Source organism: Panulirus ornatus, chromosome 19 (assembly GCF_036320965.1).
Source record: "Panulirus ornatus isolate Po-2019 chromosome 19, ASM3632096v1, whole genome shotgun sequence".
Taxonomy (NCBI): domain Eukaryota; kingdom Metazoa; phylum Arthropoda; class Malacostraca; order Decapoda; family Palinuridae; genus Panulirus; species Panulirus ornatus.
The window spans coordinates 19442476-19493976 of NC_092242.1; the positions used below are offsets into that span (position 1 = coordinate 19442476).

Consider the following 51501-nt stretch of genomic DNA (forward strand, 5'->3'; position numbering starts at 1 on the left):
CTAACGCTCATTATACACAAACCATTTTGCCTGAGGTTACTGCTTCTGCCATGAGCCTGCTGTCATTCTTTGATAAGATCAAATACAAATCCCTGAAGGATCGCGGGCCCTTTGATGAGATCGTGAGCGACGATGCGCCTCCAGTGATACAGGCCTTCCTCCTGTACCTTGCCAGATTGGCGCCGCCTGTTCACCGTGTCATGCCTACAAACTAAAGGTCCAAGGTCTTGAAGCGCAGGCTTAAATTTTCCGTCGCCTCGGGCCAGTTCAGGTGGAACTAGCTGTTTTTTTCTGAGAACCTCCTGCCTAGCCACGCGGTGTACCCTGAAGTGATTATGTCCCTTCTCAAGGAATATTTCCAAAGCCTACCGGATCGCATCCTTTACTCCCAAGCTTGGCATCGTTTGGGTCATAAGATCATGGAAATTACCCCGACGACACCTTGGAAGGATGTTCTTCCATACGTCTTCTTGCAGGAGGTCAAACAGCTACGACGGGATATGTTGGAAGGTCGGAGTTTGTTGCTGGAGCAGGTGCTCTGCACAATGAGGGAAAGTGCCACAATAAACGACGATGCCTTCGACTACCAGGTGCTCCTGACACTGTCTCAGTTCTGGGCTCCGGCATTGGTAAGGCCTCCCGTGCCCAGTGAGTGCCTGAAGTGTTCGTACATGCATGAGGACGTCAGCTGTCAGGGAGTGGCAATGGCCCTCTTTTATATGGCAAGGTGGGGACTCTTCATCCGCGATGATCCCTTCCAACAACTGAAGTCAACACTGAGCCAGCCAGACACGGCAACCCCAACTGAGGAAGAATCGGAGGAACATCTTTCTGACACCCCAGGTAACATATTAGAAGGAATGTGGCGCTACTTTAAGAAGAAAACGAGTAATATCTTCAGAAGAATGCGTAATCTGTGGAACCGTATTCGAAACAGAACTCTCACAACATGTTTTTGACACAACCCCGTTCACTGCAACATTTATGATAAGTAATAGGAAGTGCTAAAGTGATGTCTGGAAACATCCTTACATCCTCCACGTGAAGAGTTTTTCTCTTTTATCAATATTGATTGTTGTATGAATAGAAAAAAAAAATCTAGGCCAATAAACTGTTACGTTCATGAAGGTTATTGTTGTGTGTATGCATGTGTATCAAATACCGCTGTTCACTTCTGTGAGCTAATGTTCCTTTGAGTTTCCAGACCCTGCCACATGAAGGGCAGTGGTTCTCTTAGGGTCATAATTCTAACCTCCTGGGATAGTCCACCGTCAAAATCTGTTTCCGTTATTCAGTCTTTTTTTTCTCTCTCTCTCTCTTTCTTGATGTCAATGGTCTCTGAAAGTCATATATATCCTAAGATGTATTTTCCTACAACTTTTTCTCATCCTTATAACGATCAGATTATGAATCTACTAAATATGACAGAATGAACTATCAAATTGTCATGCATAAATATAATGTATTTCGCATGCAGTCTTTCTTGCTCAGGTGTAAAGCAGGCCTGTAAATAAGTTCAGATTGCGCCAGTGCAGCTGAAAAAAAAAGTAAGCTCAGATTGCACTACCGCACCTAAGAAATAAGCTCACATTGCACTAGCTCACCTGAAAAATAAGCTCAGATTGCACTAGCGTACCTTGAAAAATAAGCTCAGACTGCAATGCAGCGCATTTAAGAGCAAACGTGATCGGGAGCCTCAGTCATTTGGACTTGCGTCCTATAGGAATTTGATCTCATTTCATATTATTCAGAATTTTTGGTAACTGTATACTTTCAGAGGGTGGCAAAAGAACAATCTATTTATACTTCTTGCCCCAGGAGTCCCCTCTTATAGCCTTATGAGGCTCCTGCAGCACTCAGAGAGCTGGCCACCTCCACTGGTCGAGACCACAAATCAAAAAGTATTGTGATGTGTGTTCATCTATGTGCAAAGTGTGCAGGGCAATTGAGTTGTAAAGTTCTCGGTGTGTTGTTCTTCATGGCAGCTGCATTGTGGGCTTGAAGGGGTCTTGGGATATGATGTAACGATGTTTGTAGCGTCGTTATAATGATAATCTACCAATAACAACGAAAGTCATAACAATGAACTCGTTAAAGTTAGCAAGTCTTTTCAACTGTTAGGTTACGTAAGGCTTTCTTTTTTTTGGGGGGGGGGGAATGGACTAGTGTGTTATTTTCCTTATTATTCATGTTGCTTTACAACAGAAGCATATTACCAACCCAAGAAACCTAGCCAAACCTAGCCCAAGACGCTTAACCTAACTTATTCCAAGAACCTATTCTAACATAGCTCAATAAAGCTAAGCTTAACCTAGCCAAGAAACTTAGCTTAACATTGCCCAAAGAAACCAAGCTTAACGTCTCCGAATGCAACCTAATATTCTAAGATATTGCTGCAGGTTGAATTTGAGTTCTGCTAATTGTACTAAATCCATTTTTTTTTTTTTTATTTTCGTCGACATCTGCCGTTTTCTGCTGTTTCCCCATGGTAAAATAGTCAGTACTTTGATTTTTTGGCAGATTATTTCTATCTCATCTTCCTACACCCACTTTACAGTTCTCCTGCTTATTCTTTCTTTTCTTTCATATTTTTTCTTCCACCCCCTCCCCCTTCTTTTCTCAATATAAACATTCAAAGTCAAAAGAAAAAGAGATCTACAAAATCATATTACATGCATGTATATATAATGGTAGATACGGGACGGGCAATAGGAAAATTAAGGGTTCATGCTTCTCCAGACGGGCCTCGCTAAGCTGTTTTCCATATTCGGTTCAACGTGGCTCTGGATATCCACTTTTTCTCCAGTGAATTTCTTGATTTTCAGGTATCGGTCGCACAGGATAACCAGTTTCAGGAAGTTGGTAAAAGGGAAAAAAGAAAAGAATAATGCAATACGTTTCAGTGAACTTTAAAGTTTGCAGTGATCATTGCAGTACCTAGATATATGACATATTTGTCAAGGAATAATTCTTATTATTAATGATTTTTATTAATAATTTTTCTCGTGAAGTACAAGGTTGCGTTCACACTGTAAACTGCTTGGGCCTGTTCAAGAGGTCGGTGGTGATCAGGGTAATTACTACGTATGTTGGTCGGGGCTTTTGGACAAGTTGTTTGGTCAGTCGGGATGTTCATCAGGAAGGGTTAATCAAGGTAGTTCAACAGTTAAGTTAGCCTCAAGTGTTCAATAAGCGTCTAGGTCACCGTGAGCTTTGAATGTCATCGGTTGGTCAGATGCCTTCATCAAGTACGTTCGTTGGATGTGCAAAAAACAAAAAAACAAAACAAAGTTGTTTGGTTGGAACGTTCATTATCTTCGTTGATCGGGGGCGTGTGACAAACACGTTAAGTTGGGGTTTTTATGTACTTTGGTTGGTCGGGATGAATGTAAAACAGGTTGGTTGTCTGGGATGTTTGGTTAATGGAAGTCAAGGGTGTTCAGCGAGATGTTCAACGAGTATATCATATCGTTGAATAATAAGGCTCAGTCGCGACTATTCAACACCAGGCCCTCTTGTCCCACCCAAAAAAAGTGAGGCACTTCCAGTCTCTTTTTACTTTTTTTTTTCATGTTGAAGGCTCCAGTCACTTACAAAAGTCTACATTAAGTCTGGGCCTTAACTGAAATAGAGAATTATGAAACGGAAAAAGAAAAGACAAGGGAAAGTATTTACGAATTTTAAGGAAGTGAAAAACCTATCTTTTAGAATATGTCAGGTCATAGTAATTGGGAAAAACATGAGAGGGTAGAGAGTTCCAAAGCTTCGACGTGCAGTGAAAGAAGCATATATCAAATAGGCCCACCCTTGAGTAGCCGATGGCCACACAGTAATCACGTGACGCAGCAGCTTGCCAAGTATTGTGCCGTCTAGCTGGTGGTGTGGGTACACAAGCAGCCAGCTCTTGGGAGCTTTATCAACACTTTTTTTTTTTTTCTCAAGTGTTCAGCGAGGTGGGGCGGGCGTATTCAGCAGTCCAGGGGCTGAGTCTTGGTGAGGAGCCACTCATAGCCATCTTGGCGTCCTTGGGCGACCATCTCCCGGCCCACCACGTCCCGGATCTTGATGTTGTAAGCGTTCATCTGAGCACACTGTCAACATAGAGCCATTTTTTTTTTTTTTTTTGCATTACAAACAGAAGCCTTGACGTGTTACCCATCACATGTGTCAAGCTAGCATAGACAACTCATTATTTCTTAAGATATAACTTTATTTGGTATGCATTAGAGCTGTTTTATTATATATTCGCAGTTGCTTATTCCACCTTATCTAGTTAAGCGTCATTAACAGACGGAAAATGGCCTTGTGTACCAACATCCGCTCTGTCGCTCTCATGTACCATGCATCGAACCCAGAGCCTAATATCCACAGCCAAGCCCGACTATACCACTCTGTGGTTCACGCTTACTACTTTAGATTCCTTGTTTCAACCGACTGACAGTAATTCGTCCCCCGTATACCACACGAATGCAACTCATTCTATCCCACGCACACTTTCCACTCTCCTGAATGCTCAGGCCCTGATATACTACATAGCCTCTTTCACGCCATTCATTCAATTCCTACATATATTCAGGGAATGGGAAATCGAATTATGATGACCTCTTTTTAACTTTCTGGGGATGACAGTGACGTTATCATAGAACACTTCGATGTGGAGAGGAATATGAAACTAATCGACGTGACAGGAAGTAAGGGAAGTTTAGAGTTAGGATGATCGGGGTGGGGGGGGGGGGGAACTTTAGCATTATGCTACTAAACGTAAACGGGTCACTTGGGTGTAAGGTTCTCCCGCGCTTCATATTCACAAATCGGAATTTAAACAGCGACATGAACATAATGCAAAACACAGGAACACATGCATACACATACACGAATGCATATGAACATATTGACAAACACAGGCATAGACAAACAACCATACAAGACATAAGATGATAGAATGAATAAAAGGAGAGGCTTAACAGGTGAGGTTCGAAAAGTCACATAAACTCCCCGTCCACATAGAGAGGTATGTTCAACACTGTCCTCACCTGGTCTCGGGTCAGCATGGTAGTATTGATGAGCTTGGGTTCGTAAGGTACCAGGGTCACAGCCTCAAAGGTGAGGGACTTGCCACTGAAGACGTGCTGCCGGGCAGTGAGAGGTGGTCAAGGTCTGGTTCATGGTAGTTCGTATGATTACTTTACTTACCACACAACACGTTATGACGCGAGGAAATGCATTGCCATCACAGCTTGAGTAAACTGATACAAATGCGGGTTAATACAAAGCAACTTACCAGGGAAGACCTGAGGATATTGTGTATCCAGTACCTCAACACGAGCAAGGTGCAATGTATCTGCAAAGGCCTCATACGCAGCATCTCAAGGCCTGACGCCCTGCAGAGGGACTGCATGCCTGCCTCAGACCAACTCTTTGTTTGACAGTTCGAACACACGAGGTCCCGAGCAGGACACTGTGTGCTGGCTGTTGAGTCCGAGATCAATTCTCTGCTTCAGTCTGGTGTTGCAGGCTAGTGCATATTTCTTACAGCCAATGCGTGGCAATAAATGGCTCACTGAATGACTAAAAATTGGTTGTTTGTTGTGTATTTCACTTCAGAATGCGCTTGCAACTGTTTTTTATAGGACTAGTCATTCCTTTTTTTCCTGTTGACATTATCGGCCTAAGTGACCCTGTTAGTGACACCGTAAACCCAAAGTAATTACTCATTTGTCAACGCTAACGACACTCATTATATTACCGTCATCTACCGAGGGATCATAAGAGGAACACATAGGAATTCAAACAAAAGCAAAAGACCATTGGGTACTTTCGAGGCTGTTTGTGATAGTGGAAGATATCAGAAGCTCACAGATTTGTGTGGTAAAAGTTAGAAGGTATACAGATTATTCAAAGGGAATCACCTGCTAATTATTATCTTGACTATGGAGGCGCAAATAATGAAAATCGTGGACTTGAAGCGAAATATATATGAAGTCTGTTCTAAAGTGTAACTATGGTACGGCTTTCAACAACTCTACTTGGCAAATCGTTTCATAAGTTAACAATCCTGAAGAAAAATTACTTCGCTTCGTTCGAGGAAAATCGTTTGCCCACGAGTTTGTAACCATTGCTACGAGCAAAATCGGACGAATTAAGTCAAGTAATTTGATAGTTCAAGATTATCAAAGCCTTTGATCATTTTCAATACTTGTATTAGATCGCCTCTTAACCCCCCCCCCCCCCCTTTTTTTTAAGCTAGATAGGAGATAGGTTCGAGTCGTATAATCTTATCCCGTAGGATTTGCTTCTCAGTCTGGGAATCAGTGTCTCTTTCTCAGGTAGGGTGACCAAAACTGAACACAATATTCAAGATGTAGACGAACCAGTGAATTATAAAGAGTAAAGATGATTTTCCTGGACTTAAATTCAAAAGCTTTATCTATGAAATCATAGATTTTGCTCGCTCTTTTCACTGCTTCTATGCACTGCTTACTTACTTTGGTTTGGTCACCAGACATTATTACACCGAAGTCTTTTTCCTTATTTACCTTTTGCAGTTCAACGAAATTCATACTGTGGCTTGCCTTTTCGATTTTTTCAACTATACACTTGTCACTATTGAAATCTATTTGCCATTTATGAGCCCAGTTCATCAGTGTGTCTATGTCAGTATGAAGCTGTTAACGTTCAAGTTTATTTGTAGATCTATTACCCAGCTTTGTATCATCAGCGAATCTGATATCTTGCAATGCAACCCATCATCAATATCATTAATGTTTATGAGACAAGAGAAACTGTCTCAAGACTGATCCTTCTAGCACTCCATTTATTACGTCTAACCATTCTGAAGTTTGACCATTAATCATTACTCTTTATTTACGACCAGTTAACCAATTTCCTATCCACTGACGTACAACCCTATCAATAATATGTGATTTGATTTCTGCTCGTAATCTTTGATGCGAACCTTATCGAAAGTCTAGATAGACAACATCAACTGCTTTGTTTTCGTCGTACATGATGATTATAACAAAATAAATCATGCAGTTTTGTCAAACATGAGCGATTTTGTCGCAAATCATACTGAGAATAGTTTACTAAGTGTTGGTCCTCTAAATGGTTTACAGTTCTATCTCGGATGATGATTTGCGTAACTTTTCCAACTACAGACGTTAAGCTAACAAGACGATAATTTCTAGGCAGTAACTTACTATTGTTTTTGAATATCGGTGTTACATTGGCAAACTTCCATTCTTCTGAAACTTGTCCTGCAGCGTGACTAATTGAAAAGGGCAGTCAAGGGCTTAACCGTCTCATTCTTTGCCTCTTTCATTGTGCTCAGATGAAACTTATCAGGTTCTGCCGTTTTATTTACTTTCATTCATATAATTGTTGAAAGTATGTCCTCCGCTTTTATGTCAATATGTTGGAGAACTTTCCCCTCACTTATCAATGAAACTGGGTTCGGGACCTAGGTTGTGTCTTCGATCGTAGATACAGATGCAAAAAAGTCATTAATATTTTTGTCATGGCTTCGTTGTCTTGAATCAAGTCACCGTTTTTTTTTTTTATTAATGGATCTATTGACCTGGGCAACGACATTCTTGCTTGTAACGTAATTGTAAAAACTCCTTAAGGTTTCTTTTGATATCATCAGCAATATACGCTTCATATTGACGTTTAATTTGTCGTATAATTGTCTTACTTTACGCAAATTTGCATACCTTATTCTATCATGCTGGTTATTGGATTCTCTGAGTTTGTTTGAGCCACAGTCTTAGACAACATATTTTCCTTCCAATGCTGCTGTCTCTAACTCTGTCACTAACTCTGAGACTATATTTCGTATACTCTGAGCGTTAATATATCATATTTCTAGACAGATCTATTTGGAATGGTAGTTATGGAGAGGGAAGGGTCTGCTCCACACGAGCTGCGTTTTTTTTTTTCTTTTTTACCAAAACGCACGGGAATACTCACTAAGGAGCCTATGTACCAAAACGCACAGCTCCCACTTCGTTCTAGTGACGTCTGTACTTCATAAACAAACCAGACTGCATGTAGTAATGCTGCCATAGGTTTACGACCTCAACTCCTTCCAGTAAACCGAGGTTTATTTATCTATTATCGAGACTGAACATCTTATCAAAGAAGGCGTTCCCGGCTCCGATCCTGGGTGAAACTCATGAAATCATAAGATAATTAGTTTATCTCGGAAACGTAGAATAATTATGCCGGTGATATTTCTCCAACAGCTCCTTCGAGCTCTCCTTCAGCGCATCATCGTTAGTACCAACATGACAAAAAACAAGTTTACTTTCGCTAGTGCCACCACAAACCTGGTCTACAGCGTCGGCAGCATCATCTAACCCGGCACCTAGAAAACAAAACCGTTTACGGCGTGAAGGGTTTCTGGCCCAGGCTTCCTCCAGCCGTCCTCGGATCATAGAGTCGCCGACAAGCCTTACTTCGTGTGTGTTGTCGTCGTCACACAAAGCCCGAAACTTTTTTTCTTTTTGTAATTATGGGATACCGCATCTCGTCGCACTACTTGGAAGGTTCGGCTTTTCCTTGGCGAGAGAGGAGAGATTACTTTGTGGTGTCTCATCATCACCCACAGAGCTGCTGTCCGACGGTGATGGCTCACTCCGCGATTCTATCAGCAAGAGGGATTCGACGATGTCCTGAAGGACGACCTACACCTACCCTGTGTGTCAGCACAGTTATTATCCCAGCAAATGCTGCCAGCTTTTCCTCCAGGGTCCGTCTGTCCACGCAAAACTACACATTAAAGGCATCACAAGGTTATCATAAGACTAAACGCCAAACTTCCCACTACGAACAGATCACTGCTGACCTCCTGGTATGCTGACATAGTAAACAAAAGCCATATGGGACTAGAAAGTAAAGCTTATTAAAACAAAGTCACAGAAAAAACGCTACCGTCATGCTAGGCTTACGAGAGTTCCACGTTCCTTGTGCTGGGTTTAAGAGAGTTCCGCGTTCCCTATGATCTGCGCAGCGCTTCCCAAGCACTCGTGTAGGAGTATTTTTCTCTTTCATTTACCTCATAATATATAGCACATTTTAGCACTACAGAGTGATATACAACTAGCCAAACACTTCAACCCACACACACACAAAAGCCCTTCTTGAAGAGATGCAGTGATAGAAAACAGAAATCACAACAAAAAGGATATTAGAGCCACTCCAGTAAATTTTTTCAGAGGCAAATACAGGCTCGTTTGACTGATAGGGAGGATGGCGCCAAACTGTTACATAATGATTATAAAAACACTTCACATGACAGAAATTTCTCTGAAACTTTTGGGGGTTGACACAAAACCAATAATCTACTCCCGTCTGACCTGTGCACCATCCTACGCTCAAGCAAACAATAACATTGATTGCTCATCCAAACATGGCCGACGACGTACGTGATCACGTAACGCAAAGCTGCTCTACTTTTCTGGTCAAATGTAAACAACATTATGTGAATCTCGAATATCATAACTGGGATTGTCAACTCTGACGTCGATCGACCAAGAGCGGATACTCACCGGAGTCTCAGCTTCCACGACTGTAACGACATTTTCCAGACGGATGCCGAATTCGCCATCCTCGTAGTAGCCAGGTTCTGCCGACGGATAAAAAATGAGTATATATATAAGATCATTATCAATATGCATTATTAGAGATTTGATTTATATTTTGGTTCATCGTGCAATATTCAAGAAAAAAGATATCGAAAATTGACGTACACAACTGAATTTGCGTCTCTATTATTAAGGAAATATTTTTTTTTTCCCTGCAATTCCTCCCTCAGAAAAACAAAACAAATGGTGAGTCATGTTTATGAGGATGAAGAACATGAATATATCTAAGGTGAATCATGCATGGCAGGCAGCTTCACTGAGACAGACTGACACAGTTTGCAGGATGAAGCTTTATGACAGATTCCTGCAAAAACAAAGATAATCGGGAACATTAAAAAGCCATATAAACTAATTATGCTAATCATTGACTTGATTAGTTCCAAAACTTAAGGTGAGGAGGTGGGAGGAGGGGATATCGAGTCAATGATTGGCTATTCATTTCTTGGACATGTATTAACAATGCAGCTGTTATAGAGGAACATAAAATACACATACAATTACTTATGCTGATACATACATATACACAAGCACCTTTTTTCATTTCTGGTATATATATATATATATATATATATATATATATATATATATATATATATATATATATCCTATTCGTCATTTCCCACGTTAGCGAGGTAGCGTTAAGAACAGAGGACTGGGCCTTTGAGGGAAATCCTCACCTGGCCCCCTTCTCTGTTCCTTCTTTTGGAAAAAAAAAAAAAAAACGAGAGTGGAGAATTTCCAGCCCCCCGCTCCTTCCCTTTTAGTCGCCTTCTACGACACGCAGGGAATACGTGGGAAGTATTCTTTCTCCCCTATCCCCAGGGATAATATATATATATATATATATATATATATATATATATATATATATATATATATATATATATATATATATATATATATATATATACCAGAAATGAAAAAAGGTGCTTTGAAGAATGTATGTGAGAAATACTTAGAAAAGCAAATGGATTTGTATGTAGCATTTATGGATCTGGAGAAGGCATATGATAGAGTTGATAGAGATGCTCTGTGGAAGGTATTAAGAATATATGGTGTGGGAGGAAAGTTGTTAGAAGCAGTGAAAAGTTTTTATCGAGGATGTAAGGCATGTGTGCGTGTAGGAAGAGAGGAAAGTGATTGGTTCTCAGTGAATGTAGGTTTGCGGCAGGGGTGGGTGATGTCTCCATGGTTGTTTAATTTGTTTATGGATGGGGTTGTTAGGGAGGTAAATGCAAGAGTTTTGGAAAGAGGGGCAAGTATGAAGTCTGTTGGGGATGAGAGAGCTTGGGAAGTGAGTCAGTTGTTGTTCGCTGATGATACAGCGCTGGTGGCTGATTCATGTGAGAAACTGCAGAAGCTGGTGACTGAGTTTGGAAAAGTGTGTGGAAGAAGAAAGTTAAGAGTAAATGTGAATAAGAGCAAGGTTATTAGGTACAGTAGGGTTGAGGGTCAAGTCAATTGGGAGGTGAGTTTGAATGGAGAAAAACTGGAGGAAGTGAAGTGTTTTAGATATCTGGGAGTGGATCTGGCAGCGGATGGAACCATGGAAGCGGAAGTGGATCATAGGGTGGGGGAGGGGGCGAAAATCCTGGGGGCCTTGAAGAATGTGTGGAAGTCGAGAACATTATCTCGGAAAGCAAAAATGGGTATGTTTGAAGGAATAGTGGTTCCAACAATGTTATTTGGTTGCGAGGCGTGGGCTATGGATAGAGTTGTGCGCAGGAGGATGGATGTGCTGGAAATGAGATGTTTGAGGACAATGTGTGGTGTGAGGTGGTTTGATAGAGTGAGTAACGTAAGGGTAAGAGAGATGTGTGGAAATAAAAAGAGCGTGGTTGAGAGAGCAGAAGAGGGTGTTTTGAAGTGGTTTGGGCACATGGAGAGGATGAGTGAGGAAAGAATGACCAAGAGGATATATGTGTCGGAGGTGGAGGAAACAAGGAGAAGAGGGAGACCAAATTGGAGGTGGAAAGATGGAGTGAAAAAGATTTTGTGTGATCGGGGCCTGAACATGCAGGAGGGTGAAAGGAGGGCAAGGAATAGAGTGAATTGGAGCGATGTGGTATACCGGGGTTGACGTGCTGTCAGTGGATTGAAGCAAGGCATGTGAAGCGTCTGGGGTAAACCATGGAAAGCTGTGTAGGTATGTATATTTGCGTGTGTGGACGTATGTATATACATGTGTATGGGGGTGGGTTGGGCCATTTCTTTCGTCTGTTTCCTTGCGCTACCTCGCAAACGTGGGAGACAGCGACAAAGTATAATAAAAAAATAAAATAAATATACATATATATATATATATATATATATATATATATATATATATATATATATATATATATATATATATATATATATATTGTAGGTGTGTGTGCGTGTGTGTGCGTGTGTGTGTGTGTGTGTGTGTGTGAGTGATGGTAACCACGAGAGAAAAATGAAACACGGTAAGACCCAAGCGCACTTCCTTGTGATAAGTACATCATCAGCAGAGATACACAGTAGCCTCTTGTGTCTCTCCTGACGGTCTATCAATCACACGAAAGTGCACTCGGGACTTACCATGGTTCATGCTTCCCTCGTGGTTATCAGCAGGTACTTAAGATCACGCCTGTCGCTGTGTCCTATTGCTCTTAAGTCACACGTTTATCTGCCAATGACCGCACATTACGTGGGGCATCTTACAACACAATACACTCTGGCATTTTTTTTTTCCAGCACTTACTAACCTGATGTTCGTACACTCTGGCAACACTGGACACCAGCGGGATTAGGAAGAACTCTCTCTCTCTCTCTCTCTCTCTCTCTCTCTCTCTCTCTCTCTCTCCTTCCAACAAAGGCGCGAATGAGGAATGAGAGAGAGAGAGAGAGGGAGAGAGAGAGAGAGAGAGAGAGAGAGAGAGAGAGAGAGAGAGAGAGAGAGAGAGAGAGAGAGAGAGAGAGAGAGAGAGATGAGGTTGGGGGAAGGAGATGGTTACATGAGGACCAATGCTGAGCTTTGCGAATCTCCTTCCACGAATCAACAAAGACAACACACACACACACACACACACACACACACACACACACACACACACAGTAAACCAGAGGTATTTACGAGACAAAAACACAAACACACACACTTCTAGAAATTCATGCAAATGTACCAGAAATATTCATAATACACACTACAGCTTTATCCTCCACAGCCAGCTCTTCCCTCCCTTGTCTTGCCTCTTCCTCCCCTCCTCAAACCACCCAACTGAAAAACAGGAAAAAAGAAAAAAAATAGAAATGTAAGCGACCCTGGGCAGCCTAGCCTCCCGATTTCCTTACCGTCCGACATGAACTCTCCAACCTCGTAGAAGGTGGTGGTGGCTGTCAGGAGGAAAGAGTTGGAGTGAGAGCTTAGATGAGAGGCTCTTAACAATGTACGAAAAGAGTTACGTTCATATTTCATATGTATCTCGGAACATTAATCTTAGGAACAGTTGAGAGATATGATCATAGTTAATCTACGACACGAATCTAATTTCTCTTCAATTTATGTTAGGCATAAGATAACAGTTCTGTGATATCAAAAAGTGATCTAAACTACTTTGAACTAGAGACTGTAGGTACTATATTTGTGTTTATGTGTATATATAGTTATGCCATGTTTTACGTCAGTGTGAAGGTATGTTGGTAGTCTACATAGTATGTCTCTTCTAGCCATTTCAATGCTTTTTAAGACTTCTTCCCTAACCCATCTTGTTGATGAAGGGGTTATAGTGTCCTTCACTATGACAGCACTTGTCCTTTAGCTCCTTTTCATATCTTTACCTTTCCCCATGCGATGTATTAGCGCCTTCTTAAACGACAACTTGTTCCTAATGACTTTGTAAAAAAATGTTTCAGATTATCACTTCCTTGTCCACAAATACTTTTCAAAGTTTCACTGCTCGTCCGTCTTTATTTTCCCATACTCGTTTCTTGTTTTCCTCTTGCTGGTCTTTGCCTCGCCTACTTCCCCTCCACAAGACAACCCTGGGTTCGATCGATTTTTGATGTCTTCTGTTGAAGCGTATTTATTGGACCGTATACCTCTCTCTTCAAACCTTCCCTTCCTATTTGCAGCTAAAGACGCCCGTGTTCTCAGACCTTCGCTGTAGATTTGACAGAACCTTTTTGGACAGAGATCTGCATCGCGGTTATAGAAGTCCATTTCCTCAATTCATTCCTCAAAGAATGTGTTAAGCTCTCTTGAGTCTGTTCGCATTTTCTGTTTTGTCATTGTCCTCATTTCACTACATAATCGAACGCAAGCATCACATGATTCACCTTTTTAAATTGGCATCTCGTACATGATATTTTTTCAAACTTCTGTGTTATTGTCTTTGTAGATTCAAGTTTATCAGTCCCTCTAATTCTAGTGGACCAAGTGACATGCCGGTACCTTAAAGCTTCCTGTTTGTTCATCTTTATAGTTGAAATGTCTCATTTATGAGAACTTTTACCATTCCTCAGAAGCGTGAGTCTTCCTCCTCGCTGGTTCTGTTGCTTGGCTGATACCAATGAATATTAATTCCGGTTCGTCAAAAGTTCCTTGGGAAATTATAGATCATCAGTGATGCAAGTTTGTCTACGTTTATTCTTCTCGTTATAAGTTGCATGTCTGGATCTTCTTCTAATGTTTCCCAAGACATCAGGCTGTCCTTTGATAAGAGACGCCAATGTCCCTTTGCCATTTGCTTTACCTTTTCTTGCCATTTATGTATCTCTCAGGGTAGACCAGAGGAGGTCTGATATCTTGATATAAGTCTTGTCTCCACTACTCTAACAATATCACTCGTGTTTTTCCCTAATTCGGTCTGTGAACTCCGGCCTTTTTCTCTCTGTTCACAACTCGTCCACGCTCGATTGTATACATTATTCTCAATCAGACATTGTCATCACTTTACATTCCTGACCTCCCTGAGCTTCTGACGGGGGCTGGTTGCCCTTCAAACTTCTTTTGACGTCTCCTGTCTTGTTTTCCCCACAATATTCTCTGCTTCTCTCCCTGTCTATCACCACTGATGAACACTCTACTGAATTCCTTTATATATATATATATATATATATATATATATATATATATATATATATATATATATATATATATATATATATATATATATATAAAGGAATTCAGTGGTGATAGACAGGGAGAGAAGCAGAGAATATATATATACATATATATATATGTATATATATATTGATTGAGAGGGTGAAGGCATGTACAGAGCATCAGATTGGGGAAGAGCAGTGTGGTTTCAGAAGTGGTAGAGGATGTGTGGATCAGGTGTTTGCTTTGAAGAATGTATGTGAGAAATACTTAGAAAAGCAAATGGATTTGTATGTAGCATTTATGGATCTGGAGAAGGCATATGATAGAGTTGATAGAGATGCTCTGTGGAAGGTATTAAGAATATATGGTGTGGGAGGAAAGTTGTTAGAAGCAGTGAAAAGTTTTTATCGAGGATGTAAGGCATGTGTACGTGTAGGAAGAGAGGAAAGTGATTGGTTCTCAGTGAATGTAGGTTTGCGGCAGGGGTGTGTGATGTCTCCATGGTTGTTTAATTTGTTTATGGATGGGGTTGTTAGGGAGGTAAATGCAAGAGTTTTGGAAAGAGGGGCAAGTATGAAGTCTGTTGGGGATGAGAGAGCTTGGGAAGTGAGTCAGTTGTTGTTCGCTGATGATACAGCGCTGGTGGCTGATTCATGTGAGAAACTGCAGAAGCTGGTGACTGAGTTTGGTAAAGTGTGTGGAAGAAGAAAGTTAAGAGTAAATGTGAATAAGAGCAAGGTTATTAGGTACAGTAGGGTTGAGGGTCAAGTCAATTGGGAGGTGAGTTTGAATGGAGAAAAACTGGAGGAAGTGAAGTGTTTTAGATATCTGGGAGTGGATCTGGCAGCGGATGGAACCATGGAAGCGGAAGTGGATCATAGGGTGGGGGAGGGGGTGAAAATTCTGGGGGCCTTGAAGAATGTGTGGAAGTCGAGAACATTATCTCGGAAAGCAAAAATGGGTATGTTTGAAGGAATAGTGGTTCCAACAATGTTGTATGGTTGCGAGGCGTGGGCTATGGATAGAGTTGTGCGTAGGAGGATGGATGTGCTGGAAATGAGATGTTTGAGGACAATGTGTGGTGTGAGGTGGTTTGATCGAGTGAGTAACGTAAGGGTAAGAAAGATGTGTGGAAATAAAAAGAGCGTGGTTGAGAGAGCAGAAGAGGGTGTTTTTGAAGTGCTTTGGGCACATGGAGAGGATGAGTGAGGAAAGATTGACCAAGAGGATATATGTGTCGGAGGTGGAGGGAACAAGGAGAAGAGGGAGACCAAATTGGAGGTGGAAAGATGGAGTGAAAAAGATTTTGTGTGATCGGGGCCTGAACATGCAGGAGGGTGAAAGGAGGGCAAGGAATAGAGTGAATTGGAGCGATGTGGTATACCGGGGTTGACGTGCTGTCAGTGGATTGAATCAAGGCATGTGAAGCGTCTGGGGTAAGCCATGGAAAGCTGTGTAGGTATGTATATTTGCGTGTGTGGACGTATGTATATACATGTGTATGGGGGGGGGTTGGGCCATTTCTTTCGTCTGTTTCCTTGCGCTACCTCGCAAACGCAGGAGACAGCGACAAAGTATAAAAAAAAAAAAAAAAAAAAAAATATATATATATATATATATATATATATATATATATATATATATATATATATATATATATATATATATATATATATATATATATATATATATAGATATAGATATATATATATATATATATATATATATATATATATATATATATATATATATATATATATATATATATATATATATATATATATATATATAATCTTTTGCTTTTTCAACACATAAGATTGTACTTGTCATGTTTACAACCTCTACTGATCTTTGTAGCAGCGTTTCTCCTCCTCCACCCAATCTCTGGCTGATGTATCGTCATCTTCCAGTTGGCAAACCCCAGCGACATAACGTTAGCCAGGCCCCACACTGTTGATCGGCTTCACCTAAAATCTCCATCATCGCCAACATAGTTGTATTCCTTCTGAATAATCTGCACTTTTTTTTTTTCTTTCATTCAACACACCACATACTTCCCAGGTTGTTGTATCTTTAACAGTGCACATCATCCTCCAAATCATTCTTCATCTCATAATTTCTCATGCCACTGTTCCTCTGCATCAGCTACCATCACCTTCCGTTTCTCCTCTGGTCCACAAATTTGCTCTTTTTCCCGGTCCTCGGTTTTCAAATAGTTTCTGGTTCTCGTGTTATGGGCATCTCCTTTTTGTCGTTCCGTCTTAAGGATATCCACATTTGATCCCACTTGACCATACTCGATGGTGTCTTTCAGTGTCAGCGTCCTCTCTCCACTGGTTACATCCGCTCTGAATCCTTGCAGCTGATGCGACTTTCGTAATTATTACCTATGATTGTATTTCTCATTCCCCTGATTTCCTCTTCGATCTCATGACACTTCACTTGGTCTGTGATCTGATTCCATAGTTAACATCTTTCCCTCAGATGCTATAACTTCTGATCCTGTTTCATCGGATCAGCAAATGATTTCCCAAACCTTTTGCCTTCAGATGATTTATTCTCTGATTCTTTGCCGATTCTTTATCCCTTCGTCCACTGTAAGATGTGTGTGTGTGTGTGTGTGTGTGTGTGTGTGTGTGTGTCACTGACCCTCATGGACGAATAGGAACATCCCTACACCGTGGCTGGTCCCATGCCTGTAGTCCAGCCCAACCTCGTACAGGTTCCTGAGAAAATGATATACATACAATAACATGGCCAAGTTACGCGTACACTGGTAGCATTATGCCAGAGTTATACATATAACAATTTTGCTCAGGTATACACACAACACCGTTATTTCCTACTAGTTACGATGACAACAGTGATAGACCGATACAGTTAAGAAGTAGGTTTTTAATCAGGAGTATTTGATCTGGTTTCTGATCTTTAAGTGACTATCTGTAATGTGATGGACCGAACCAAGGCATGTGAAGCGTCTGGAGTAAACCATAGAAAGGATAGGGAGCTGTGGTTTCGGTGCATTACACATGACAGTTAAAGAATGTGCGAGCAGATGTGGTCTTTATTCATCTGTTCCTGGCGCTACCTCACTAACATGGAAAATAGCAATCAAGTATGATATATATATATATATATATATATATATATATATATATATATATATATATATATATATATATATATATATATATATATATATATTTTTTTTTTTTTTTTTTCTTTTTGCTTTGTCGCTGTCTCCCGCGTTTGCGAGGTAGCGCAAGGAAACAGACGAAAGAAATGCCCAACCCACCCCCATACACATGTATATACATACGTCCACACACGCAAATATACATACCTACACAGCTTTCCATGGTTTACCCCAGACGCTTCACATGCCCTGATTCAATCCACTGACAGCACGTCAACCCCGGTATACCACATCACTCCAATTCACTCTATTCCTTGCCCTCCTTTCACCCTCCTGCATGTTCAGGCCCCGATCACACAAAATCTTTTTCACTCCATCTTTCCACCTCCAATTTGGTCTCCCTCTTCTCCTTGCTCCCTCCACCTCCGACACATATATCCTCTTCGTCAACCTTTCCTCACTCATTCTCTCCCTGTGCCCGAACCATTTCAAAACACCCTCTTCTGCTCTCTCAACCACGCTCTTTTTATTTCCACACATCTCTCTTACCCTTACGTTACTTACTCGATCAAACCACCTCACACCACACATTGTCCTCAAACATCTCATTTCCAGCACATCCATCCTCCTGCGCACCACTCTATCCATAGCCCACGCCTCGCAACCATACAACATTGTTGGAACCACTATTCCTTCAAACATACCCATTTTAGCTTTCCGAGATAATGTCCTCGACTTCCACACATTCTTCAAGGCTCCCAGAATTTTCGCCCCCTCCCCCACCCTATGATCCACTTCCGCTTCCATGGTTCCATCCGCTGCCAGATCCACTCCCAGATATCTAAAACACTTTACTTCCTCCAGTTTTTCTCCATTCAAACTCACCTCCCAATTGACTTGACCCTCAACCCTACTGTACCTAATAACCTTGCTCTTATTCACATTTACTCTTAACTTTCTTCTTTCACACACTTTACCAAACTCAGTCACCAGCTTCTGCAGTTTCTCACATGAATCAGCCACCAGCGCTGTATCATCAGCGAACAACAACTGACTCACTTCCCAAGCTCTCTCATCCCAACAGACTTCATACTTGCCCCTCTTTCCAAAACTCTTGCATTCACCTCCCTAACAACCCCATCCATAAACAAATTAAACAACCATGGAGACATCACACACCCCTGCCGCAAACCTACATTCACTGAGAACCAATCACTTTCCTCTCTTCCTACACGTACACATGCCTTACATCCTCGATAAAAACTTTTCACTGCTTCTAACAACTTTCCTCCCACACCATATATTCTTAATACCTTCCACAGAGCATCTCTATCAACTCTATCATATGCCTTCTCCAGATCCATAAATGCTACATACAAATCCATTTGCTTTTCTAAGTATTTCTCACATACATTCTTCAAAGCAAACACCTGATCCACACATCCTCTACCACTTCTGAAACCACACTGCTCTTCCCCAATCTGATGCTCTGTACATGCCTTCACCCTCTCAATCAATACCCTCCCATATAATTTACCAGGAATACTCAACAAACTTATACCTCTGTGATTTGAGCACTCACTCTTATCCCCTTTGCCTTTGTACAATGGCACTATGCACGCATTCCGCCAATACTCAGGCACCTCACCATGAGTCATACATACATTAAATAACCTTACCAACCAGTCAACAATACAGTCACCCCCTTTTTTAACAGATTCCACTGCAATACCATCCAAACCTGCTGTCTTGCCGGCTTTCATCTTCCGCAAAGCTTTTACTACCTCTTCTCTGTTTACCAAATCATTTTCCCTAACCCTCTCACTTTGCACACCACCTCGACCAAAACACCCTATATCTGCCACTCTATCATCAAACACATTCAACAAACCTTCAAAATACTCACTCCATCTCCTTCTCACATCACCACTACTTGTTATCACCTCCCCATTTGCGCCCTTCACTGAAGTTCCCATTTGCTCCCTTGTCTTACGCACTTTATTTACCTCCTTCCAGAACATCTTTTTATTCTCCCTAAAATTTAATGATACTCTCTCACCCCAACTCTCATTTGCCCTTTTTTTCACCTCTTGCACCTTTCTCTTGACCTCCTGTCTCTTTCTTTTATACATATATACATATATATATATATATATATATATATATATATATATATATATATATATATATATATATATATATATATATATATATGTGTGTGTGTGTGTGTGTGTGTGTGTGTGTGTGTGTGTGTGTGTGTGTGTGTGTGATAGACGGGTTGAACAGCCCTCCTCCCTCCCCTCCCCCAACACCCACCTGCGGGCCAGGATGTCAATATTCCAGTAAGAGATGAAGGAGGCGACGGGGAAGACGACGGCCGCGAAGTCCAGCTGCCCCTTAAGCACCCTGGTGTAGGCGTCGACTTGAAAGGCGGTTGGTTCCCCGTAGTGCAAGGTGCGGGTGACGTCCGTAGTGCCATCTGTGTGAGGAGTGACCAGGTGAGGGCAGTGGGAGACGTGGTGTGAGAGTGTGGTGGGGGGAGGAGGAGGAGGAGGAGGAGGAGGAGGAAGAAGATGAGATGAAAGCGTAGACGAGAGAGTGAAAAGGAAAATGTAACTAGAGATATCTCTTCGAAAACAGGAGGGACCAGAATGGTCGGCCGTCTTCACCTACCTAGCCCAGAATGTAGACACTTTCGAACACCTGTGTAATGTGTGTGTGTGTGTGTGTGTGTGTGTGTGTGTGTGTGTGTGTGTGTGTGTGTGTGTACTTCTCGCGTCCACCTCCTTTCCCCTCACTCCGCACATTCCACCAGGCTATATAACACGGGCCTTCCTCTCTCACACCACCCACTCACTCCCTCACACCGGACACAAGGCACGAACTACCCCTCTCACTCGCCCCAGCCCACACCAACGGGAGGTTAAGGTCGACGTGCAGACAGACCCTCCTGATGCACACAGTCCTTTAAAACATCTATGATATCTGCGCCTGTTTTCCCCCTCTGAGCTCTGGCGATGAACCGCCCCTATGCGATGTACACAGCTGAGGTACATCGATGTGGATCCTCTGCATCAAATAGTCGTATGCTTTCCTTGAAAAAAAAAGTGAAAAATGATAAAGAAATACATAAGACCCTGAGATATCTTATTCTTTATCTCAATTATCGATACCGACTTATCGTCGGAGTTAGTGGTTAAGAAGTATGTAAATTTGCATCATCCCAGCTAATGATAATGAATAAATCTAAAGATGTACCATGATATAAGGCGTGATCTAACTTTCCAAAAACCACTCGTTTTTTTCCTAATATGAAAAGGTAGTCTACTTATGGGAATTTGTTGCACCAAAGGAGTTCACCATTTCTCCCGCTCCTACTTAGGGTGCGACCTGGAGAGAGCGAGAACCCAACATAGAGAGTTCTAGGGTTGTCTAATGAGCGACCATGACCAAAGACAGTGTGACAAATAACATGTGACTTGGTAGTAATGACTGAGACAGCGGTGTGTGTATAGCGAGACCCAAACGAAAATCTATATCTCGAGGGATCTCGGTAGAACTCGTCCTCACCCTTGTACTGGACGCCGGAATCGAGGACGTAGGTCGAAGAGGCGTCGATAGCCAGGTTGGTCTCGGGTTCTGGGAAGTAGTGGATGACGGCGCCGTTGGGCCCGAAGGCGCTTATGGTGGTGAAGGAGAGGCCGAAGTAGTGCTCCTGCTCCGCCCTGAACTGCTGGAGCTTGTCTGAGGCGGAGAGCTCGTCCCAGGGGTTGCCAGCTGTTACCTGAAGCGTGTGTGTGTGTGTGTGTGTGTGTGTGTGTGTGTGTGTGTGTGTGTTGAGCATCAGTAATGGTGGCCAAAGACGTTTCCGAAAACTTATTAATCATATTTCTCATTTAAGTACGATTCAATCTCTTTAATGCTGAATATACTATCAGAAAATACACTATATATATAGTGTGTGGAAGTCGAGAACATTATCTCGGAAAGCAAAAATGGGTATGTTTGAAGGAATAGTGGTTCCAACAATGTTGTATGGTTGCGAGGCGTGGGCTATGGATAGAGTTGTGCGCAGGAGGATGGATGTGCTGGAAATGAGATGTTTGAGGACAATGTGTGGTGTGAGGTGGTTTGATCGAGTAAGTAACGTAAGGGTAAGAGAGATGTGTGGAAATAAAAAGAGCGTGGTTGAGAGAGCAGAAGAGGGTGTTTTGAAATGGTCTGGGCACATGGAGAGAATGAGTGAGGAAAGATTGACCAAGAGGATATATGGGTCGGAGGTGGAGGGAACAAGGAGAAGAGGGAGACCAAATTGGAGGTGGAAAGATGGAGTGAAAAAGATTTTGTGTGATCGGGGCCTGAACATGCAGGAGGGTGAAAGGAGGGCAAGGAATAGAGTGAATTGGAGCGATGTGGTATACAGGGTTTGACGTGCTGTCAGTGGATTGAATCAAGGCATGTGAAGCGTCTGGGGTAAACCATGGAAAGCTGTGTAGGTATGTATATTTGCGTGTGTGGACGTGTGTATGTACATGTGTATGGGGGGGGGGGGGTCGGGCCATTTCTTTCGTCTGTTTCCTTGCGCTACCTCGCAAACGCGGGAGACAGCGACAAAGTATAAAAAAAAAAAAAAAAGATATATATATATATATATATATATATATATATATATATATATATATATATATATATATATATATATATACATACCTCTCTCTCCATGAAGGCCAGAAAATCACACAGAGCTACGGCGTCTTTGACGTGGGCGTTCTTCATTCCCCGAATTTCAACCTCATTCTTCTTAGCTTTCAGGAGCATCACCGTAGAGACGCCCGAGACGGACTTGGAGCTTGGTATCTGGTGGAGGTGGGCGGTTCTAACAATGCTAATGTAATAATAAAGTCGGGTTTTTGTTATGTTCAGCGGTTCTCGCAACGTAAACTGACGATAGGCGGTTATTGCAACACTCACTCATATTTGGTTGACTACTCCTGCAACACAGATTCATAATGACTGCTCGTGCAACACACAATGATAATGATTGACTGTTAGTTGAGGATGCTCTCTCTCTCTCTCTCTCTCTCTCTCTCTCTCTCTCTCTCTCTCTCTCTCTCTCTCTCTCTCTCTCTCTCTCTCTCTCTCTCTCTCTCTCTCCTGGTCTTTCAGACTGGACATTATTCCAAGGTAAGACAATACCTATACACGGATCTTAGCGGCAAAGTCGTATCTGTTTCACGTTGGGAGGATGATAGACGAAACACTGGCGGACAAGGCAACACAAGGACCACTGGGAATGAGACAAAACAATCAACCTCGAACAGGAATATTACAGGCAAGATAACACATGGAACGCTAAGGCCAAACACCCTCCAAGCAACGCTACAAATAGTATGAAACTTGAACAATTTGACCGTAGTATTACTAATCACAGATGAGGCGGGTTTGCACAGATCATTCTGGACAACAAATGAAAACAAGACGCAGAAATTTATAGGGAAACACATCACGAAACACTGTAGGCAACACAAGCAACACCACACAAGGCATATAGAAAACTGCAGACAACATACGCAACATCCAAGAAGTCAGGAAACAAATCAAAGTACACTGAACATTTAACCACGCTAGGAATACACCAGCCAAAATGAAACGCAAACAATAAGGCAACACAAGGAAGATCCAAGCAATATGCAACACAACAAATAACTCGAAGATCATTGCAGGTGATACATAGAACACTAGACAACACAAAGGCGGGAAAGAAACTGAAGCATTATAAAAAGTACAAGAAACACTGAGGAAGAGAAACACAAGAAATACTATTGATGTCTCACAGCGGAGTAGATGGAGTAGGAGGCTGTGCTGAGACTGACAAGGATTCTGGAGACCAACGGGTCGTACTCCAGATCGCTCAGGTCGTCCAGTATGGCGTCGTAGTCGCGGATCCTGCAGGAACGACCAGATACAGTGGTTGGGAGGCGGTGTGAACGACTAGGTCCAGTGGTTGGGAAAGACTAGGTACAGTTGGTGGGGACGACCAGGTACAGTGAGGATGACCAGGTACAGTGGTGGATACAGACCTAATGCAGTGGTAGGTGACGACCAGGTACAGTGGTGGATGACCAGGTACAGTGATAGATACAGACCCGATGCAGGGGTAGGTGACGACCAGGTAGAGTGGGGATGACCAGGTGCAGTGGTGGATGACCAGGTACAGTGATGGATACAGACCCGATGCAGGGGTAGGTGACGACCAGGTAGAGTGGGGATGACCAGGTACAGTGGTGGATGACCAGGTACAGTGATGGATACAGACCCGATGCAGGGGTAGGTGACGACCAGGTAGAGTGGGGATGACCAGGTACAGTGGTGGATGACCAGGTACAGTGATGGATACAGACCCAATGCAGGGGTAGGTGACGACCTGGTACAGTGAGGATGACTAGGTACAGTGGTGGATGACCAGGTACAGTGATGGATACAGACCCGATGCAGGGGTAGGTGACGACCTGGTACAGTGAGGATGACCAGGTACAGTGGTGGATGACCAGGTACAGTGATGGATACAGACCCGATGCAGGAGTAGGTGACGACCAGGTACAGTGAGGATGACTAGGTACAGTGGTGGAATTAGTTAAGAGTCTCTCAAGAGGCCTGTGTCGGAGCTGTGGTCGCCTCACTGTAAACAACATGACCCTGACATATCCTCCGGGTCGCTGACCGATACATTTCCCCAAGGGTCAGAGGGACGATCGTCTAATGTATTCACCAGGACACTGACAGAAAGACATCAACACCATAACACCAAGACAAACCACAGCTGACTGACTTCCATCACCACAATCACCTCATACCAACCAGTGCTCGTACACAGACAAGAACTGCCCCATACCTACTATTGTGAGCGTCATAAACAAGCCATGAACAAGTGCACAGCTAAGATAACAGCTTTCCCATAGTTATGTGTATGTGAACTACTGCGCTACTGTAACTCAACCAACGTGAAAATATTCAGGTCTTAATGTTCACAATTGAAAACAACGTATGGCAAAACAATAACACTGCAATTCACCAAGTATGTAGCTCTACATCTCTTAATGTTCGTCATTAAATACAGAATGTCTTTTAATACAGTACTATTGCACTTCAGCCAGTATATAACTTTATATCACATAATGCTCAACCATTCACCACTAAACGTATGACATATAAACTGTAGAATTTGCTATGTAAAACTTTCTATAATATATAGATAAACTTCACTTGTTTGTTTATCCAAAGCGTAGAAGTATCCAGCCCCACCTTGATCTTCAACTCTTTTATGATTAACTAGCAACCATTATGACCTCTCAATTATATGATTCTTCATCTGTATAGCTCAAGATGAATGGCTGCCTGAATTCAATAAATAGTTTTTCATGTATATGTTTATTCATTCATGACGATCAGGTACAGCAGCTGGGAAAGACTTTGTACATTGGTATGGACGACCAGGTACACTGGCGGGGACGACCAGGTACACTGGTGGGGACGACCAGGTACATTGGTGTGGACAATCAGGTACACTGGTGGGGACGACCAGGTACACTGGTGGGGACGACCAGGTACATTGGTGTGGACGACCAGGTACATTGGTGTGGACGACCAGGTACATTGGTGTGGACGACCAGGTACACTGGTGGGGACGACCAGGTACATTGGTGTGGACGACCAGGTACACTGGTGGGGACGACCAGGTACACTGGTGTGGACGACAAGGTACACTGGTGTGGACGACCAGGTACACTGTTGGGGACGACCAGGTGCATTGGTGGAGACGACCAGGTACACTGGTGTGGACGACCAGGTTTAGCGGAAGATAATAACCAGACTCAAGGATCATGTCAAGACTCAGGGATCATGAAGCGAAGATGCACCTCAACACAAGGAAGCAAAAGTATAAAGAAAATAAGTGACTACAATTTCTTGAGGACGTTTCGAGGACGTGAGGCTGTCCTAACGTGAAGTGCAGCTCCTTGGTAAAGCTCACATAAGGCCCAAGTAACACTTCAGTCACGCATTCCCTGGTGGCACTCTCGTCACACACTCCATCCATGGTGGATTTCATGTGACGCACTAACTAGTGGCACTCACGTCACACACTCCCCAGTGATCTCTTATGACGCACTCTTAGGTAACACTCACGCAACGCACTCTGAAGTAACACTCACGTGACGCACTCCCAGGTAACACACGTGACGCACTCCCAGGTAACACTCACGTGACGCAGTTCACAGTGGCACAGTCACCGGCATGGAGGTGGGATTCCACCTCTGGCGTCACCTTGTCAGCGGGCGTGTATAGCGTGACGGAGTTATTTGTGACGAGCACGTAACTACGGAACACTGAGGTGAGGAAAAAGACAACGTAGATCTGATCTAATGTCATAGCACAGATTTGTGGCACTGACTTAATCTAAAGGCACAGATTTGTGGCACTGACTTAATCAAGAGGCAAAGATTTATGAAACTGTTCTAGTATAATGGCACAGATTTATGGCACTGTTTTTATATAATGGTACAGATTTATGACACTGATCTAATGTAATGACAGATTTACGACAGTGTTCTGATACAAACTACTGATGGTATGGGCTTGATCTAATGACAGATTTTTGACATTGTTCAGATATATCGGCACAGATTTGAGGCACTAATTCAATCGAACACCACAGATTGCTGACATTAATGCAATTTTCATGACACGGATTCATGATCCTAATCTAATTTGATAGCCCAGCTTTAATCTAAAGGCATTAAGCTAATCTAAAAGCATTAATCTAATCTAAGAGCATTAATCTAATCGAAAGGCATTAATCTAATCTAAGAGCATTAATCTAATCTAAGAGCATTAATCAATCAAAAGCATGTTAATCAGTCTAACGACAGTGATTTGATCTAACAGAAGTGCTGCACATCCCAAGCAAGCGGGAAAATATTAGGTATACTGTAAGCTAACCTTAGATTACGTAGCAACTGTACATAGCAATCTACATTACAAACTGTCTAATGTCAGCTCTATCTTATGTTCAGCCTAGTTTACGTAAAAAACTTCGTATGTGAGGTTGTATTATCTTACACCAAATGCAAACAAGAATCTTAATGTGAACTTTGTCTCTTCCCAAGCCAACTGTACACAGGTCTTTATGTGAAATCTGTCTTATCTTGCCTTGTGTAAACAATTTTTGTAAGCTCTATCTTATCTTACCCCAAGTGTAAACAACTTTTTTTGAGCTATACCTTATCTTACTCCAGGAGGGAGCGCCACTGTACCTCACATGCCATAACTGTAAAGCTACAGGATGGACGTCTTACCTGGGTTATATGGGATGTCGTGGCCGCGCAGGTTGAGGAGCCAAGCCACCTCGTCTAAAGTGGTCACCACCAGAGCGTCCACATTCGTCCGAGACAACACTCCCCTCACCTCCATCACCTTGTCCTCCCAAGACTTCCCTGAGGGAGAGACAGACGAGGAATATGTTGCTTCCGAAACCATATGGTCTTCATGATATAGGAAACTACAGATCTACTGGTTCTCAGTTCTCAGGAGCTGAAATCGAGAGTAACATCTGTTGAAGAGGGAGAGGAGAACCACAACCGCTGCTGTTTGAGGGTACGTGTGCCAACTTTTCCGGTGAGGCTGGGGGACCCATGAGAAGCAGCATCCTTTTTACACCCAGTTGATTATCAGTCATGCAGGCATTCATATAAACTTGTGTCTGAAACTTTCCAAAGGACTAGCATTCATGACGTTATTTGGCAGCTTCATTCAGTCGACCACAACACTCTATTCTATAACAACGTTTTCTATTCCTCTATTCTATATCATTCCATTTATAATTCTATTTTCAGAGGTAAACACTTTTCTTTCTCGTAGTCAAATCAAATTTAGGATCCCATCTTTACAGGAACCTGTGGTTGGTTTTATCAAAAGCTAAACTTGATACTGAGCTGACAAAGAAAAGCAGAGTTTACGATTATACGATCTTTTGAAACTTGTACGTGTTAGGCTATCACTATGCTACACCTGTAAAAGGCTTCAGGCTCACGTTAACGTAACTCTCCTTGAAGGAAAGTCGCTAATTATACGGCCATATTTACTATGATTTAATGGCAGAGAGAACATTAAACCTTTTTTTTTTTTATTTCTATCGAAGTAAATCTGTCCTTCTGGCAAATTAGAATAATAGATTGCTGTCTGATGAATAAGAATAGCAAATAGATGTCTTTGACATGAAAACAGGAAATGATCGCCCATCAGATCAAGAACAGACTTGCATGGGAATAGATCCTCTGTTCATAAAGGACCTGGTTTATTAAGGAAGGATTTACGACGATTGGACACAAATCTCTTCACACTAACAGTTTCAAACACTCATTAGATTAAACACAAATAGAATTTCATTTATCTAAATTTTTACTGTTCAAGTTCATTTTCGAAAAAAAAAGATATATCTTCATCTCTGAAGCACCATTCCGTACTTTCTTACAGCGCACAGGCGTTCACAATAATGATCTCGAGTGCTGATTATATCTATGCTTTTCAGAAGGCTGAAAATACCCACCTGCAAATTCCATCCCCAGGACGAAGGCCGGTTCAGTCGAGTAAGGTGGACGATCCGTCCAGATGACGTCCACCAAGTTGGTCTCCTCGGCCACCACCTCGATGCTCGGAGCTGCAGGTGTGGGTGGTTCATTTGGGTTATTTATACTATAAAGTGTTGGCCAGGTAGGTTGTCTTCGCTAAAAAGTGCGGACTGGCTTGGTTATCTTTGCTGTAAAGTGTGGACTGGCTAGGTTAACTTGGCTATAAAGTGTGGACTGGCTAGGTTAACTTGGCTGTAGAGTATGGGCTGGCTAGGTTAACTTGGCTCTAAAGTGAGTCCTGGCGAGGTCAACGTGGCCATAAACTTGATATCTGGCCAGGTTAGCATGGCCAAAAACTTGTCGTCTAGTCTGGGTTACCCTATTTACAAAGTGAGTTGATTGTCACAAAGTGTCGACTACCCAGGTTGCCTGAGCTCCAAAGTGTGATCTGGTTGAAGAGTCAGGTCAAAGGCCAGTCTATCATAAGCTAGAGTCGTACCGTCGTGCTCAACGGTTGTATCCTCGTGCTCAAGAGTCGTGCAGTCGTGCTCAACGCCGTGCCGTCGTACTCCAGAGTTTAACCAATGTCAGAGACCAGGATCGACGGCTGTCACAGCTTCATGTCTATCATAAATCTATAATCCCATTTGCGTTACATTTCCTCGCTCCTCACAAAAAGAAGCACTAACACGTGATTGGTATGGTAATTATGGTAAGAAATAGAAGAAAAAGTAATCAAGCGAACTCAGATATCCTAAGGACTAAATATAGAGGAAACTAGAGGAAGATAGAAGATAAAAATATTTTCTGAGTTTTGTAAGTGGGGGGAAAAGAATTCCCGAGGGGAATTTTGTCGAATGCTTTCTGGAAGACCAGAAATGTTATATTTATTGCTTTAGTCGTTGGCAATGAATGATGTTTGATAAGGTTCAAGGAGGTTTGTAAGGCATGATCTACGCCTTTTAAAACCATGCTGTGTATTATTGGTCAGGTTGTGTTATTCCAGATGGGCTACGATTTTATCTTTAATAATCGACTCCAGAAGTTTACATATGATTGATGTGAGGCTAATAAGGCGGGAATTACCAAGCAATTCGCAGCTTCCCTTTTTGTATATAGGAGTGACGTCAGCCAGTCTCCTGTCCTGTGTGTATACCATCCTGGCGATCTATTGAAAATCTGGGTTAACGGTCCGGCAATTTCGTGTTTGACGTTTTTATTCTCTCGTGGAGAGACACGATCAGGACCTGGGCTTTTATTAGTCTTCAACATATCTATCGGTGTTGGTACTTCTCTAACTGTGATGGTAAATTCTTGTATCGCGTGAGTGATATTTATCACTATCTCAAAATTCGTGTCGTTGCTTTCTAGCATAAAAACAGAACTGATAACATCTTGTTCAGGGTTGTGGCTACGCTCTTATCGTCCACACTGGGTTCCCATCCATGTTTACTAAGGTTCCTGTTCCACCTCTTATACGTTTCTTATTATTGATATATATATATATATATATATATATATATATATATATATATATATATATATATATATATATATATGAAATTCTTTAGAATCTCTATTACTTTCTCTTGCAATACTCACTTCGTGTTCTCTCTTGGCTTCATTGACAAGACCTTTCACGTGCCTTCTGATTGTGTTATAATGCGTTGCAATGTTTTCTCAAGCTTGTAGAGTTAATTTCTGCGCCGTATGTATCGCAAAATCTTTTGAGTACCATTGAGGCTTGTTGTTAGTTTAATCATTTGTATCGTGCATGAGGATGAATGCGACTTGATGATACATAAACTGACGCTTAAAACTGGCTCATAATTCCTCTGGACATGAACCAACAAAGGTGAGACTCTTTAATGTGTAGCGCAGCCTATTAAAATCTGTTCTTTTGAGGTTAGGTTTTAGGAGAGTCGGTTTTGATATATACGTCGAACGTAACCATATTATGGTCACAAGTGCCTAGATGTTCAACACGGGTGTTAGTCGCTCGGAACTCCTGGGATGCAAGAACTAAATCGAGTATTTTAGCTTCCCTCGTCGGCTCGGTGACGGTTTGGTTGTGAAAAATGTCTTTGATAAAGTTGATAAGTGTAGCAGATTCACTTTCTACACCTGAGACAATTTGCCAGTTGATTTTTATAAGATTAAAATCCCAACAATGATCGAGTCTATCTTGTATTGCTCGTTGTAAACTCTCGTGCATGACATTGTCAACATCTGGCTCCTGATTAGGGCGTATATAGACGACGTTTATGTAAAGTTTGTAAGATTCTGTGTTAATGTGATCACACACAAGTGTTCAAGAGCACCAGATGTTGTAGTCTGAATTTTGATGGGGTTTAGGTAAATCATTACATACAGTGCAGTTCCTCCTCCTGGACAAGTCTTTATGCTTTACTAATGATTTGTAGTTTGGTAGATTGTACTCGCGAATTAGATCGGTTTCTTTTTTTTCTGTGTTCAGAAATGTCTCTGTTAAACTAATGATATCAACGTGTTCACGGTTTACCAAACAATGCAATTCATCTATTTTATTTTGGGTGGATCTAATATTTATGTAAATTCCATGCAATTTCTTCGAGTGATTCTTACTTGTAAGGGGACTGTTGGTGGTATGATATGGCTATCTTTAGACTTAGGTGTGACGAGTTCTTATGCCTGCATCCGCATCACTGTCTGGTGGGGTGGGAGAGAGAGAGAGAGAGAGAGAGAGAGAGAGAGAGAGAGAGAGAGAGAGAGAGAGAGAGAGAGAGAGTCTCACCTTGGGAGAGAGCATAGCTTTCCCAGGTCTGAGCGCTGAAGAGGGTTGGGTCGGCCCCGACGCGGGACCCCGTCGGCAATACCTGCTGCAGCCACGTCATGAGGGACGGCACCTGTCCCAGGGAGAGACACAGGGTCAGGTTAGCTCGCTGTATAACACACACACACACACACACACACACACACACACACACACACACACACACACACACACACACACACACACACACACACACACACACACACACACACGGCTCAGGCACCAGGACTTACTGTGCCGTACACGGTGCTTTAGTATAATTATGTTGACACTCGAATATATAGCTAGAATACTCTCTCTCTCTCTCTCTCTCTCTCTCTCTCTCTCTCTCTCTCTCTCTCTCTCTCTCTCTCTCTCTCTCTCTCTGGTACGTATACTTGCACCAGATAACACTTAGTATCTCTTACCACCACTTCTGTCCACATCAACGTTACCCCCACCACCATCGTCTTTTTTTAAGAGTGATCTTATTCGTCGCAGGAGCGTGGAGTTACCCACGGGAGTCCGGACTTTCGTACCAGTAGTGTGGACTTACCCCGGGGAGTCCGGACTTCATGAGGAGCCAGTGGCAGTCGAGCTGTTCATCCGCCTGCAGGAAGTACCTCCCGTCCGTCCAGAGTGCCTGCTGGCTCATGGTGACCACAGCCACGCCGGAACTTCCAGAGAAACCAGAGATGTAGTTCCGCCTCTGGTCGGCCGGAGCCACGAACTCATTCTGTAGGAAGGTCGAGCCTTTTGGTCGGGTGTGGGTGGTGTGTGCAGCATAGACTGGGCGGGGTTGATGTGGTCTACTGGTTATTAGTGGGTGGGGTGGGAAGGTGAAGGGGTTTGCAAGGAGAGGAGTTGGTATCTACAAGCAAAGGGGATTAGTATGTGCAAGTACGTGGGTCACTGTCTACAGACAGGAGGTCAGTGTCTACAAGCAGGTGGGTTAATGGTGCTTTGCTCTCTCACTAACAAGTTACAAGCAGGTGGCAACTGTAAGCCCTGCACACAAGGGCGTTAGCAGTTGGGTTGTGTATCCTCGCTCCTAAGTTCTACAAGAAGTTGGCACAAAATCGACAAGCTTAATGGAAATAATCATCGCACCTATAAGTCAGTCTACGAACACCTGACTCAGTTCTACAAGCAAGTAAAAGGAGCATCAACATGTTCTCTCACCCTACAAACAGATAGCTTCGCTGCCCCATTGTTCACTCAACCTAACGAAATACGCCGGTGCTTGCTTGTCCAATGACTCTACGAGCATGCTGGACAATCCTAGTTTATTTACAAGAAGACGAATTTCTGGTGATTACTTTAACCATTGGACGAGCAAAATAGTCACCGCTGTATATGTACTTCCTTCGTTGAGATTCACCGTTTAAGACTGGATCACCTTAGAGGGAGGGCACCACAGGGCGAGCTGTACCTGTCACTTACCTTGGCCTTGAGCATGACTTCCCTTAGTGCTGGCCACACGCACCCACCTGATGAGCATCGCTGGTAGGGATGATGTAGGCGTCCAGACCGTAGTTGGCTATCTCCTGCCTCAGTCGGGCTACCCTAAAGGTTCGAACTCATCACTAAACAATAAAGAAGATAAACATATAATAAGCATTTATTGCATTTATGGCCAGGCTACAGCAACTAGATATTCGTTCGTTCTCGTGGTACCACCTCGTCGTCCATATTTTGACTAAAAGTCTTTTGTTTTACTGAGTGCCTTCAACATCTTGAGCAGGACGACACTATCCTTGATCATGGTGGCACCGTCGTGCTCGAGGATCGTCTCATTTTCATCATCCTCAAGTCCCAGCAATTTCTTACTCTCCCGATTGGAGTAACCTCCTACCCACGAACCATCCACTAGTGCCCCATCCACCTATGGACCAACAAACTATTACCATACGCTTGTAGATTATCCGCCTGTAGACCGTCCCGGTATTACCATTGACGTATAGACCATCTATCCATGGGGCATGTACAGATGAACAATCCGCTTACGGAACATCGACCTACGAGCCATCCACGTGCAGAATATATCCATCCTCAAACCATCCAGACACAGAGTATCCACTTACAGATTATCCTCTCGTGAACCATCTGGTCATGGTCAATTAACCTAAGGACCAAACAACCATACAGTTTGCTGAGGATCTTCCAACAACGGACCATCCAACTAGAGGGCCATCCATCAACGGACCATCCATCTAAAGGGCCACCAACCCACGGACCATCCACCCACAGACCATCCAACCCACCGTTATCTGGGTTTCCCATGCACTGTCCTCCAGCAGACACACGCATCATACACCATCAGGTCTTCTGGTATCAGTCTCCAACACTTCCCCTACCTTAGCCATCAACTCCCACACACACACACACAAACACACACACCCAGCCTCACCACACTTTTACCATCAATCTAGCCACGCACTCTCCGTCATTCCCCGATCCTCTCCCGGCAACCCACCTCTCGGCTGTGTCCACTCTGTTCGGCGGCTGTGGGTCGCCCTCGCCACAGTTGTACCGGTCATCCAGGGTCACGTCCAGGGTCATGCTCAGGTCAAGGGGCACATCTGGGTACTCTCTGCGCACCACCGTCCCGCCTGAGCCTGTAAGGGGAAATGCAGAGGAAGAGTCAGGTACAGCACGATGACCTTAGGGCTCAGGACCAAATGTATTTGATACACAGACACACAAACTACTTGTTGAGTCACTATATATATATATATATATATATATATATATATATATATATATATATATATATATATATATATAGGAAAGGATCACAATTTTGCGCGTGATCAAGTATATTCCTATGAGTCCACGGGGAAAATGTATAGAAATATATATATATATATATATATATATATATATATATATATATATATATATATATATATATATATATATATATATATATATTATCCCTGGGGATAGGGGATTAAGAATACTTCCCACGTATTCCCTGCGTGTCGTAGAAGGCGACTAGAAGGGGAGGGAGCGGGGGGCTGGAAATCCTCCCCTCTCGTTTTTTTTTTTTTTTCAAAAGAAGGAACAGAGAATTGGGCCAGGTGAGGGTATTCCCTCAAAGGCCCAGTCCTCTGTTCTTAACGCTACCTCGCTAATGCGGAAAATGGCGAATAGTTTGAAAGAAAGAAAGATATATATATATATATATATATATATATATATATATATATATATATATATATATATATATATATATATATATATATATATATATATATATATATATATATATATATATATGGATGGGGTTGTTAGGGAGGTGAATGCAAGAGTTTTGGAAAGAGGGGCAAGTATGAAGTCTGTTGGGGATGAGAGAGCTTGGGAAGTGAGTCAGTTGTTGTTTGACGATACAGCGCTGGTGGCTGATTCATGTGAGAAACCGCAGAAGCTGGTGACTGAGTTTGGTAAAGTGTGTGAAAGAAGAAAGTTAAGAGTGAATGTGAATAAGAGCAAGGTTATTAGGTACAGTAGGGTTAAGGGTCAAGTCAACTGGGAGGTAAGTTTGAATGGAGAAAAACTGGAGGAAGTAAAGTGTTTTAGATATCTGGGAGTGGATCTGGCAGCGGATGGAACCATGGAAGCGGAAGTGGATCATAGGGTGGGGGAGGGGGCGAAAATCCTGGGAGCCTTGAAGAATGTGTGGAAGTCGAGAACATTATCTCGGAAAGCAAAAATGGGTATGTTTGAAGGAATAGTGGTTCCAACATTGTTGTATGGTTGCGAGGCGTGGGCTATGGATAGAGTTGTGCGCAGGAGGGTGGATGTGCTGGAAATGAGATGTTTGAGGACAATGTGTGGTGTGAGGTGGTTTGCTCGAGTAAGTAACGTAAGGGTAAGAGAGATGTGTGGAAATAAAAAGAGCGTGGTTGAGAGAGCAGAAGAGGGTGTTTTAAATGGTTTGGTCACATGGAGAGAATGAGTGAGGAAAGATTGACCAAGAGGATATATGTGTTGGAGGTGGAGGGAACGAGGAGAAGTGGGAGACCAAATTGGAGGTGGAAAGATGGAGTGAAAAAGATTTTGTGTGATCGGGGCCTGAACATGCAGGAGGGTGAAAGGAGGGCAAGGAATAGAGTGAATTGGATCGATGTGGTATACGGGGGTTGACGTGCTGTCAGTGGATTGAATCAGGGCATGTGAAGCGTCTGGGGTAAACCATGGAAAGCTGTTTAGGTATGTATATTTGCGTGTGTGGACGTATGTATATACATGTGTATGGGTGGGTTGGGCCATTTCTTTCGTCTGTTTCCTTGCGCTACCTCGGAAACGCGGGAGACAGCGACAAAGCAAAAAAAAAGAAAAAAAAAAGAAATATATATATATATATATATATATATATATATATATATATATATATATATATATATATATATATGTATGTATGTATGTATGTATTATTCCATGTAATTCACGGGGAAATGAAACACGACAAGTTCCCGAGTACACTTTCGTGTAATAATCACCATTTGGTAAACAAGTGACTGCCCGAATGAAGGTCGGGTGCGTTCAAGTTTGGCAACATGCGTATCATAAAGTTTATCATGTGGGCAAGAAAGGGAACTTTTTACAAATTTTATCAACAATAAGGCTAACCGATTTGTATAGACCTTCACAAATATCAATGTTAGAATTTTTTGTGTATTTGATAACAGAAGATTCAACGATATTTCTCGTGGTACGAGAGTTAGAGTTGATAATTGAGATGGCATTATTCCAGTCAATACAGCGATCATAATTTCTAACGTGATCAAACAAGGCATTTGATTCTTGTCCTGTTCTTATACATCTATGTTGCTTAAGTCTAACAGAAAGATCTTAACCAGTCTGCTCAACATAAGACATATCACAATTTTTACAGGGTACTCTGTAATCACAGCCTGCAGAACTTCCAAGTGAGTTCCTGATCAAGAAATTCTTTATAGTATTATTGTTGCTGATGGCAACATTTCCATTAAAGGATTTAAGCAATATGGGAAGTATTTTAGAATCATAAGTAAAAGGGAAAACTAAAAGGTTCTTGGTGTCAAGAGGAGGTTTGGGTTCAACTCTATACAACGATTAATTTGCCAACTTAAGGGAATGTTGGGGTGAGGAGGGTGGTGAGAGTAAGTGAGCTTGGGAAGGAGACTTGTGTGAGGAAGTACCAGGAGAGACTGAGTACAGAATGGAAAAAGGTGAGAACAATGGAAGTAAGGGGAGTGGGGGAGGAATGGGATGTATTTAAGAAATCAGTGATGGATTGCGCAAAAGATGCTTGTGGCATGAGAAGCGTGGGAGGTGGGTTGATTAGAAAGGGTAGTGAGTGGTGGGATGAAGAAGTAAGATTATTAGTGAAAGAGAAGAGAGAGGCATTTGGACGATTTTTGCAGGGAAAAAATGCAATTGAGTGGGAGATGTATAAAAGAAAGAGACAGGAGGTCAAGAGAAAGGTGCAAGAGGTGAAAAAGAGGGCAAATGAGAGTTGGGGTGAGAGAGTATCATTAAATCTTAGGGAGAATAAAAAGATGTTCTGGAAGGAGGTAGATAAAGTGCGTAAGACAAGGGAGCAAATGGGAACTTCAGTGAAGGGGGCTAATGGGGAGGTGATAACAAGTAGTGGTGATGTGAGAAGGAGATGGAGTGAGTATTTTGAAGGTTTGTTGAATGTGTTTGATGATAGAGTGGCAGATATAGGGTGTTTTGGTCGAGGTGGTGTGCAAAGTGAGAGGGTTAGGGAAAATGAATTGGTAAACAGAGAAGAGGTAGTAAAAGCTTTGCGGAAGATGAAAGCTGGCAAGGCAGCAGGTTTGGATGGTATTGCAGTGGAATCTATTAAAAAAGGGGGTGACTGTATTGTTGACTGGTTGGTAAGGTTATTTAATGTATGTATGACTCATGGTGAGGTGCCTGAGGATTGGCGGAATGCGTGCATAGTGCCATTGTACAAAGGCAAAGGGGATAAGAGTGAGTGCTCAAATTACAGAGGTATAAGTTTGTTGAGTATTCCTGGTAAATTATATGGGAGGGTATTGATTGAGAGGGTGAAGGCATGTACAGAGCATCAGATTGGGGAAGAGCAGTGTGGTTTCAGAAGTGGTAGAGGATGTATGGATCAGGTGTTTGCTTTGAAGAATGTATATGAGAAATACTTAGAAAAGCAAATGGATTTGTATGTAGCATTTATGGATCTGGAGAAGGCATATGATAGAGTTGATAGAGATGCTCTGTGGAAGGTATTAAGAATATATGGTGTGGGAGGCAAGTTGTTAGACGCAGAGAAAAGTTTTTATCGAGGATGTAAGGCATGTGTACGTGTAGGAAGAGAGGAAAGTGATTGGTTCTCAGTGAATGTAGGTTTGCGGCAGGGGTGTGTGATGTCTCCATGGTTGTTTAATTTGTTTATGGATGGGGTTGTTAGGGAGGTGAATGCAAGAGTTTTGGAAAGAGGGGCAAGTATGAAGTCTGTCGTGGATGAGAGAGCTTGGGAAGTGAGTCAGTTGTTGTTCGCTGATGATACAGCGCTGGTGGCTGATTCATGTGAGAAACTGCAGAAGCTGGTGACTGAGTTTGGTAAAGTGTGTGAAAGAAGAAAGTTAAGAGTAAATGTGAATAAGAGCAAGGTTATTAGGTACAGTAGGGTTGAGGGTCATGTCAATTGGGAGGTAAGTTTGAATGGAGAAAAACTAAAGGAAGTAAAGTGTTTTAGATATCTGGGAGTGGATCTGGCAGCGGATGGAACCATGGAAGCGGAAGTGGATCATAGGGTGGGGGAGGGGGGCGAAAATCCTGGGAGCCTTGAAGAATGTGTGGAAGTCGAGAACATTATCTCGGAAGCAAAAATGGGTATGTTTGAAGGAATAGTGGTTCCAACAATGTTGTATGGTTGCGAGGCGTGGGCTATGGATAGAGTTGTGCGCATGAGGATAGATGTCCTGGAAATGAGATGTTTGAGGACTGTGTGGTGTGAGGAGGTGGAGGGAACGAGGAGAAGTGGGAGACCAAATTGGAGGTGGAAAGATGGAGTGAAAAAGATTTTGAGTGATCGGGGCCTGAACATGCAGGAGGGTGAAAGGCGGGCAAGGAATAGAGTGAATTGGATCGATGTGGTATACCGGGGTTGACGTGCTGTCAGTGGATTGAATCAGGGCATGTGAAGCGTCTGGGGTAAACCATGGAAAGTTTTGTGGGGCCTGATGTGGAAAGGGAACTGTGGTTTCGGGCATTATTGCATGACAGCTAGAGACTGAGTGTGAACGAATGGGGCCTTTGTTGTCTTTTCCTAGCGCTACCTCGCACACATGAGGGGGGAGGGGGATGGTATTCCATGTGTGGCGAGGTGGCGATGGGAATGAATAAAGGAAGACAGTGTGAATTGTGTGCATGGGTATATATGTATGTGTCTGTGTGTGTATATATATGTGTACATTGAGATTATAGTATGTATATTTGCGTGTGTGGACGTGTATGTATATGCATATGTATGGGGGTGGGTTGTGCCATTTCTTTCGTCTGTTTCCTTGCGCTACCTCGCAAACGCGGGAGACAGCGACTAAGCAAAATAAGTAAATATATATATATATATATATATATATATATATATATATATATATATATATATATATATATATATATATATATTCATATATATATATATATATATATATATATATATATATATATATATATATATATATATATATATATATATATATATATATATATATATATATATATATATATATATATATACATATATATATATATATATATATATATATATATATATATATATATATATATATATATATATATATATATTGTGTGCGTGTATGTGTCTGTGTCTATGTGTATAGCAGTACATAGAAATATCACAGGTTGGCTGAGAGCCTCATGTTCTCAGTAGACTCACACATGATTCGTCGGGCCAAGATAAAATCATATATTGGTCCTCTCTGCTGAAGAGTCATGTGTCTACCGCTGATAAGATAAGGACCGCAGATATAACCATAGACCGTTAGACTTTCTGTCATCTGTCCTTCCCATGTGTTCCCATACAGACAGGAGAGTAACATATAAGGAAAATCATAGAAGTTGGGTTAGCGCGAATGAACATGTAGGGCAGAGCAGTACAAGGGACAAGTCATAGACAATCGTTTACACTGCTAAGCTGCACAAGATTAGACTATCCTCAAGTACGTCAGTATTAAGAAAGTATTCAGAAAGTTCACAATATTTCCCACCGTAAGGCTCAGTAAGGATCAGTCAGTTAGGAGCAGTCTGTGTGTAGTGTTGTTGAGATCACTTCTATGGTATGTGAGATGACGTACACCGAGGTTTATCGACCCTAGGATGAAGTTGTGTCTGCCAGGATATGAATGTTGTACCCCATGTTGTTCCTGCCTGTTACAATATCATAGTGTCTAGTTCTGGGGCTACGCTTTCCACAGGGATGTATGGTAGGTTAGTGCTTGTGATAATGCTTGATGCTAGAGCTACCTGGTCACACAGTATGTCTGAGTCGATTCACCGAAACCATCAAGAATTGATACGTATTGGATGACAGTACAGCTATAATGGTATGTCTAGGCTGAGCTCTACATCTGGCTTCGGGACACGCTCATTTGGCCATTCTGTCAACATGATCATGATGGTTCAGTCTAATATGAGAGGGAACGGAGGAGAAATGTAATGGCGAGGTCTCTGTTCTTGGAAGCGCTACGTAAACCATGTATTTCGTCTTTTCAGTGGCAGTCAAAATTGGCAGTTAGGATTCTCAGTGTATGTAGGGATCATAATGATTGGCGGAATGCCCCTACAGTGTCATTGTACCATAAAGGCAATGGAGACAAAGGTGAAAGTTCAAATTCCAGAGGTATACATTTGCTGGGCGTATCTGATAAGTTGTGCGGGAGAGTAACGAATATGCGGGCGGTGGCGCCCATACACAAGAGTTTCAGGTTGCGAAGGAACGACGTGACTTACATAGTGGTAGAGGAAGTGTGGATCAGGTATTTACTTTGAAGAATGTATGTGAGAAATAGAGAAACAAAGGGACTTATATATGGCGTGTCTGAATATGAAGAAAACGTATGATCGGGTTGATAGAGACTTCCTGTGGAAAGCGTTGCGAATAACTAGTGTTAGAGAAAAGTTGCTCGAAGTAGTTAGAAAAGTGTGAGGCGTGTGTGCGAGTAGGAACAGGGGATGGTGACCGTGAGTCTGCGGCAGGGGTATGTGATGTAACCTCAGCCTGTCTGAGTTGTTTATGGATAAGACGGTGAGGGAGGCGATTGCAAGCGTCTTGGAGAGAAAAACTGAGATGCACTCTGGTGGGGATGAGCGCCCCGTGAGGTGGGTCAGTTGTTGTTTGCGGATGACAGTGCTGGTGGCAGATTCGAGTGAGACACTGCAGCAGCTAGGTGCCGGTGTCTGAGTTTAGGGAAGTGTTTTTGAAAGAAAAGAGTTGCGAGTAAATGTGAATAAAAGCAAGGTAATAGCTTTAGCAGTGGAGAGATAAAGTTATTTGGAATGTGAGTTTGAATGGAGAAAAAATGGAGGAAATTATGAGTTTTAGATATGGTGGTGGACATGGTAACAAATGAAATCATGGGAACTGAAGTGGGCTTGAGGATTGGTGAGGAGGCGAAGGCCCTGGGGGCACTAAGAAATGTGAGGAAAAAGGTCGCTACCTTCATGAGTGTTAAAAGATGGGTATGTTTGATGGTAGAGAAGACCCGTCGGTGATGTATGGATACGAGGCGTGGGGCTTAGACGAAAATGTAAAGATGAGGTCGGATGTGTTGGATATGTGATGCTTGGAGACAATGCGTAATGTGAGGAGGGCTGATCACATAAGAAATTATAAGGTAAGAGAATCATGGTATGTATAAGGTAAGAGAGTCATGGTATGTATAAGGTAAGAGAGTCATGGTCCGTATAAGGTAAGAGAATCATGGTATGTATAAGGTAAGAGAGTCATGGTATGTATAAGGTAAGAGAGTCATGGTATGTATAAGGTAAGAGAGTCATGGTATGTATAAGGTAAGAGAGTCATGGTCCGTATAAGGTAAGAGAATCATGGTATGTATAAGGTAAGAGAGTCATGGTATGTATAAGGTAAGAGAGTCATGGTATGTATAAGGTAAGAGAGTCATGGTCTGTATAAGGTAAGAGAATCATGGTATGTATAAGGTAAGAGAGTCATAGTATGTATAAGGTAAGAGAGTCATGGTATGTATAAGGTTAGAGAGTCATAGTATATATAAGTATGCATGAGAGAGCTGAAGGGGATGTGCTGAAACTATTTTTGACACATGAAGAAGATAACTAAAAGGGTATGTATGGATGTCAGGAGTAGAGGGAACAAGGAAACTGGGGGAAACCACGAAACAGGTGGAAGGATGGAGTGAAAGAAAAATAATTTGAATGTTCTGGACCTGAACATGCAAGAGGGTGCTAGGCTTGTAAAGGATAGGGGGAATTGGGGCGATGTGGTATAAAGGGAACGACGTGCCGAAGCAAGGTATAGTAGAAGGTTGAAGGAAACAATGGAAAACTCCGTAGTGCCTGCTTGTGGATAAGGGGCTCTGGTTGCAATGCATTATACATAACAAGCAGGATAATGCATGTGTGCGAATGAAGTCATTTTTCTGTCTTTTCCCAGCGCTACCGTGTCAATACGGGAAATGGCGAATATGTCTAAAAAAAATATGTCTGTCGGTATACAGCCTCATGCCTGCTTCTAGACCAGACCACCTGTGGCGAACGTAAATCATCGGATTTACACACACATTGTTTTATAAAGATGGCTACTGGTGTAATTCACTCGCTACTGTACCGCCTAACATAAAGCGACAGCTCAAAAATACGCTTGTATGATTTGAAACTGGATCATTCCTCCTGCAGTGTCAAGAAACAAGACTCTCAAGTTCTAGATTTACAAAGCACATACCATAGTATTACAGAATGGGACCTGAAGACTAACACTGCTGTCTGAGTTCCTACTTCTGTTGACAACATTAACATCAGAACGTTTTCTAAACATTCAAAAGATCTCAGGAATGTATGCAAAGTCTATTCAGCTGTGAATAGTATTTCTATCAGCTCAATACAATAAACTCTTCTAGTGAGTTTGACATCAAAACAGAAACAGACGGGAGATGATTTTGCTTATACAACACAGTGGATGGACCTGACCTGTAACCCTTAACCCCCTCCCACCTCTTACCATGCCCCAAGAAGAGGACCAGAGCCACAGCGTTGAGCACTACGGTCGGCGACATCTTCATCACAGCTGACGGTCGGACGATCTGCTGCTGAACCATCTTCGTCACCGTCAGAAGAGGAGGCCTTATAAACAACGCCCAGCCCACCCCATCGAAGTGACCTTCAAAGTTCCTGGGAAAGTGTCCAGCCGGGATACAAGTTGCCAGGTACATGCCTCCCTCTTGGCATGGCCAACCGGGCGTATAAAGGGGTGTGTATGTGTGTGTGGAAGGGTAGAGCGGGGGAGGGGGGTGTTTATGGGGCCGGCTGCTACTGGGAGAGAACATATCCACCTGATTCTGATTGTGGTTGAATGATAAGACTTCAAGTGATAGTGAGCGACGGCTTGACACTGGACCACAACATTCTTTTCGGGCTTAACTGTACATCATGTTATCCAACTATCGTATGTTCTGACTTAATTACCATGTGTGTTGATCTAACTACCATATGTTTTTGACCTAACTATCACGTGATCCGATCTACTGCCACGTATTCTGGCCTGTCTGTCACATGTTCTGACGTAACTAACATGTGTTCTGGCCTATCTACCATGTGTTCTGGCCTAATTACTGTGTATTTTGACCTAACCAATATGTGTTCTGACCGAACTACCGTGTGTTTTGACCTAACCAACATGTAATCTGACCTAACTATCACGAGGTTTGACTTTACCATGTTTTCTGATGCAACTACCGTGAGTTTTGACTTAACTACCATGTGTCCTGACCTCATTACCATGTGCCTTAACCTGATCACCACATGTCTTGACCTAACCATCATAAGTCCTGACCTAACTATCACATGACCCGACCTAAACTATCTAAAGGCCGTTAAGGTGCCAATTACAGTCACGTGATATTCGAGTTATCTTTCTCATAAATTTTGCTGTATAACGTCATCATGCTGTTATTATTGCTGCCACTGTACCAGTGAAATCGCACTGACCATCATCATCATCAACATGTGTTTCTACGTCGCCATCTGAGGAGAACACAGGTTCTATGCCTAATAACAAGATACATTATATGAGAGGAACACAAGTTATATGCATAAGAACAAGAGACGTGATCTGAGAACACATGTTATATTCACAAGAACAAGAGACATGATCGGAGAAGAACGCATGTTATATTCACAAGAACAAGAAACATTATATGAGAAGAACACATGTTATATGCATAAGAACAAGAAACGTGATCTGAGAAGAACACATGTTATATTCACAAGAACAAGAGACGTGATCTGAGAAGAACACATGTTATATTCACAAGAACAAGAGACGTGTTCTAAGAAGAACACAAGTTATATGCATAAGAACAAGAGACGTGATCTGAGAACACATGTTATATTCACAAGAACAAGAGACGTGATCTAAAAAGAACGCAAAGTTTGTGTATGATAACAAGAGGAAAAAGAAAAGGAAGTAATCAAGTGTGTGGGGGGGGGAGGGTGGGAACTAGAGAAAGTGAAGATGACATAGTGTTTTGAGGGTTATCTTGGAGCGAGGTTGAAGATGACATAGTGTTGTGAGGGTTATCTTGGAGCGAGGTGAAGATGACATAGTGTTGTGAGGGTTATCTTGGAGCGAGGTGAAGATGACATAGTGTTGTGAGGGTTATCTTGGAGCGAGGTGAAGATGACACGTGTGCTGACGCAGCCTGGTGACCCAACACGAATCTGGTGATTGGAGGATTTTTTTTCTTCGTAACATTCTCGGTGACCCCAGCATGAAATCGGTGGCCTATTGTATACATGATGTCCTCTGATCAATGTGATGACCTTTCCTATATCACGTGGCCTTGTTTTTGCTGACCTTTCCTATATCACGTGGCCTTGTTTTTGCTGACCTTTCCTATATCACGTGGCCTTGTTTTTGCTGACCTTTCCTATATCACGTGGACTTGTTTTTGCTGACCTTTCCTATATCACGTGACCTTGTGTTTGCTGACCTTTCCTATATCCCGTGGCCTTGTGTTTGCTGACCTTTCCTACATCACGTGACCTTGTGTTTGCTGACCTTCTTCGTGGCCTTGTGTTTGCTGACCTTTCCTACATCACGTGACCTTGTGTTTGCTGACCTTTCCTATATCACGTGACCTTGTGTTTGCTGACCTTTCCTATATCACGTGACCTTGTGTTTGCTGACCTTTCCTATATCACGTGACCTTCTGTTGGCTGACCTTTCTTGGTCTTGCTATTTTGCATAGGCTTATTGACCTCTCGTTCACAGTCTTGATTTTACTAGCATGAATAACCTACCATATATTTGACGTTTTTAATGGTGAATTTATCTATCTATCTATATATCTATCTATGTGTCTATCTATCTATCTATCTATCTATCTATCTATCTGCCTATCTATCTATCTATCTGTTCTCACCTACGCCACATATGAGAGTGATATGGTCAACATTAACTACAACCGCATATGAACTCCCAATTCATTTGTGTTGTGTTGGTCTCCAGCCATAGCTGAGTAGACTGGGGTGGGGGTCGCAAGGTGGGACACCCCCACATTGAAGACGAGAGAGTCGAACTCAAAAACACTCCCAGATGTCAGGGAGATGGACAAGCAAGCTTTCGTAAAAAAATATATCAATATATACTCCTCTTCACCTTCTTCTTTACATGAATCCTTGGCAACTCAAGAATATATAATGCTCGCGAGGATCTTATATATGTCATAACCAAAACACACACACACACACACACACACACACAAAAGAAAGCAAATACAAAATGTAATTTCTTCCCTTGTTTTATTTCCCCCAGCGCTGGAGAAATTCACATCAAGTGTTCATGGTCTGTGGTGACGCTCGGGTTGGCTGGTATCAGTGTTCGCTGGGAGAGACGGTGTTGATAACCCGTCTTGGTAACAATAGTTCGTAAGCGATCCTGAAGATGAAAAAGAGTTCTCTCTCTCTCTCTCTCTCTCTCTCTCTCTCTCTCTCTCTCTCTCTCTCTCTCTCTCTCTCTCTCTCCGACGAAGTTAGGGTGTTTCCAGACCGCCTCAAGTTTAGCTTCGCACGACCTTGTGGAAAGGCATTGGCTACCGAGGCGCCTCCGGCTATAAATGTTATTATATAGCCATAAACTGACCAGTCCTATTCTTGGCCGGAGTCACAGACAGTCAGTCACAGTGGAAGACTTACAATGGGTCGTCACGCCCACAAAACCTGAGAACCGATCGTAATAATGGGTTACGGTCTAGCTGACGTCCGTTTTCTTTCATGCTCCATCGTTTACGAGGCATGTATGATGCCAAATAACGCCATCTGCAGAACTTATCTCTAGAGATATATTGTATATCAGCTCATTTGAATTAAAGTTTAATAGCAAAATATTTTTCATGTAATTTTTTAAGCAGAAATTTTGCAAAATTAGCCGTTAGAGGCTCTCTAATTCTTAGCTCCTTGTCTTTTTATTCCTTTTTTTTTTTATTTTCCTTTGATTATCTTATTTACCAGCGTGATGGACGTCAAACCTGTGTGACTCGAGAAATTTACTCTGATGATAACCGTTGCAGTACGAACACAAATGGAAATTTGGATTTCCTCTGTGAATTTGTCTGGAACGTACTGGGTTCAGCTGTTTGGAGGGAAGGTTACGTTTCCTCGCAGTTTTTTTAGGAAGGAGAGTCTTAACTATGTGCAGTGTCATGGTGGGAAGTGGGTTTTGATAACTGGTGTCAGGTAACACATAAGGCTGAGTACAACATCACCTGCATTGGAGTACATAGGAAGGACAGATAACAAGAGACGTACATGATGGTTTATGACGAAGTTCCTTCATGGAGAACACATCTCATAGCTCCTCGTTCAGTAGACTTAGGATGGTAAAGTGGGAGTCACTTCCACCGCCCTCCACTCTGACACAACAGTTGGCAGAATGTTGATGAGGCTACATTGCCATGGACGGTCAATAGAAGAGTGTGGACGCGAGGGCCTTATTGCCATCTTGTTCTGACATATTCTAGGAATGGGAGGCTCAGTTCTGACAGTGTATAACTGTGTTAATATGGATGGAACTCTCTCTCTCTCTCTCTCTCTCTCTCTCTCTCTCTCTCTCTCTCTCTCTCTCTCTCTCTCTCTCTCTCTCTCTCTCCTGGAAAGGTGTTGTTACGTTTAAAAGATCTACAACACCTGGAGTTAGGCTCCATCCAGCGGTCTACAACTCTACAGCTGAAATAGATTCTGTTTACAGTAGTATTATATCATCCCCCCCCCCCTTCCCCCTTGTTGAACACACTACCTCTCGTCCCAGACAATGTCATGTGAGGCGACTGTACACAAATACCTCACAAGACTACATCACGACTCTCCTGCTAGCGTTGGTTGGGTTCGACTAAGGTTACTTGAGGTAAAGCTAACTTTCAACAAAGTCAGTTTTTAAGTGAGGAGAATATTTGGCTCGGTTTGACTCGCGTTGATTTAGGTGAGGTCATGCAAGGCTGCTTTCTTCTTTTTTTTTCTTTAAGTCCATCGCTTCGTAAAGTTTCAGTCTTCGGCGTTTATCATCGTGAGAGATTATAAACGTCCACGTTCATGAGGGAGGACTGAGAACAGTGCTAGTGTGACAACCTGTCTCTGACGTGCGTGCTTGCAGTCAAAGACCCTTCCTCCCTCTCTGGTCTCACCTAGACCAGCCGGGAATACCTACCGAGACTGGATTTCCCCGACAGGATTCCTCGGAAAAATGGTTAGTCTGCAATGTTCCTACTGCACATGAACTCCGGTTGTTTATCCTCTCTTATCATCGGACACGTGGACGATATTGATAATATTTCTGGTAAAAGAAATGGCCCACTAAGCTGCATTCATTGTGAGTATCTTAAGAGTATTTCTGGTCTTAGAGTCATGGAAGTAAAGCTTAGTGCTAATACGGGAAGTTCACCTTCATGTTTTCATATAAATCGTCAGGAAGATAATTACAGATATGGCCTATTGACAGCTGGCCTCCTGACCATGGTGGAGAAAATTCTCCTGGATGCATCTATAAAGTACCATGTAGAAATTGTGAAAAGTTTTATGTTCGGCAGACTGGTAAGGATCTTTCTGTTAGACTTAAGCAACACAGATATAGTATAAAAACAGAACAAGAACCAAATGCCTTTTTTGATCGCGTTAAAAACTACGATCATTGTATTGACTGGAGTAATGCAATCTCAGTTATTAACTTTAACTCCAGTACCACGAGAAATATCATTCAGTTTTCTGTTATCAAATACAATGAATTATAACCTTAATATTAGTGAAGGTCTATACAAATTGGATAGCTTTATTGATGATAAAATTTGTAAACAATTCCCCTTCTTGTCCACATAATAAGTTTATGAAACGCTCGTTGTCTGTCTTGGACAATCACGAGTTTATCAAATGGCGTCTTAGCTACGTCTCTTCGTTGTATATCAGCTGACTTATATTTCTTTCTTGTATCTCCGCTGATGATATATATATATATATATATATATATATATATATATATATATATATATATATATATATATATATATATATATATATATATATATATATCCCTGGGGATAGGGGAGCAAGAATACTTCCCACGTATTCCTTGCGTGTCGATATATATATATATATATATATATATATATATATATATATATATATATATATATTATCCCTGGTGATAGGAGAGAAAGAATACTTCCCACGCATTCCTCACGTGTCAAAGAAGGCAACTTTCTAAATGGGGAAACAAAAGTCACGCGGGGAGTGCTCATCCTCCTCGAAGGCTCAGATGGGTTGTCTAAATGTGTGTGGATGTAACCAAGATGAGAAAAAAGGAGAGATAGGTAGTATTTTGAGGAAAGGAACCTGGATGTTTTGGCTCTGAGTGAAACAAAGCTCAAGGGTAAAGGGGAAGAGTGGTTTGGGAATGTCTTGGGTGTAAAGTCAGGGGTTGGTGAGAGGACAAGAGCAAGAGAAGGAGTAGCACTACTCCTGAAACAGGAGTGGTGAAAGTATGAGATAGAGTGTAAGAAAGTAAACTCTAGATTGATATGGGTAAAACTGAAAGTGGATGAAGAGAGATGGATGATTATTGGTGCATATGCACCTGGGCATGAGAAGAAAGATCATGAGAGTGTTTTGGGAGCAGATGAGTGAGTGTGTTAGTACTTTTGATGTACGAGACCAGATTATAGTGATGGGTGATTTGAATAAAAAGGTGAGTAATGTGGCAGTTGAGGGAATAATTGGTGTACACGGGGTGTTCAGTGTTGTAAATGGAAATGGTGAAGAACTTGTAGATTTTTGTGCTGAAAAAGGACTGGTGATTGGGAATACCTGGTTTAAAAAGAGAAATATACGTAAGTATACGTATGGAAGTAGGAGATATGGCCAGAGAGCGTTATTGGATTACGTGTTAATTGACAGGCGCGCGAAAGAGAGACTTTTGGATGTTAATGTGCTGAGAGGTGCAACTGGAGGGATGTCTGATCATTATCTTGTGGAGGCGAAGGTGAAGATATGTAGAGGTTTTCAGAAAAGAAGAGAGAACGTTGGGGTGAAGAGAGTGGTGAGATTAAGTGAGCTCGGGAAGGAGACTTGTGTGAGGAAGTACCAGGAGAGACTGAGTGCAGAATGGAAAAAGGTGAAAGCAAAGGACGTAAGGGGAGTGGGGGAGGGATGGGATGTATCTAGGAAAGCAGTGATGGCTTGCGCAAAAGATGCTTGTGGCATGAGAAGCGTGGGAGGTGGGATGATTAGAAAGGGTAGTGAGTGGTAGGGATGAAGAAGTAAGATTATTAGTGAAAGAGAAGAGAGAGGCATTTGGACGATTTTTGCAGGGAAATAATGCAAATGACTGGGAGATGTATAAAAGAAAGGGGCAGAAGGTCAAGAGAAAGGTGCAAGAGGTGAAAAAAGGGCAAATGAGAGTTAGGGAGAGAGAGTATCATTAAATTTTAGGGAGAATAAAAAGATGTTCTGGAAGGAGGTAAATAAGTGCGTAAGACAAAAGAACAAATGGGAACATCGGTGAAGGGGGCTAATGGGGAGGTGATAACAAGTAGTGGTGATGTGAGTAGGAGATGGAGTGAGTATTTTGAAGGTTTGTTGAATGTGTTTGATGATAGAGTGGCAGATATAGGGTGTTTTGGTCGAGGTGGTGTGCAAAGTGAGAGGGTTAGGGAAAATGATTTGGTAAACAGAGAAGAGGTAGTAAAAGCTTTGCGGAAGATGAAAGCGGGCAAGGCAGCGGGTTTGGATGGCATTGCAATGGAATTTATTAAAAATGGGGGTGACTGTGTTGTTGACTGGTTGGTAAGGATATTCAATGCATGTATGACTCTTGGTGAGGTGCCTGAGGATTGGCGGAATGCATGCATGGTGCCATTGTACAAAAGCGAAGGGGATAAAGGTGAGTGCTTCAATTACAGAGGTATAAGTTTGTTGAGTATTCCTGGGAAATTTTATTAGAAGGTATTGATTGAGAGGGTGAAGGCATGTACAGAGCATCAGATTGGGGAAGAGCAGTGTGGTTTCAAAAGTGGTAGAGGATGTGTGGATCAGGTGTTTGCTTTGAAGAATGTATGTGAGAAATACTTAGGAAAGATAATGGATTTATATGTAGCATTTATGGATCTGGAGAAGGTATATGATAGAATTGATATAGATGCTCTGTGGAAGGTATTAAGAATATATGGTGTGGGAGGCAAGTTGTTAGAAGCAGTGAAAAGTTTTATCGAGGATGTAAGGCATGTGTACGAGTAGAAAGAGAGGAAAGTGATTGGTTCTCAGCGAATGTAGGTTTGCGGCAGGGGTGCGTGATGTCTCCATAGTTGTTGAATTTGTTTATGGATGGGGTTGTTAGGGAGGTGAATGCAAGAGTTTTGGAAAGAGGCGCAAGCATGCAGTCTGTTGTGGATGAGATAGCTTAGGAAGTGAGTCAGTTGTTGTTCGCTGATGATACAGCGCTGGTGGCTGATTCGGGTGGGAAACTGCAGAAGCTGGTGACTGAGTTTGGTAAAGTGTGTGAAAGAAGAAAGCTGAGAGTAAATGTGAATAAGAACAAGGTTATTAAGTACAGTAGGGTTGAGGGACAAGTCAATTGGGAGGTAAGTTTGAATGGAGAAAAACTGGAGAGGTGAAGTGTTTTAGGTATGTGGGAGTGGATTTGGCAGCGGATGGAACCATGGAAGCGGAAGTGAGTCACAGGGTGGGGAAGGAGGCGAAAGTTCTGGGAGCGTTGAAAAATGTGTGGAAGGCGAGAACATTATCTCAGAAAGCAAGAATGGTTATGCTTGAAGGAATAGTGGTTCCAACAATGTTATATGGATGCGAGGGGTGGGCTATAGAGTTGTGCGGAGGAGGGAGGATGTGTTGGAAATGAGATGTTTGAGGACAATATGTGGCGTGAAGGTGATATGATTGAGTAAGTAATGAAAGGATAAGAGAGATTTGTGGTAATGAAAAGAGTGTGGTTGAGAGAGCAGAAGAGGGTGTTTTGAAATGGTTTGGTCACATGGAGAGAATGAGCGAGGAAAGATTGACAAAGAGGATATATGTGTCAGAGGTGGAGAGAACGAAGAGAAGTGAGAGACCAAATTGGACGTGGAAAGATAGAGTGAATAAGATTTTGAGCGATCGGAGCCTGAACATGCAGGAGGGTGAAAGGCGTGCAAGGAATAGAGTGAATTGGAACGATGTGGTATACCGGGGTCGACTTGCTGTCAATGGATTGAACCAGGGCATGTGAAGCATTTGGGGGTAAACCATGGAAAGTTTTGTGGGGCGTGGATGTGGAAAGGGAGCTGTGGCTTCGGTGCATTATACATGACAGCTAGAGACTGAGCGTGGCCTTTGTTGTCTTTTCCTAGCGCTACCTCGCGCGCATGCGGGGGTAGGGGGTTATCATTCACGTGTGGCGGGGTGGCAACGGGAATGAATAAAGGCAGCAAGTATGAATTATGTACATGTGTATA

At 42.3% G+C, this 51501-nt stretch overlaps 1 protein-coding gene across 1 annotated transcript; it reads right to left on the reverse strand.

Annotated features, from left to right (window-relative positions):
- Positions 1-3665: 3665 nt before the first annotated feature.
- LOC139755428 (xaa-Pro aminopeptidase 1-like) lies at positions 3666-42671 on the reverse strand. Its single transcript, XM_071673727.1, has 17 exons — positions 42513-42671; positions 33741-33882; positions 32755-32830; positions 31821-32000; positions 31247-31358; positions 28452-28562; positions 27202-27339; positions 26109-26232; positions 23683-23794; positions 22559-22705; positions 21419-21632; positions 20165-20327; positions 17362-17438; positions 12960-13001; positions 9549-9625; positions 5034-5129; positions 3666-4091 (listed from the first exon to the last, which is right to left on the reverse strand). Exons 1-17 carry the CDS (start codon positions 42607-42609, stop codon positions 3969-3971), a joined length of 2031 nt encoding a protein of 676 aa, XP_071529828.1. The 5' UTR covers positions 42610-42671; the 3' UTR covers positions 3666-3968.
- Positions 42672-51501: the final 8830 nt, after the last annotated feature.

What these genes read in the sequence shown, in the direction of transcription:
- LOC139755428 (XM_071673727.1), bottom strand. Translation starts at nt 42,609, where the DNA reads ATGGTTCAGCAGCAGATCGTCCGACCGTCAGCTGTGATGAAGATGTCG. An exon ending in AGAGTGGACACAGCCGAGAG is followed by an intron (nt 32,831 to 33,740) that starts GTGGGTTGCCGG and finishes TCGAACCTTTAG; the next exon opens with GGTAGCCCGACTGAGGCAGG. An exon ending in CCTGGGGATGGAATTTGCAG is followed by an intron (nt 27,340 to 28,451) that starts GTGGGTATTTTC and finishes TCTCTCCCTCAG; the next exon opens with GGAAGTCTTGGGAGGACAAG.